The sequence below is a fragment of the Muscardinus avellanarius genome (genome assembly GCF_963383645.1).
Source record: "Muscardinus avellanarius genome assembly, chromosome: 9".
Classification (NCBI taxonomy): Eukaryota; Metazoa; Chordata; class Mammalia; order Rodentia; family Gliridae; genus Muscardinus; species Muscardinus avellanarius.
The window spans coordinates 65,728,454-65,800,542 of record NC_137795.1 but is presented as its reverse complement, the minus strand read 5'-3'; the positions used below and the strand labels follow the sequence as shown (position 1 = coordinate 65,800,542).

General features: G+C 36.9%; 1 protein-coding gene across 2 annotated transcripts; it reads right to left on the bottom strand.

Moving 5' to 3' along the window:
- Positions 1–23,368: 23,368 nt before the first annotated feature.
- On the bottom strand, positions 23,369–67,627 carry CASD1 (CAS1 domain containing 1; the record flags this gene model as incomplete). 2 transcript variants are annotated; one of them, XM_080701427.1, is made up of 18 exons in its annotated part: positions 23,369–23,635; positions 24,681–24,773; positions 28,921–28,998; positions 29,983–30,123; positions 32,391–32,492; positions 34,444–34,523; positions 36,117–36,273; positions 37,291–37,410; positions 42,916–43,005; positions 44,020–44,442; positions 46,367–46,581; positions 48,836–48,959; positions 49,377–49,421; positions 50,746–50,808; positions 52,312–52,356; positions 59,500–59,620; positions 60,580–60,676; positions 67,102–67,627. In XM_080701427.1, 18 exons carry the CDS (start codon positions 67,625–67,627, stop codon positions 23,369–23,371), a joined length of 2,787 nt encoding a protein of 928 aa, XP_080557553.1. The 2 variants fall into 2 exon arrangements, with proteins under 2 accessions (XP_080557553.1, XP_080557554.1); XM_080701428.1 differs by lacking the exons at positions 46,367–46,581; positions 49,377–49,421; positions 50,746–50,808; ... (2 more) ...; positions 60,580–60,676; positions 67,102–67,627 and having other exon boundaries at positions 48,836–48,856.
- Positions 67,628–72,089: the final 4,462 nt, after the last annotated feature.

The window sequence follows — 72,089 nt, the reverse complement described above, 5'->3', positions numbered from 1 at the left end:
CAGAAAGTTAAGGTTCTTTATGTCTTCTCTCATTTGCGGAAGCTAGAGAAAAAAATAGGAAGCAAGGAAGCAAAAGGGACTTCAGTAAAATGAGGAGAGAAAAGACTAAAATAATGGAAGGGGTTTGGGAAGAGAGGTGAGGAGGAGAAAAATGAGGACTGATGAGAGGAACAGTTCAAATAAGGTTATGTTTATACTTGATTTCACTAAATGTGTAGGGAGGGAGGAAAGTGGTTCTATAGAGGGAAATACGCCAAGGGGTGTACGGATGTGTTTGTATCACTTGAATCTCACTGTGGTGTATAATTACATTGAAGCAATAGAAGTATAGGAATTTCACATGCATATATCTACTGCTAATTTAAAAATAAAAGGACACTAGGTAAAAGTGTTAGAGCTAAATGTGAAGCTAAGAGAACACTTGGAAGACATTTAGATAGGAAGTAACATCAAGGCCAATGCCTCCAAGGACAGATATAGCAAATAAGGGTGATGTATGGCCCTTGGGATGCACAGTCTGAGGTTTGAGCTATCATCTATCATGCCTGACTCTACCCAATTAAATGGATCAATAAAGACCTTCAAGAAAGCAGTCCTGGGATATAATTTGCATTTGAAATGTTCCATCTAACACCCTTACCATTTGCTTATTTATTGAATACCTAATATGTTAATATGTTCAGGACATGTTCTGAGGATACAGTAGTGACCCAGACGAGGCACAGTCTCTGCCTTCTTGGTGTTTATGTTCTAGTAGGAAAGACAGATGCTAATCAATTGCAGTCATACAAATGAATGTCTAACTGCAATTGTGATACTTGCTATGAGGAAAAGTAACAGGTACTATGAAAGTTTATTCTAGGGGGACCCAACCCAGCAGCTAGGTTAGAGAAGCTCCCTAAAGAACTTCGTGTTAATATCAAAAGGCTGAGTAAAAATTCATAAGATGAGGAGGAGAAAAAAAAAAAACATTTGAAGCAGATAGAAAAACATACCTGAATCCATTAGAGGGAATATATCTTAAGCATGCTGTGGTGGCACATGCCTGTAATCCCAGTACTCGGGAGGCTGAGATGGGAGGGCCACAGGTTCAAGGACAGCCTCAGCAACTTAGACCCTGTTTCAAAATGAAAAGGCTGGGGGTATATTTCAGACATTGAATATCCCTGGATTCAATCTACAGGGCAAAAAGGAATGAAGGAAGGAGGGAGGGAGAGAGAACAAAAAAAAGTAATAAAACTAATGAATATCAGGGTCTAGCAAGAGTCCAATGTTTCCAGAGTAAGGAGGTTAGTAGGACCCAGGTAAGGCATGTTGATAAAGTTTAAGGGAAGGCGAGGCCCAAAAGATAGCTAGGACTAAGCCATACATGAATTAAAGGCAGAAAAATGAAGTCTGAAGGATAGTAAGGATGAAAGATGGTGATGTGGCCATATTTGGCATTTGTGTACAAGTTATCCGACAATAGTATAAAGACTGGAGTAGGTGGGCAGAGAATGGATTGACAAATCATGAAACTAGTATAAATTCAATTAGAGAAATAGTAGCTTTGCCTAGGTTAGTGGCAGGAGGTTCAAAAGCTATTTAAGAAGTAAAATAGGCAGCAGTTGTTGGAATGTTGATACTTTATTTTTTGTGTGTGTGTATGCTAGGGATTGAACCAAGGGGCATGCAACCTCTGAGCTGTACCCCAAGCCCTACTTTTAAAAGTCTTTTGATTTTTTCTTTGAAACAGAGTCTCACTGAGTTGTGAAGGGCTTCAGTAATTAGCTGAGGCTGTCCGCGAACTACTATCCTCCTGTCTCAGCTTCCCGAAATTGGGATTACAAGCATGCACCACTTTTTTTTTTTCTCAGCTCCCCCCCCCTTTTTTTTTTTGGTGGTACTGGGGTTCCTGGAAGCCCTTCTACCTCCGGGCTACACTCCCAGACCTATTTTTACATTTTTATATGGAAACAGGGTCTCCTAAGCCAGTGCACGTGGCTGGCTTTGAACCTGCGCGATCCTCCTGTCTCTGCCTCCCAAGCGCGGGGATTACAAGCGTGCGCCACCACGCCCGGTCCTGCCATACTTTCAGTTCACGTTCTTCCATTTGCCTCAGCAAGAGATCTGGCGCCAGAGCTTAGGTTTGGCTAATGGGAACTGGGTTGAGTTAAGACCTCTCAGGCAGTCGAGCCTGTGAAATGTAATTCCATTTTACTGAGACTGCTGACAGAGAGGGAAAGGGATTGCTTTCTGATGTACTAGAATCTTGGGTGAATATTAGGCCAAGGCAAGGGAGGATGAGGGTCAGAAGCTGGTTCTGCAGGTACTATAGGCTGTGGGGTTGGGTGATAGTTTTAGTCTTTTTTTTTTTTTTTTTGGTGGTACTGGGGTTCCTGGAAGCCCTTCTACCTCCGGGATACACTCCCACGGGCTACACTCCCAGGCCTATTTTTTTTTACCTTTTTATGTGGAAACAGGGTCTCTTAAGCCAGCAAGGCTAGCTCCGAACCAGCGCGATCCTCCTGTCTCCGCCTCCCAAGAGCTGGGATTACAAGCGTGCGCCACCACGCCCGGCCATAGTTTTAATCTTAAGAACAGGTGGCGCACGCTTATAATCCCAGCATTCAGGAGGCTGAGACCTGAGGATCGCAGTTCGCGGACAGCCTCAGCTACTTAGGCCCTCTGCAACTCAGTGAGACCCGGTTTCAAAATAAAGAATAAAAAATAGGGCAGGGGGTGTAGCTCGGAGGTCGAATGCCCTGATTCCATCCCCAGACCTGCAAAACAAAACAAAACAAACAAACAAACAAACAAACAAAAACGGAGCATGAAGGAGCTCTGTGGAGTTGGAGCATATTGAGCGAGGAGGAAGTGGATTAAGTGTGATTCTAGAAATGCAAACAGAATGCTATTAGTCTTGTATACTCAGATCAAAGGGTTTGGATTTTATTCTAAGAGCATTGTAAATAAAGCATTTGGAGTAGAAAAGTAACATGATCCCATTTATATTTGAAAATTACTCTGGGTCCACAAATATGGTAAAGGCTCCTGAAAATTCTCTCTATAAATGAGACAACTAGCAAAAATATTTAGAATTAGCATCGTGGCGAATGCCTGCAATCTCAGTACTTGGGAAGCTGAGACAAGAGGATCACTGATTCAAGGCTGGCCCGGTCAACTTAGCGAGACCCTGTTTCAAAATAAAAAGGGCTGGGTGTAGCTCAGAAGTAGAATGCAGTTGGATTTGATCCCCAGTACCACCCCAAATAAATAAATTGTCAAAATTAAGTGTTTCAAAACTCTGGAAGTTAATTAGAGACCTGCAGCAATAAAAGAATTGAAAGGGCCAGGACAGCAAGCCGTGTGAGGCGTTTTAACCTGCCCTATTTCCATCCTCCCCTCTCTGGCTCCAGAATAGCTTTGCAAACTAAACAGCCTGTAAGCCATGGTGAAAATTAGCAGGCGGAGAGCTACCAAAAGGGACAGAAGGAACCTGGGGTTCCCCTAAACCCTCTGTTGAAGAGATTGGCTCTTGTTTTGCCTATCTGGTGGTTCCCTGGATGGCCTACTTGCAGGCTGTCTTTATTTGACCTGACTCAGAATTTTTTTAATATGAAAATCTTCTTTCCTAGGACATTTGGTAAAAACTATTGGAGCCAACATATGAACTCCCCAGCTGCCAGAGGTGTGGTGGGTAACAGCAGCTGGGACAAACAGTACACTAACCAAGGAGCTTACAGGAAAACCTTGGGGCATGAGATGTCCATAAGAACTTGAAGTTCCAACACAGTCTTGGAATCTATAAGGCCACACACATGTGAACGGTCATATGCATGCTCAGGAGGACCTGAGAAGGCCCTCACCGCAGATGACCTTGAGGTTCTGTTTAATCCACTGGCAAATGCTAGGCAGAGAGAGCAACTGCCTGGCCGAGTCTTTAAAGGATTCCACAACGTGCGCACAGAGCCCCAGGGCAAAAGCATTTAAGGAAATCTAACCAATTATTAACTGGCTACTAAAATAACTAAACAAAGATTTTAGTGGCCACGCAAGATAAAGAATACAGACACTAATGGATTAGTTTGGAAAAGTCAAAAACAAACAAAAAGCCCTGTAGACAGCAGGGTGAGGAGGAGAAACTGAGTTCCAGGGTAGCATATTGTGTGTGTGTGTTTGTGTGTGTGTGTGTGTGTGATATGATTGCTAATATATGGTTATTATATACATATTAATAATTTTATAATTGTACATATAATTTTATTTATTTGGTGTTGGGGATTGAACCCAGGGACATTCTACTTCTGAAATACATCTCAGCCCATTTTATTTTTTATCTTGAAACGGGGTCTCACTACGTCGCTGAGGCTTTCCCTACATTGTTAAGGCTGGCCCCAAAGCTGCAATCCTCTGTTTTAGTCTCCCAAGTACTGGGATTACAGATATGAGCCTCATATTATTTAAAAATACCCAGTTTATCTGGGCATGGTGGTGCATGCTTGTAATCCCTACGCTTGGGAGGCAGAGACAGGAGGATCTTGCAGGTTTGAAGCCAGCTGTGCTGGCTTGAAACCTGTTTCAAAAAAAAAAAAAAATAGGTCTGGGAGTGTAGTCCAGAGGTAGAAGGGTTTCCAGGAACCTCAGTACCACACACACACACACACACACACACACACACACACACACACACACAGTTTACACATACACAAAAGAAATAAAGTATGTCTCATACATAGAAAATAAAGGTCTCGGAAGCACAGAAAGTGGTCTATTAGGCAAAGACTTTAATTCAGTTGTTGAAAATATATCGAAAGAACTAAAGGAAGCCATATCTGAAGAAGTAAGAACAATATCCCACTAAATAAAAAACATAAAACTGGGCATGGTGGTGCACACTTGTAATACCTGCATTTGGGAAGATCATGGTTCGTGGACAGCCTCAACTACTTAGTGAGGCCCTCTGCAACTCAGTGAGACCCTGTTTCAAAATAAAGAATAAAAAATAGGGCTAGGGGTGTCACTTGGAGTTAGAATGCCCCTGGGTTCCATCCCCAGTGCTGCAAAGCATAAATAAATAAATAAAACGTAAATTATAAATAAATAATATAGAGATAGAAATAAGACACAGAAAAGCGTTCTTAAGTAAGCAGGAAAAAAACAGATGAAAACACCCCCAAGAGGTCCAACACCACCCCCAGGTCCAGTGATTCACTGGAAGGACTCAGTATTCAGAAATGGATGTACTCATGGTGATAGTTGATTATAGAAGATGGACAAAAGGCACCAGCAATTGTCAAAGGCCATATAAGTGGTCAAGCACATGAAAAGATGTTCATATCCACTCATAATTAGGGAAGTGCAAATTAAGTTGAGCTCAGATGCTATTTCCCACTTTTCAACTCGCAGAAATGAAAAAAAAAACACATCATTGAAGCTATTGGGAAGTAAATATTTTCAGATATTGGTAGTGGAAAAGCAAACTGATGTACAACTTTGGAGAACTTGGTAATATCCGAGAAAACTACATATGCATTTATGTCTTTGTCCAGAAATCTCACTTGTAACAACACCCTTTAAAGATATCTCCAGAAAAAATGAAAGTAGCTTTGCATAGCGTAGTTCTCTGCAGCAACTGTATTTTAAAAATGAGAAATAATCTAAAGGCTGAGGCCTAGGAAAGTGGTTGAATAAGCCATGGTATGTCCATACAACAAAGTAAAAAGGAATGAACACTTTCTATTAATTGCTTTATGATTTCCAAGATACATTGTCAAGTGAAAACTGTAAGGTACACAAGGTTTCTATAGTATTCTGTGCCTCAAAACCACACACACACACACACACACACACACACACACACACACACACACACACAATGGAGACAAGAGAAAATATTTATGACTATTTATCTGCACAAAAAGAAATACATGCAAGGTAAACCAGACTTGTTGGTTGCCTATGGAAGGTTTGGTGGAAAAGATGTAGAAAGGATGGAAGGTGAGGAGTGACACCTCTTTGAGTCTATTTTTATACTTATATTTAAAATCATATCAATGTTTCACAAACTCAAAATAGATGAATAAAATAAGCAAATAAATGTCCCAGGGATGTGAACATCCACAATAAAAAAAAATAAACCCCACAAAGAAATCCAACGTATTTAAAATGAATAACTTAACCACACTCGATTACTGGAGTTAGAACTAAGCTACACAGATGGAGGACAGTATTCTGACTCTCATGGCAAAAATAAAAAGAACGGTAAGACATACACTATAGTGGGTTTGTTTAAAATAGTGGTATGACCTCTGCAAGCTTTTCTTATAGGCTTGTATAACCAAGTCAAGATTTTGTACAGTGTGAGTTCCATTTCTTACCTTTTGTGAAGGGATCACAGATAAGAAAAGGGGCAATGCTGAGATGGATGCTGTCGTGTTGGCCTGGGATCGGAGGTAACCATTGTGAACCCCACCCTTTTTTTTTGGTGGTACTGGGGTTCCTGGAAGCCTGTCTATTTTATAGGTTTTATTTAGAAACAGGGGTCTCTTAAGCCAGCATGGCTGGCTTCAAACCGAACCTGCGCGATCCTCCTGTTTCAGCCTCCCAAGCGTGGGGATTACAAGCGTGCGCCACCACGCCCGGCAACCCCACAGTTTTTAATAAGCCCATGGAAGGTGCGGGTGTGTGCGCACGCACACACATGTGCATTTGTACCTTAATATATTTTCTAGGACTCATCTATAGTTCACAATACATTATTATATTTATTTCATTAATCAAATCATTCTATATTTGGGCACCATAAATCCCTTTTCTCTGGTTCTTGAATTCTTTTGATAAATCTCCATTATTTTTTGAAGCATATTCTTCTCTGACACATGTCATTATTTTGGATTCATCTAGTACTTGCTTATTCCAGCTCTGAAATTACCCACCTCTTTGAAGAGTCCTGGCTCCTAGAAACCAAGACTCAAGTGCTAGATGCTGTGGGATATTATTGTTTCTAAGCCCTCTCAGGGGACAGAGGTAGAGCATCAATAGATGTATAGATGGATAGATAAGTCCTCAATCTTAGTAGTAAGATTATACACTGGGGAAAATAGGTTAGTCACATAGTCTCAAAATATCTCCCATTAGCCAGGTGTGGTGGCGCACGCTTGTAATCCCCGTGCTTGGGAGGCGGAGACAGGAGGATCACACAGGTTCAAAGCCAGCCTTGCTGGCTTAGGAGACCCTGTTTCCAAATAAAAAATATAAAATAGGTCTGGGAGTGTAGCCTTGAGGCAGAAGGGTTTCCAGGAAAACCCCAGTACCACCAGGAAAAAAAAAAAAAAAAAAAAAAAATATATATATATATATATATATATATATATATATAATCTCTCCATTAATTTCATAGAGCAGCTATCCCAAAGTATCACAAACTGGATAGCTTAAAGGAACAGAAATAGATTGTCTCACTATTCTGCAAGCTAGAAGTCTGAAATGGAGGCGTCTGCGGGGTCTTGTTCCCTCTGAAACCTGAGAGAATCCTTCCCTGCCTCTTCCTAGCTGGTGGTCTGGCAGCTGCACCACTTTGATCTCTCTCTCAAAACAAAACATTCCCCCCTTGTACATCTATGTCTCTTTGTTTTTCTTCTCTTCTTATCATACCACTAGTCAAACTGGATTAAGAGTTGACCCTGCTCCAGTATGACCTCATTTTAACTAATTATATCTACAATAATCTCATTTCCAAGTAAGTTTACATTTTGGAGTACTGGACATTCGAACGTCATCTTTTTTTCACAGTTACTCAGTCTATTGCCAAATGCATTGAAAAAGATAATAATATTGTATACCATAATGTATGCAAAGCTGGGTTGGCAAAAATGACAAAATTAATAACATAGTGGATCTGATCAGTATTTCTTTGATTACCACTTAGGATGAGGGTTTTTTTTTTTTCCATAACATTCTGCTCTTCTTCAACACAATACATTTACTGTCTTACCTGTACTAAAATACACAGTTCAGTAGTTACAGCACACGTCAGTAGTGTTTTAAGCACATTCACATTGTTGTGCAACAGTAGAACTTTTTCAGCTTGAAAAACAGAAACTTCAGGGCTATTGAATGTCAATTACCCCCCACCTGGTAACCACCTTTCTCCTTTACCAAGTTAGAATTTTCATATGAGCGGGATCATCCAGTATTAGCCTTTTATGACTGTCTTATTTTATTTAGCATAATATCTTTGAGCATGTGGCAGGATTTGAGATTACATAATACTCCATTGTATACATTTCTCATATTTTCTTCATCCATTCATCTGTCTGTGGACATTTGGTCTGCTTTCCCCGCTGGGCTCTTGTGAATAGTGCTGCAGTGAACACAGGTGTGCAAATATCCGTGGGAGAACCTGCCTTGGTATCTTTGGGGTGGACACAATTTGACCCATAGCAATTACAAAGGGGGAACATAGTAAATTTATCAAAAAAATTGAAAACACTATTTTAATGATGTTTTCAAAGTTAATATGACCAATGATGGTACAAATTACCATGAGGTGCCTCCTGATTATAATGCATTGAAATTAATACAACACCACCATTTCTGTGGTGGTTGTGCCAAAAATGGCTATCCTAAATCTAAACAAGAATAAATCTGATAGTACCAAACTTCAGGACATTCTATGAAAGAACCATTCGTACTTCAAAACTATCAAAGTCCTGGAGATTAAGACTGAGGAACTCCAGATTAAAGGAGACTAAAGAGACATTAAACAAATGCAGTGTGTGATCTTGAATTAAATTCAGGAATGGTACCTTTGGGGGCAATTTGTAAAATCTGAATAAGGTCTGTAGGTTAAATTCTTGGTTCTGATGACTAAACAGAAATCATATAATAGAATGTCTTTATTTGTAAGGCTTAACACAAAGAGGATTTAGAGGTAAAGGGACGCATATCTGCGACTTTCAGCTATTTCAGAAAATATATTATGAAGACAAAGAGATGAATGGGTTTATAAACAGAGATAACAAGGCAAGATATTAACCTTTGATAAATCTGAGAATATGGGAATGCTTGCATTATATTTAAAACTTTTTGTATCTGAAATTATCCCCAAATGAAAATTCTTTAAAGTGTCACTATGACCGAAATGCAAAGAAAAAGGAGGAAAAGGGAGGAAAGGAGAAGTTAATGGAATGCAGAAAGAAGAGCAACTGTTCTTGCTTAGTATGGTTAAGAAGAAATGAATACTAGGGTTTGTGTCTGAGAGACATTTCAGAGAATTGATAGAATTTGCTAATGGACTGGATAGAAGAAATGTAGGGAAAGAAGGAATCAAGATGACTCCAGAATTATGGCCTTAGGTCTTCAGCATATTTTTTAAATTTATTTTCTGAGTTTGTGAAGGTTGAGGATAGAATAACTATCAAGGATAAAGTTGAGAGTTGCATTTTGAGGACTTTCTCTAGTTACAAAGGACAACTGTTATTAGAGCGGCGAGCAGGGCAGACGTGCCATGTCAGGAGTTTTCGATGCCATCTGTCAAATTTTTGTGTATATAATTTTGTGGCTATCCTCTGAAACACATCTTAATGGGCCACAGCAGAGAGTAAAACATTAATTAACTGGCCATGTGTACTAATGCCTGGTAATGTCCGCGTCCGTGCAGAGTGTTCAAAGGTTCTGCTATGGGTGAAGATAATGAAGTCCAGGGGTCTTGTTTCAGGTGAATGTGTAACATAGGGTTATCTTAGACAAACCTGAAGAGGAGCAAACACATTTCAAAGGTAAACAGAGCTATGACCTAATGTATCTCTGTCCATCTCTCGTTTCTGAAAACTATCGAAAAGCCTAAATTAATAATTAAAATTGCTTCCTTTTTGTATCCAGGTATCTGAATTGAGACCATAAACACCCAAGGCAAGCAAGGTAGGATCACTGAAATAGAAGAATTCCTTATTGATTGTCCATGCAATTCCTAGTGAGATATAACAGTGTACACTGGAGTCACATCTTGATAGGTGACAACCATAGTTGTCTTTCCTACAAGAAATCAAATCCATCATATCCACCAACTGTATCAGAATGACTCACAAGCCTATGAAGTCTATTTTGTGAGAAATTCCAAGGACCTAAAAATAAAAAAAGAGATGGGGGAATGTGTCTTTCAAACAGATTGTGCTATCTCAATAGCATACTGCTTGATGTGTCGATTATCTACTGCTACAGTTCTGATGTGTAACAAACCACGCCAAAACTCAGTGGCTTCAAAAAATATTTTTTATTAGTCCTTTGGGGAGAAGCTATTGTGTTGGGGGAGACAGCACTGAGGCAGTGCTGATGGGAGTGTAAGTTCCTAGGGCCCCTAGGGAGGGCAATCTAGCTGTAATATATATATATATATATATATATATATATATACATACACACACACACATACATACATACATACATACATACATATATATTGGTGGTACTGGGGTTCCTGGAAGCCCTTCTACCTCCGGGCTACACTCCCAGACCTATTTTTACATTTTTATTTGGAAACAGGGTCTCTTAAGCCAGCGCGCGAGGCTGGCTTCGAACCTGCGCGATCCTCCTGTCTCTGCCTCCCAAGCGCAGAGATTACAAGCGTGCACCACCACGCCTGGCCTTAGCTGTAATATTAAAATTTTAAATGTATGAACCAGTGATATGAGCCATGGTAACTTCTATTACATATATACTCATATAAGTGGAAAATTATAAATAAATAAATAAGGCTATATTCAGTGCTGTATTACTTTTAACAGTAATTTGCTAGAACTAACACCATCAAAAACGGAATGCTAGATTGATGATATAACACCCATACTATATAACACCATGCAATGGGAACAAACAATGGGGAAGTTATGCATCAATAGGGAAAGATTCCCAGGAATATTGCTAAGTGAGAAAGTGTGGAAATCTGGCACAGTTTATGCTAAAGAGAGGAGTAACAGGAATATATAGTTATTTCCTCGTAGTGTATAAAAGAACTGTCAGAATACATAAGAAGCTGGTAGGTGTGACAATGTGGCGTTGGGAGAAATAGTCCCAAGATGGGTAGAGGAGAAACTGTGAAGGGGAAATAAAGATTTTCACTGTTTTCCTTTTCTAATTTTGACTTCTGAACCATCTAAATATATTCCTTATTAAAAAATAATGATATGAGAAAGAAATAATGAAGGACCTTGTCCTTGAAAAAGAAGCTTGAGGGCAGGGGCTGGCACCAGTGTCCATTCCTATTTCTGCTATCTCCACATAGCTCTCCTGGTATTTTAAAGATGAACAGAATGCTAAGAGAGAGAGGCTTGTCAATCCCCTGGTGTCTTCTTTCTGGTCTCCCCTTATAACTCTATGGGTATTTTCAAGGCTAGCACCTTGCCAAAGATGAGGTGCACACATGCTTCATACGGGAAATGATGGGTTCCCTGCAAGTCTAATTTTTATTCCCATGACATATCTGTTCCTTATATATGCTCTCTGTTGGATGAGATTAGAACGAATGTGGAGAAAAGAATTAAAGATAACCACTGTATGGTAAAAGCAGAGTCTGGAAGGCTCAAAGTTATATAAAAGAAATAAAAACAAAAATATTAAAATAAGAACAATAGATCATAGCATTAAACAGCAATAAAATCATGAACTAAAATGAAAGTAGATAGACTAAAAATTACAATTATCAGAATAAATATGATTGTATAAAAGCGCTTTGGTAAACATCTGGCACACAGCTATTGTGTTTGGTTGGTTGACTGAGAGTGTACACTTAAGCATTAACTGATAGGGGATGTAGGGTTAGGAGAAAGATTTTCTCTGCATATTGGGATCCCAACTAGAAGAGTAAGGATACTGCCACGCCATGATGACGCGAGGGGATAGTTAAGACCTGGCCAAGATTTCCAGGAAAAAACTTTGAATTTGATCTTAATCATACACACATGGGACATTAAGGGCCCAAGTTTCTGCTCCATATAACACAGACTTAATCACTTTATTCTGTAAAATGTTTCAGGAAGGTTGAACCAAAAGCCCACTACAGCACATTTAAAAAAAAAAAAAAGAAAGAAAAAAGAAAGCTTCCATAGAGTGACTGGCTTTGGGCAGTGTTGCTTCCTGATGTACCTTCCAAGTTAAACTGTTTATGTAATGGAGACCAAAGTAACCAAATGAAGTGATGTGCTACACAGAATCATAAACTATAAGCCAGCCATAAGTTTGGGGAAAACCTTGTTTGAAAAAGTTTTGAGAGTCCTTTATGTAAGGATATTAAAAGTAGGTCTATTCGGTTTTTGAATATTTTTTTCAATTTTCCCCTTAATTTTGTTTATGGTATTTCTTTTGACTAAAAGAAAAATTACTTTTTTAGAAAATAGTATTTTAATTGTATGCATTTGCTTTCTTTTTGTTTATATGCTTACGCTATTCTGTATCAGAGATTAGATAAAAATTAAATTATGTTTATTTCTCTCATTTTCTTGCTTATTAAAAATTCTATGTTCACTGTATTATAAATTTTCATACATATATACTCAAATATATGACCATACACCCAGTTTTTTTAATGTAGCACATGAATACAATTGTAAATTTGGGGGTTAGTATTATTAACTACAGATATTCCCCTCATTATTCTTTATGGTTGCCATAGAAATGAACTTCTCAGACCTCTCTTGCAAAAATCCACTGGGAGGAAGCTAGTAGACCTATTGTCTCCAACTGGTGGACCTCAGGATGGGCCTCAGTGTTTGAGAGAAGTTCTGGCTCTGTTGGGCTTCTGATCCCAGGATTGAGTGTGGCACAGGTGCAAGACCCCACCCATCACTGCTCAATGCTTCACACTTCAGATACGTGATTTTAGTTCTTAGTTCAAGACTTTCTTGAAGCTGTACTGCGGTGCAAAGTTCTTCTTACCTAACTCTCCTCCTGGTGTCAGACATACCTCAACATCTGAGTACAATGCTAGATCTGCTTTGGGGTCTCATGACTTTCTCTGATGACCCCTGGTGCCTTTCTCCATTTTTCTTTCACAAATATTTCCCCTGGCAGATCTATTGCACATCTAATTCTGTGAGCTTCTGGGGATCTAACCTGACATTGTTGGGCCCTGGAGTGGCCATGGCAAAATGAGGGTGGGGCCCGCTCACTCAGGCTTGACTGGCAACAGGGAGCTCATACTAAGGAAAATGTAGCCTACGGGATTAGTTGCTGTTTCTACTGGAGGTGATCTGGTAAAGGTGTTTCTACTGGCAAGGTAATCCTTGCCAGTGTGATAAAGCATTTTGAAGTTTTCAGAAAAAACGATGCCTCATTGTAGCAGGATTTTGTTTACCCTCAAAGAATTCCTTACCTCTATATGAATTTCCCTGCACTTAAATATTATCTCCACAGGAAGGTCTTTTCTGACCTTTGCTTGGAAGGGGCCTCTTTGTCTCTTTTTAGGCTATTTGGGAAAGAGTTGTAAGGAAAGAAATAGCATGACCTCTCATCTTGAGTGGTCCACTCAACACCTCCTCCGACTTCCACAATCCTCCTCAGTACTCTTATTTTCTCATAGATCATAAATGGAATTTGTTGATTTGAGTCCCCTGCAGTTTATACTGCTATTTCTCCCAAGGTGTCTATGCAGGGTAGAGTTTAAGCCAGGGGAACACCTTACTCCCTCCCTGCACTATCATAGCAGGTGGTTACAGTGTCATATTTTTCTTAAGGGTCAGGTAAGCTGAACCACAAAACACAGGAATTTTCCTAAATTCTTTAGCATCTTCTGGCATACAGTAAAAAGGAGACAGCTGAGACAAAATTCCAGTGGGGAGAAGAGCATCTCGCTCACAAAGATGGGGCCATAAGAGGCAAGTGTCCACAGAGGACACTTGAGCAAGTATGCACCACCATCTTGAGGCTTTGGCTGGGTCCTCAGGGTAACAACCTCAAAACAGGAAATAGAGGGCCGGGCATGGTGGCATATGCCTGTAATCCCAGCATTCAGGAAGTGGAGGCCGGAGGATCATGGTTGGTGGACAGTCTCAGCTATTTAGCGAGGCCATTCGCTACTTAGTGAGACCCTGTTTAAAAAAAAAAAAAAAAAAAAAACCCGACTTGCCAGGTGTGGTGGTGCACGCTTGTAATCCCTGCATTTGAGAGGCTAAGACAGAGGGAAGACCCAAGTTTGCAGACAGCCTCGGCTAGTGAGGCCCTTTGCAACCTACTGAGACCCTGTTTCAAAATAAAGAATAAAAAATAGGTCTGAGGGTATAGCTTGGAGGTAGAATGTCCCTGGGTTCCATTCACAGTAACTGCAAAACATGAAAAAGTACAAAATACAAAAGACAAAAAAAATAGGGCTGGGGGTGTAACTTGGAGGTACAATGCCCCTGGGTTCCATCCCTGGTACCGCAAAAAGGGGGAGGGGGGATAGAATGGCTGTTCAGGAAGAAATTGGTAGAAATAGGCATAGATATTACTAGAATTTTGGGTAATCTTAAAAAGGAAAATAATATTGGCTGAGGAGGAGGAAATACATGAAATGAACAGCCTTATTTTTATGAAGAGAATTGCAGAGAACCATGAACATTTGCTGTAGGGACATTTTATGAGCCACACAGGAACAATAATGGAGAGATATGTCACTTAGTGTCTAAGCACAGGCACTAAGGTGAAATTAGTACTATTTGTATACTGACTCCATGGCTCATCTTAGCTGTTGTAGTCTCAAGAAACACTTAAGACCCCTAAACTGCTTCATTTCAAAAAATGGATATAAGGCAGCTTATAGGGTAAGGCAAAATATAGCCAGATAACATCATCTGAAGCAAATGAGAAGGAAAAAGCAGCTAAGAATGAGGCTAATACAAATAATGAATACCACAGTGTCCTGTTCTCTGGGACAGAGCACAAATTTATCTCTACTTTCTATCAGTGAAAGTAAAAAGCCAAGTCACAGTGTCCATAAGATAGTAGCAAATGAACTGTTTAAAAGAAGCACAAATAACTCCAATATGGCCAGAATGCAATGATTGAAAGTCCACAGAAAGAGCTCATTGTGTGATGTAATCAACATTTTTACAGTTGACACAATGATGAATTTCATAGAACTGTTCTGTAGAGTGTCTTGTAATGCTGACCAATGGCTTCAAATTCAAGAGAAATTCTAGAGGTCAGTTGGGGAGTTATTGTCCAGGATTCTGTGCTAGGTGTTTGGCTGACTTCATTCTGGGATATATTTTAAAGAGTATGTAAAAGTGATAAAGGCAAATCTTTAATATTCCATTCTAAAGTGCCACAGCTAAACCATAGATGATATGTATTAGCTAGTCGGGGTGATCAATACGGGATATCCTATACTTGGAGGCCAACTCTCGTATAGTTCTGGGGAAAAAGTGGTATTAAGGGGACGTGGAGCTGGGGAAGGAATGACATCTTTTGGGAAAATTTAAGAGCTTACTATCCTATAGTTTGGCAAAAATTCTCTTTAGGGGGAAGAAAAAGAAGCTGTGCTCTTACAGACAGATGGACTATTTAGCTTCTAAATTTCTGCTCAATACCCTGTCTTAATTTTAGTCTGGAAAATGTTCAGGAAGGCGTAACTAAACATAGTGGCCATTAAGAAAACTTGACCCCTTTCCCCAGTTCCCGAAAATTATCCTTAGAAAGCCTAGAGTTGGCCCTCTGGTTTCCTGATGTTCTTCCAAGTTATTTAAGTAATATACATAGGAGTATCTGAATGAAGTGACCTTTTGTATAGAATTAGGAACTGAAATTTGAAAAACACCTTGGTATTTCTAAACTATAAAAGCTCTCTATATACTCAGGATATTAAATTTTGTCAAATATTCATATTCTAAAATTTTCCAGGTTCTGTTTTTTTAATTTATGTCTTTTGGCATACTTAAGTTTTAAATTTTCATGTAATGGAATGTAGCAATTCTGGTTTTACCTTTTAATTTATTCTTAATGGGTCATTTCTGAAGTAGAGAGGAGATACTCAAACTTTCTACTTCTTTTACATGTCCTCAAACCCATTAGTCACTTGGCATTTCTTTTGGTATATAGAATAAGAATGGGAATTTACTCCTCTCATCCTCGCAATTAAGTAATTGCCCTGGCACCATTTAAAGAGTATTTCTATCTTACCTCAGTAATGTAAAATAAAATCATTATTTTAATCTTTGATAATAAAATCAATTTCTATGCTTCCTAGTCTATTAACCAACATATACTTGCATCCATTCCACGCTGATATACCTGTAACTTGATAGTGTGCTTAAATATCCAATTGCGTAAGTCCTGCCCTTCCCTTTATGTTCTTTCTTTATTCCATGCTGTCACCTCGTTAAGTGTGGTGGTCTCTAAGGGCTTCTACGATTCTCTTGCATTTGCCATGTGGTTTGGAAGTTCTGGACTTCTCAATCTTCTACTAAATGTTTGTCTATCACCTCTTCCCTCCAAATGACAGTGCCCCGAGGTAGGGAGGATGTGAAGGAGGCCAGGAAAGAAGTGGCGAGTTATTTGTTCTAGTTTAGTTTCTGTTTGCTTTCCACACCAGAAATAACTATTTTCTCCTGAATTACCCCCCCTTAAGAAAACACATCTCTTGCTACTCCAAATATCATTTGCTAATCTAGTCTCACAAAGGAGTGTATATCCCTTCAACACAGTGGCTTGTCAGATGAAACAAAACAAATACTGACCTAGTTATAAAAAAAATATACATGCTTATTGGGGATAGAGAGAAAATAAGGTGAAGAAAGCTAAAAATTAAGAGACCCTGTTTCCAAATAAAAATATAAAAAATAGGTCTGGGAGTATAGCCCGGAGGTAGAAGGGTTTCCAGAAACCCCAGTACCACCTAAAAGACAAAAAAAGAACTGCAATCCTGTCGGGCGTGGTGGTACACGCTTGTAATCCCCGTGCTTGGGAGGTGGAGACAGGAGGATCACGCTGGTTCGGAGCCAGCTATGCTGGCTTAAGAGACCCTGTTTCAAAAAAAAAAAAAAAAAGGTCTAGGAGTGTAGCCCAGAGGTAGAAGGGCTTCCAGGAACCCCAGTACCACCAAAAGAATGCAGTAAGACAAATTTAAAAAAAAAAAAGAGCCGAAAGCCCCAACAATAGACTAAATCAAGCAGAAGAAAAGAATATCAAAACTTAAAGATAGGTCTTTGGGAATATCCTAATCCGAGACGGAAGGTGGGGAGGAGGGAGATAAAGAGAAAATTCAAACAAAAAATGGAAGAAGACAGCCTGTGAAAGTTGAGATACCAGTATACAAATGTTCAAATTTTGGGAGTTCCAGAAGGTGATGAAAAAAGACACAAGAAAACCTTCCAGTAAACTAATATATTTATGTAATAGTTTTTGTATATCTTTGCCGAGACATAATCATACAAGTGGTTAAGATGGGTCTTTATTAGTTCCAAAAAAAATTTTTTTAAAAGGACAATGCTATCTATCCTTCTGTTAAAGAGCAAACTTCTAAGCCGGGAGTGGTGGCACATGCTTGTAATCCCAGCATTTGGGAGGCTGAGACAGGAGGATCGTGGTTCACGGACAGCCTCAGCTACTTAGTGAGGCACTCCACAACTCAGTGAGACCCTGTTTCAAAATAAAGAGTAAAAAAATTGGGCAGGGGGTGTATCTTGAAGGTCAAATGCCTCTGGGTTCCATCTCCAGACTCACACACACAAAAAGAGCAGACTTCTGTGGTGCATTCAATTCATAAGCAAAATATTGATTTCTGTATAATACAAGCCATGGAATACATCTAGTATGTAATACCTATGATTATTTTAAAGTTTTATAGTTATAAATTCTTATGAGATAATGGAGATAAGCTCCATATAATTGCAAAAACATTACTAACTTAAATTTCACTTTATAAGTCTATGAATCATCACAGTAGCACTTTATTATCATATTCTGAATTAACTATTAATATAGCCAAATAAAGCTTTATATTTATTTTTATTTTATCTTATCTTTTATTTTATATTATCTTTTTATTTTATATTATCTTTTTATTTTTACAATCTATTAAGACATCTTTATAATGAACCTGGTGTTGGTATATTTTTGAGCCACCTGGTTACATTAGAATTCTCACTGAAAACAAACACAACTACCTGGTATTATCTGAATTCTCATCAATGATAATAGAAAATGCCACAAAGTATAATTTTCACTAAATGTTTTTTTTTTCTATAAAGTCTCAGGCATAATACAATATGTTAAGGTACACAAGTGTTTCCAGTTAGCCTTCTAGTTTTAAAAGCTTATTTCCTTTTGGCATGTAATTTCTGCTACAGCCAATGGATATGCTTTTAAAAGTCACAATGTATAAAATATTTTGATGTGATTTTTTTCCATTTATTATATATCTGAATTTTGGCCTTGGTTTCATCCCCTCCCCTCTCTCACACACACACACACACACACACACACACACACACACACACACACACACACACTTGGTATGCATCGAATTTACCCGGTGGCCAAATTGTGTGTGTGTGTGTGTGTGTGTGTGTGTGTGTGTGTGTGTGTGTGTGTCTGGTACTAGGAATGTTAACCTAGAGGCATTCTACCTCTGAGCTACACCATCAGACCTTTCTTAGTTTTGAAACAGGGTCTCACTAAATTGCTAAGGGTGCTGAGGCTTACCTCAAACCTGTGATTCTTTTATCCCAGCCTCCCAAGTACTAGATTATAGGTGTGTGCCACTAAGCCTGACAGTAGTATTCTCATGACAATCATGTTTATCCTGTTGAACATGGGGTATCTTTTACTTACTCACACATCTTTTTTCTTTTTTTAATACTGGAGATTGAACTCAGATGTTCTGCCTCTCAGCTACTTCCTTAGCCCTATTTATTTATTTAGCATTTATCTATTTATTTTGTGGAACTGGGGGTTGAACCCAGGGGCAATCTATCTCCAAGATATGCCCCAACCCTATTTTTTATTCTTAATTTTGAAACAGGGTCTTATTAAGTTGCAGAGGCTTAAGTAGCTGAGGCAAGCTCTGAACTGCAATCCTCTTGTCTCAGCCTCCCCAGTATTAGGATTACAAGTGTGTGCCACCACGCCTGGATTATTTTATTTTTTTCTTTGGAAACAGAGTCTCATTAAGTTGCTGAGAGTCTGGCTACATTGCTCAGGCTAGTTTTGAACCTGCAATCCTGTCTCAGCCTCCCAATTACTGGGATTAGACGTGTGTGCCACTAGACCTGGCCAAATACAATCTTTCTTATTTTAAATACATGGCTCTCTTGGTTTACCTTTTCATTTCCCTACTTTCAATAAGATACTTTGGTCCAAAGCAATAATTCACTACTATAAGAAAAATAATGGTGTAAGCGCAATGACAAATGGCAACTGGCATTTGGCCTGGTATAAAGTGAGAAAACAGGGAGTAGTAGAAACACAGTAGAGTTCTGTCTGCTTGGTGCTTAACTCTGGCTGGGACCCCTTGCTGCAGACTTGGCCACGTAAGTGGGTTAATTTTTTTTAGGACACTTTGAAAATCAACATCCTAAAAGCCAAATAGAAGCCATCTATCACCTTTTGTCCACATCCCTTAAGGAAAAGTATTTCCTCAACTGCCGTGTCATTTGCATACAACAGAAAAATTCCTCAACAGAAACACACAAACTAGGGGAGGGAGATGGGCAATTAAAAAATAGACGAGTGAGAAGAACGTCTGACTATGGACATGAATCTAGCAGTTGACAGTGCTGTGGAACAGAAGAACCACACTTGAGGTGATGAAAAGTAGCTGAATTATGGATATATTTTGAAGAGGATGCTGACAAGACTTACTAAGCTATAAGACATGGAGTACATAAAAAAGGGAATAAAAGCTGGATGTCCATGGCACATGCTTATAATCCCAGTACTTGGAAAGCTGGAACAGGAGGATCACAGGTTCGTGGCCAGCCTCAGCTACATAGTGAGACCCTTTTTCAAAACAAAGAATAAAAAATAGGGCTGGAGGTATAGTTCAGAGGTAGAATATCCCTAGGTTTAATCCCCAGTACTGAACAAAACAAAACAACCATACAAAAACTTACAGTCTCAATTATTGAAAAATAGCCTTATTGATTTTTCTTTTAAAGACACTTCATACAAGACACGAGAAAGAATTTTGCTAAAAGACAAAACATTCATTTTTAAAGGTGCTTTTCTTGAGTTTTTAGTAATCTTTAGAACTACCCTAAATTTGACTAAAATTAAGTTACAAATTTTGGAATAATTCCCAATACCAACTCTTCTGGTTATTATCCAAGTTACCCCCCCCTCCCTTCAACAAGGGAAGCTTGAACCATATGAAACTCACTTTTGTAGGTGAAAATGATAGCATATTATCAATTTAGTCTTGCTGAACATAAAAATCTTTACTTGAATGCCTCAATCTAGATTTTCTAGATTGATTGAGAATGCACTCCTCCCTGCTTAAAGGAGGAGTGCATTCTCCTAGAAACAGTGAGCACTCTTGACATAGTGGCTTTTAGTTAGGGTCTATTATATAAAGACCCTGCCCTACACGCTTTCTATCATGGTTTACAACCTAGTTAAAAACAAAATGAAAAATACAAATATGCTTAAGGTCATTAAAATTAACTTTATCAAGCTGAAAATTTTCCTGTGCAAACACTTAATAAAGTATTTGTGGAAGAAAACAACTATTTGTTATCTTAAGAAGATAAGATATAAATGTTATTTTTTGTGGTACTGGGGATGGAACCCAGGGGTATTCTACCTCCAAGCTATACCCCCAGCCCTATGTTTTTATTCTTTATTTTGAAATAGGGTCTCACTAAGTTGAAGAAGGCCTCACTAAGTAGCTGAACCTCCTGTCTCAGCTTCCCAAGTACTGAAATTACAAGCACACACCACCACACCTAGCTTAAATGTTATTTTAATATCAGAACCTAAAGCAAATAACATGACCTATATCATAGGTACAATGAATGATTTTAAGTGTAGGCTGACTGTTAATGTTTCTGTGAGCTAGCCACAAAGATAGGAAGGTTTGGCATAGCAAGGAGGGAAGGATCGGGGAGAAATGAGTCAGGCAAACTCCTTTTGGAGCCAGGTAGATGATTTCTACATGTAATATCTATCATAGAAAATCTGAGTTTAGAGAACTTCTGTGGTTTTATCTCCAATTTTAGAATATCTAAGTATTTTGTTAAACATCTTTTTCTGAAGTACCATATGACGAAGTAATGGGTCAATATATAAGTTAATGTAGAAATAAACTAGTAAGACAGTTACCATATATAAACACTACTATTATGGCACTTCCACAGTAACCTCTCATTCATAAAGGCACATGAACAAATAATGTATTTTAAGTATAAATACATTATACTTTAATTATATTGCTCTAGTTATTATATATAGTTATGTCTAAAAAGTTTTGCATATTAAATAAGAATGTGATGAAGGAACAGGGCTTACCAACTAAACTTTAGGCTTGAGTTCAAATAGGAGAGAAAACTTACAAACTCACTTGGCAATCACTATCGAAAGACATGTTTCCAAAATACAGAGAGATACTGGTCATCTTTCTTTTTCAATTGTTTCATCAGGAAGAATCTTTTTCAGGTGATAAAACTTAAATTAAAATGCACTCTACTCACTGGAAAGCTACATGTGCAAGAATAATGTGATCACAGTACTTGGAAGTTTTTGATTTATAACTATACTATTCTCTACTTATAAGGCGGCAGTCTAGGAGGCAGAGCAATGAATCATTACAATTGTCTATCTGGGAAATGTCAAAAGATTAAGTACGGGCAGAAGAAGAAAAGAAAGGAAAGAACACACTTTCTGTCCAAGAAATAGTCAATTAATGAAAATTTATCAGTAGCACATAAATACAGCGCTACAGAAAAAATAATTAAAATATTAAAACCTTAAAGCAAAACTACAAATAAACTATTCAATGCTTAAATTTACTTGGTGGAAGGCAGACTATCCTCAGAAGCACTGATAACCAAATTATTCCTTATAACTCAGTGATCTACCTGGTAATATGAATAGTTTTAAAAAGCAATTTAAAGTTTTGGAAATGAATTATAAATTTGAATCAATCATTAATGAATCTAGCTTTTTTTTTTAAAGAACACACATGCTTTAATTGACCCTTTGCCAGTACAAAAATAAGCATCCACAGATTGTTTATTTACTGTTTAAATTATTCCATATTTTTACATAATGTGAACAGAAAATATATTTTACCTCACACACAGTAAAAGCAAATAAGTGCAATCTTTCAAACATTAGAAACCATAGTCAAATCTGTACAACAGATAAATAAATGTATACCTCTAACAGATTATTAAAAAAAAAATAAGAAACATTTATCGCCCAGTCACCAGTTTACTAAAATTCTATTATGGTCATTATTCTCAAACATGACAACTTGAGTCTTTATTATACTGCACATGTCTAGGTTGATAAATATTGTTTAAAATAGAAGGGGATAATAAGAAATACCAAAATGGCTATAAAGAGCTTTCCAAACATTGGAAATAATATACAAAAATTAATCCATGGGGGAGAAACATATTAAATGCATCCACAGGGTAACTGGTATTACACTGGTATAGTGTCAAAAGAAAAAAAAAAGAAACAGGTGAGTATTTGGATTTGAAGGAAAATTTGGCCTTTTTATAAAAAGAAGCAACAACGACGATGAGGACAATGATAAAACCCTGTCATGGAGCCTCAGAACACTGTGTGAGAGACAAAGTGTACAAGATTTAGGCTTGTATACCACAACCACAGTTAGGAGAAAAGTCATGTCAGGAAAACAGATAACATCAAGACATGAATACATTTAGCTTAAAGGCATACTGCTTATCATTCCACATCGTTGCACTTATGATAAGAAAACAATACCACAAGTCATTCTTGAGTAAAAAGTTTTCAACAAAGTAGGAAGTTCCACAATGAGTAGAGCTGCAGACAGTCTTATTACCACAAATGTAGGAAATATCAAAATACTCAGTGGTGCCACTAAGCTAATTAAATTACCTGTACTTTTTACTGGAAAGGTAATCATTTCCCTGCCTTCATATGTTCACTTAATATCATTTATAAATGGAAATGTAGATCCAGTAGAAAAGACTTTTCACATGCAATCCTATATGCTGCATTCTGGTTCACCATATTTTCTTGGTATTTCACAATAGATATGTACATTGCCAATATATACAATCACACATGTTCAAACGACGCCACAAAACTGTCCTTTGCCCCACATTTATATTTACACAGACATTTATGTCGCCAGACACATACTTTTCTCCTCTAGGCAGACATAAAGGAAGCCTGAAGAGTTTAAGTGTTACAGGATCTTAGGAACCTAATGTCTTGCTCTATCCTGAATGGATGATAAGATGAGTAGTCCACAAAAGAATGCAGCTATACATGCCAACCTTTTCAAGAGAGATGTGTTATCTTTAGGAATAACAATCTGGGCGAGATCATTCGTAATCTGAGAGATTTCATGTGCCACACAAACGAAGATGAAAGTGCTGACAATGATGTTGAGCATGGGGTTTCCAGGGATGAGGACCAAAATGCCCCTGGTATCTGCTGCCAGCCATATGTGATACTGACAAATAAAAAGCTAGGAGAAAAAATAGAGAAGTTAGAAGTTAGACATGTACAGATGGTCCACCAATAAATCACAGCTTTTTCTAATTTAAGTATTTCATAGCACAGTAACATTAGAGTTTACTAAAATCACTCAATCCTGTCTCCCTATTGGTCCTGAAAAGTCCACTGCAGAATCTACTCTCTAGAACCTCTATAATCTCTATTACAAATGAGACTAAACAAAATAGAACCTTAACCTGGAAACTCAGAGAGAAATTTATTTTGCCTATATTATTTTAAAAGACAACTTAATAAGTCTTATGCTCCATTATGTATCTGCTATGATTACAATATGAATTCTACTGTCTTAAATTTCAAATAATAAAGCTCAGACTATACAGTATATACTTTAAACTGATTTTGTAGATAATTTCATATTGCATATCTCCCACAAAATGTACTGAGTTTAAATATGTTCCTTCAATTTCCAATCATAATAAAGGTGAATTTTATTATGGTAAGCATCAATCCTCTTAATTCCAGGAATATAATATTTAATTATGGAGATGAACAACAAATCAAAATCCCCCCAGCTTGGTTTATTTATATCTGGTCTAATATTTTTCCTTTCTCATCTCAGTATCATGATTGTGCTCAAAAGCTTAAGACACTGTGAAGACTGATCTGAACATCATTTACATCTCATTTTTAAAACATTCTAAAATACTTTACTGTTTTTGGAACCCTACCTCTATCTCCTCCAAGTTACACCCCCAGTCCGATTTTATTTCTTATTTGGAAACAGGATCTCACTAGGTTGCTGAGAGCTTGGCTAAGATGCCAAGGCTTGCTTTGAACCTGTGATTCTCCTGTCTCAGCCTCCCAAGTACTGGGATTACAAGTGTATGCCACCACGCCCAGCTGAAAGTTCCGAGTCTTTCCCCTATAATTCTATAAATAAGATCACTTTGGTTTAAAAAAGGTATAGGTTTGTACTCTTACACACACACACACACACACACACACACACCACACACCAGTCTGTGAAAGATAAAGCAGAATAATAATGTACCAACCTCTAATGAAATTTTTCCAAACCAAGCAAAAAATGAACTGTAAACTGAACGGGCATATCCAGGGATATTCCTTATTAGGATGAAGGCTAAAATCTAAGGGAAAGCCATACAGGTAAATATCATTAATATATATATATATATGTGTGTGTGTGTGTTAAAAAGTATTTTGCATGATAACTTTATTCTTTGTGTTCTTGAATCTGACACTTACACAGTGGTTTTTAAAAGAAACAGATAAATTACTGGCAAGTTTTTTTTTTTTTTATTAAAGTCTAATCAAACTGGATTTCAACATATGGTCTGTATACTGCTTAACAATGCAGACTTCGGTAATATAGGCCGAACAGCTTTATTTACGTATGATAGAGAAAACACAAACCTGCTTGAGGCTCTTTGTATAGAAACAGACAGTATCATATTTATTTATGTAGCAAAACTTCCTAAGTTCCCACGATTTAATATTGTTCCTTCTCTAACATATCTGCCTGGTTGGCTGTCACCCCTCCTTACTCTCTTCAAAATCCTCCTTCCACTGACAGCCGTGTTAGTATGGAAACAGCATGGCCATGAAAAGCTTTATGTTTGTTCTGCATAAATATACATGTAGTATTTTCTAGATTAGGAGCTCTGGGCCTTCACGCCACTCCCCTATCCTTCTGTACCAGGTGGAGCAATCCTGCATTTTCTAAACTTCCAATTTATAGTTTCATACAAAATAACCAGTTTATTAAAGGAAGAACTTTCCTTAGAATACATCTTCCTTAATTTTGAAAGGCTGATGTGAATATTAAATGAGAAAATATGTTTGAGGTACTTATTAGAGCATACTTTGTGATTTCTTTAAAGAAACATATTAAATAATTAATAGCTTAATAAGTATATGTAAATGGTAAAAATCACAAAGATGAGACCTAAATAAAGTCCTTGCACATAAAACTATTTAAAGTATTATTATAAATTATAAATTACTAAATTAATTTATACTTTAAATATACTTTAAATATATTATAATTTAAACATATAATATATATTTTAATTATATATTACAATCTAAATATATATATATACACACATACATATACATACATACACACACAGAAATCTAAATTAGACTGAGCAACAGAAAATCTGAGAAGGGTATTAAGTGAGTTTCTTTCCTTCTTTTTGTCTGTATTCTACCATTTCCCAATGTGTATTTCATTTCTTTAGTATATTCAAGTCTTGTGTTCCCTATTGTAACTGATGCTATTAGGGAAACAGAAATATCAAAAAAAATAATAACCATGGAGAACAGAGTTGAGGTCTGGGGAATAAGTCTTATTAGCTTATAGATACTTATGTTTAAAATTTGAATAGTGTTTATCTCCTGCTGGGCACTATGCTAATCACTTTGCATGCATTATTTCTGGTTAATCACTGTTCTACAGCTAAGCCTTTCTGGAGATTCTCTTTTTTCTTCTCTTCTTCCTTCTATTATTATTATTATTATTATTATTATTATTATTTTGGTGGTACTGGAGATTGAACACATGAGCATTCTACCTCTGAGCTATACCCCCGCCCCTATTTCATTTTTTATTTTGAAAAAGGGTCTCGTATGAATATAATGCACCAATAAAAAATTTTTAAAAAAAGAGAAAGGGTCTCGCTAAGTTGCTGAGGATGATCTCCAACCTGTGATCCTCCTGTCTCAGTCTCCCAAGTATTGGAATTAGAGGTGTATATCACCAAACCTGGCAGTAATATACTTATGACCAATTTGGAGTCTCACCTTTTAGTAGGAGTAGGTTTCCATATGAAAGGCAATTTTCAGTCTTACAAAGGTATTCTGATTGGGCTATTTCCCTCTCAGATAGGTCAGCATCAGCATTTACCACAGATGAGCTCACTTTATACTGACTGTAGGGAGGACGTTTTATTATTGAGTTCTGGTTTCTAAAAAGCAGGGTTTGTGACACCAATTTGTGACACCACACAAAAAACTAAAATATTTCAAGAGCTCGCCGGGCATGGTGGCGCATGCTTATAATCCCCGTGCTTGGAAGGTGGAGATAGGAGGATCGCGCAGGTTTGAAGCCAGCCTTGCTGGCTTAGGAGACCCTGTTTCCAAACAAAAAATATAAAAATAGGTCTGGGAGTGTAGCCCCGAGATAGAAGGATTTCCAGGAACCCCAGTACCAAAAAAAAAAAAAAAAAAAAAAAGAAAAGAAAAAGAAAAGAAAAAACAAACAATTTCAATATGGTCAGGAAAAGGCTGTAACCTATAGTATTTGAAGCTACTTGGATGCTCTTCACTTCTACAATATTCTTGGAAAGTAGCAGCAGCCAATATAATTAGGGCTTGCTTCAACTTATGCTCTCAGTTCATTTTATTCTGCAATGAAGATGCTAATGTCCTCACACACAAAAACGTAACTGGAAATCCGAGTGTGCAGAGGCAGGTGCCTGGGAGGCACATGACAAGCCCCGGGAGTGCTGTGTGAGTGCTATTCTACATGCAGTCACCCTCTCCCTTTGCTCTCAAATTCTTCTGTGTTGGTACACTAAAATTGCTAATGCTTGCCTTCCATCCTGAGAGTCACAAAAATGATATCTGATAGGACCTATAAAGAGTTAATGGAGCCAAGTGTGGTGGTACATGCTTGTAATCCCAGTACTTGGGAGACTGAAATAGAAGTATTGCAGGTTTGTGGCCAGCCTCGGCAACTCAGTGAGGCCCTGTTTCAAAATAAAAATGAAATAGGGCTAGGAGTGTGGCTCAGATATAGAATGCCCTGGGTTCAGTCCCTAATACCACACACACACACATACACACATGCACAAAGTTAATGGTAAGCACACTGTTGTCTAAAACAGCCACAATACAGGAGCAGTATATAAAGCTTAAAATTTCATTATCAATTGCAATTGCAAAACCTATCACCTGCTTGGTGCTACCAAGTGTACTGAGGTTATAAATAAAGAGTCCCTATATTGAAGAAAAGTAAAGACCTAAGACAATGTAATCCAGAAAAACTACCTGTTCCTCTTCCAGGCTACTCATCTTTCAGACTTTAACTTAGATGCATCTTCCTCCAAGAACCCTGATCTAATGTCAAGATAGGTTAGAAAGAATTCCCATGTGATTTCAAAGCAACCTGTTTTTAACTATCTCCATATTAATCACAAAGCTCTAGGATTATCTGCAACCAAAGGCAATGCACCTCTGCAGAATGGAAATCTGACTTGAGTTGGCCCCAGTCTCTCCGCCTCTCAGTCATCAGAACATATTTCTACGGATCTTGGCTCCGCTGCTTCCAGCCCCACTGGCCTTTAAATTCATGTGCTATGCTACAGGGCCTAAGTTCTTGCTATCCACTGTGTCTTTCTATCTCTATTTTCTGTTTAATTTTCCCAGGGAAATGATCTGTGAGCCCTGACTACCTTGCCTTCAACTTCAACTAAGACATGTACCCTTATTAGATTCATTTATAGCATTAAGTGCTTCTATTCATAATTATGTGGTTATTAAGTGGTTAAGATCCATAAGGGGAAAATATAGACTCCATGAGGGTAATAACAACTCCTTACTACTATGTCCTAGTATAATATCTAACACACAATAAGAAACAATAACTTATTGAATATAAAAATTTATTAAATAATAAATGATGATACTGATCCACATCTCTATTAGACTGTATGTTTCTTGAGGGCAGAAGCTTTATATTTTGTTATTTTTGCAGTACTTGGGATTAAACCCAGGAGTGTTCTACCTCTGAGCTATATCCACAGCCCTATATAAGTTTTTATTTTGAAATCTTGCTAAGTTGCTGAGACTAGCTCACACTGGGATCCTTCTGTCTCAGCCTCCCAAGTACTAGGATTGAGGCTTGTGCTGCCAACACAGCTGCTCTATCTTGTTATCCTTGAGTCTCTTACATCTAGTATGGGACTTAACAAATAGTACAGATTTAGTAAAACTATAATTACATGAAAACATGAGTAAACTCATTATAAAAAAGGAAGTAAGAGAAGAGAATTAACATTTCCTAAGTGACTACTAAGCTAGATTGTTTCTAAACACTGAACATAACACTTAGAGATTTTAATATATCTCTTATGACAGAGGAAGGCAGGGCATAGAAAGATTATGCAACTTCCATACATGCTCTGCAGTTTGAACTAAATCTCTTGGTCTAAAGACTATGTTCTAATAAAATATTAAGAGGTAAAAATTCCTCTAAATCAAGATAATTACCTGTACCACAGAAACAGATGGGTGGAGTTCATTGCACTCTGCTTTGTTTTTACAACTGCTAGCCCAGATGGAATAGGTCTAAAACAAATAATGTTCTCATTAGTTTGCAAAAACAGATAAGCCTTGAACAGGCATAAATCTGAAAAAAAAAATTATTTTTCTTTTTGTATGTGTGGTAGTGGGGATTGAACCCAGAGGCATTCTACCTCTACACTATACCCACAACCCTACTTTACCTTTTATTTTGAAACAGGGCCTTGATAAGTTGTGGAGTCTCATATATTGCTGAGGCTAGCCTTGAACCTATGACCCCTCTGTCTCAGTCTTTTTTTTTTTTTTGGTGGTACTGGGAGTGGAACCCAGAGGCTTTCTACCTCCAGGCTATACTCCCAGACACATTTTATATTTTATTTGGAAACAGGGTCTCACTGAGTCGCTGAGAGCCTCACTAAGTAGCTGAGGCTGGCTTCGAACCTGCAAGATCCTCCTGTCTCAGCCTCCCAAGTGTGGGGATTACAAGCGTGCTCCACCACGCCCGGCATTCTTACAGTTTTTTAAAATAGTCTTTATTACAACATTATAATTCATTATGCTATATAAAATGCATCAGTAAAAACTCTGCAGGGGTCTTAACCACTTGTTTTAGCATCATTAATCGTCAACACATAACAAACAGAGATTTGTATTTCTCTGGAAACAGGGAACATGAGGCTCTTGACATCAAACAACTAATATATTTTCCTCCAAATTGATTACAATCTTTGAAATTCCTACTTTACTGAACTCTCAATTATTCTTTATATTTAATTTGTATATACATTCCTTTTAGAATTTATGTTCAATTAGAAAGAGTAAAGTGATGCCTCCCACGTGTGGAGCTCTAAGTTGACCTCCAGTTTCAAAAAAAGCCAAAAAACAAAAGCAAAAACAAAACAAAGAGAGAGAGCAAGAATTTTAAAAGTAATGACTTAGTAACTATAACTGATAACATTCCTAGATCCTAAAGCTAATTTTATATACCATTTAAGATTTTGAGAAATTAGATTACATTTCAAAACTTACCAAGAAAGATACTACTGAGATAAACAAAAGAATGTTTGAAATTTTGTTTGAAAAAAGAGGTTCACCCTTTCCTTCAGAAAGTACTTGACGCTTCTGTAAAGCTAGATAAATAAAAGCAAATAGCATTCCATGGAAGACTACCTGAAAAAAAAGAGAAAATTTGTTTCAAATAATTATTTTTCAGATACTAATAAATATATGCGGTTAATAAAGACTATATTAATCAATCCCTGATACCACACACAAAAAGTAAACAGGTTAAAAGTTTAGAAAGGTTTGGATTTCTATGAAGCAGCATGACTTTTTGAGTGTATATGTTCTACTGGGGATTAAACCCAGAGGCATTCTACCTCCAAGCTATGCCCTCAACCCCTTTTTTGTTAGGAAACAGGGTCTAAGTTGCTGAGAGACTCATTAAGTTGGTCTTGAACCTGTGATCCTCCTGTCTCAGCCTCCCAAGTCCTGGGATTATAGATGTGTGCCACCACATCTAGCTGAAGCTTCACTTTAGAAGTAAAACTTATAAAGCCAATGATAGTTATAAACCTTTGACAATAGATAAGCAAACACTTTTTTTTTTGTTGTTGTGGTACTGGGGTTCCTGGAAGCCCTTCTACCTCCGGGTTACACTCCCAGACCTATTTTATACTTTTTTTATTTTTGGAAACAGGGTTTCTTAAGCCACCTCCCAAGCGCAGGGATTACAAGCATGTGCCACCACGCCTGGCAAGCAAACGCTTTTTACTATAAGATAAAAGCTTGTTCTCTTTTTTTTTGTGGTGAGGGTTTTACCCAGGGCCTTTTCTACCTCCAGGATTCACTCCCAGATCTACTGTATACTTTATTTGGAAACAGGGTCTAAGTTTCTGAGAGCCTCACTAAGTAGCTGAGGCTGGCTTCGAACCTGTGTGATCCTCCTGTGTCAGCCTCCCAAGCGCAGGGATTACAAGTGTGCGCCACCACGCCCGGCTAAAGCTTGTCCTCTGTGAACAATCCCAGCAGTTAGAAAAGTAACAAAGATTTTATTTTCAGTGCTGGGAATTGAACCCAGGGCTTCTGAGCATGCTGTTTCCATAAATACTGAACTCTAGCTTGATAATTTATAAATAATAAGAAACTCCTAAAGAAAAATGATAAATTTTAAATATACAAAATGAAAAAACACTATTAATCATTGCAGTAAAATAAGACCAACATATCATACTTTTAAAATGAAGTATATACACATGAGAGTGAAAAAATGTGCAGCAGAAAGCACATGAGTTTTTAAACCAAAACATAAATAAACACATATAGAGAGACTTAATGTGAATTGTCACTGCAATCGACTAGATATTTGTGTCCCCCCAAATTTAAACATTGAAACCTAATCTAAGATAGGATAGTTGTGGAGGTAGGACCTTTGGGAAGAGACAAAGTCAAGATGGTGGCGACTTTATGAATGGCATTAGTGATCCTATAAAAGAGACTCTGGGAAGCTCCTAGACCCTTTTCCCTAAGTGAGGACAAAGTAGAAAATGGCTATTTATGAATGGAGAAGTAGGCCCTCATCAGACAAGTCGGAAGCAACCTGGAAGTTCTTGGACTTCCCAGCCTTGAGAACTGGACAGATACATTCTGTCATATGAGCCACCCAGGCATAGCATTCTGCTACAATAACCTAAACAGACTTAGGCATATCACAGAACACTTCCTAATGAACTTTAGCAAAGATTTTTATTCCTATACAGTTTGGAAATGTGATAAAGTACAATGGAAAGGTGCCAGGTACTAGAAACCAGGAATGTCGTACAATAGGCAATAAGAAAACATTGTTGAAAGAAAACAAGAGATGAGTTAGAGACCAAAAGAAAAGGTAAAAGTAAAATTTTATTTAGAAATATTTAAAAGAGTAAAATATTTAGAGTCTATTATTTTCCAAATGCTGTTAGATATTTTATAGTTTCTCAGCCAACTGAATCTTGACTAATATTCAAGATTAAGTTAATAGAATAATCAAACTCATTGCTGTTTCTTCTTTGTATACTTCTACCGCAAATAGCTTAGTATTCCATAGTAATAATTTTGGACTTTAAACTAGATTAAGGCTTGGAAGCCCAGTGGTATATTTTCTTTCTTTAATATATATACTTCAGGACATCTAGGATACATATTGCGGCTCAGCAAATATTGTTTTGAATGGCTGAAGCATATATATGTGACTAACCTATAAATTAAAATTATATAAACAAAGGCCACATTGTTGACATTTTCCTGTTGCACTGTCCATGCACATACATGAAGTGTGGGTGAATTGTTTGACTCACTAAATCAAAACATTTTAAAACTAGTCAAAAATAGATTTTAAAAAATCTCTATCACTCTACAGAAAATTAGAAATGCCAAAATAGCACAAAGTAAATACATACATAACGATCTAACCGCCATCGGAACCACCACTCGTACACATTGCCCTTCAGTTCAAAGCACTTGGACAAGGGCCAAAGGGAGAAGATCTTCTCAAACGCACCCTGAGGAGACCCAGAGAGACCAGACTAAGATGATGCCAGTCAATACCTGCTTTGCAAATAAGGCCATTATAAACCATAGCTTATCAAATTAAGATTATTTAGGAGCCAATCATCAATTTAAAATTCATTTCATTTGAAAATATAACTTGATTTGAAATTCATATTAAAATAAATTTACCAATGGCCAGTAAAGATGGCAATAGATTTTTAAATGATTTGCACTTCTCATGAAAGCTACTGAGACTGCAAAAAATTTTAAAATCTAGTAAATGGAAAGTTATTCTATTTACGATCTTAATCTATTACACAAAAAAGTTAATATTTACTAACCAAATGGAAATATATAAAATACTATAGTTTATATGGATTAAGGTTAAAATAGTTTTTCTCCTCTAAATAAATGTCCTTAAATAACTATAACTATTGGAGTTAACAAAGTCCTCTGATTTGGTTGCTTTACTCAAATGGCTGTACCCAAATGCCTCTAATAGCCTTTGAAACAGTTTACAATTTTACTCTGGTCATGTTAGTGAATGGTACCCTCTTATTAATCTGACAGCCTGGAAAATCTGGGAGTGAAGGGGCAGAAGTCTTGGGTACATTCCTGCACATTAATGAAGTCTTTCAAAAAAGAGAACAAAATCCTCAATTTTCAAACTAAGGAATGATGACAAACTCTATTAGGGAAATCTCCATTATTAGACCTAAGACCACTATATATGAGTTTTAAAATTTTAAGAACAGTTATTAAAACCCAAAGAAAAAATTAAAAATATTATATATTTTAGGTAATGCTAAATTATTAGGCCACAAGAAATTTACTACTTCAACAAAACAAAATATAGTCTACATTTAACTACAGAATTTAAAAATGTACTGTAGCATATTAAACATGGGTTGTATCAAAACCAATGCCTCAGAAAATTAAGGATGATTTTCTTGCCAAGAGTTGTAGTCTATGTACTTTGAGTCATATATGTGTATAATATATAGATATATAATACAGCACATGTATGCCATTTATATATAACCTTTACATATAAAGGTTATTTATACATAGATCTTTATTGCTAACTAATAACTTATTTACTATCAATAAGCAATCATTTATTGAGCATTTATTTTGTTAAGAAAGTGAGCTATACTTCTAGGTACAAAAGTAGAGATACTTAAGAATACTCAAAAAACAAAACAAAAAAAACAAACCTTTTCCCAAAACAGCTTTGTATAATTATACATACACACAAAATATCTACACAGCCAGGTATAAAACAGAAAATTGGAAATGTGAGTAATCTGAAGAATATGTCAAAATTATAGGCATTCAAATTAAAATATTTTGTTATGAATATCATGCTGCCCAAATGAAGTCTGCTTAATAGATTAACCTGCAGCTAGCAGACTGTTAGCCTGGCACAGTAACAGGACATCTTAACCATAAGAATAGGGAAAATAAAGATCAGAACTAGAAAAATGGCCCCAAGTTTTATTACATTAAATATATGACACACACACAGAACCTTTTTCACCTAATCTGGTTTTGCAAAATGCCAAATTTTTACACTATGCAGTTATAGAAAATCAAGTAACAGTTTGATGCAATGAATAATGCACAAACTAAGTTACAAATTCTGTCAAGAGAATTTTGATCTCCACTTAGAGTAGTGTCTTATAAGAGGCATTCAATAAACGTTTGATTGATCAAAGTCAAGTAAAATGGATCTTGAACAATTGCCAGAGGAAGAGCTTTAAATTGCTCTTACAACAAAAACAGTGGTAACAAAAGTAGATAGGTCTCAAAAGAACTACATTGAGTAGTCAACTACAGAGTGACACTTTTATTATAGTCATTAAAAATGAAGCTTAAAAAAAGCTCTGACTCTTCTCACATACTTTAATAGACTTGAACTTTAAAATATTACAAAATATAAACTGAAAAGACTGTACAAACCTGAGAATATGCCAAAAAACATATGCATAACAGCAAAATGGCTAGTTTCAACAGTAAGCCAAAATGCCAGAAACAATTTCCTAAGAGAGAAAATATTTCATTTACAAAGACATATAAATTTATATTAGAAAACATGCTAAATACTCTCTATAGTTTTTATACTCTGAATAGTTCTCAAAATAATCAAAGCTACATACATATATATATATATATAAAATATACCTAGGCAGTATACATTTCAGGTAGACCAAAAGGAAAACACAGTGGAGGATTCTTGCTAAGAAAAAGGCTACACCTATAACTGATACCCTATATACCTGCTGTTCACATACTATAAATAATTTAAGAATACTTCTTGGGTTCAATCATACCTATTCATTATTGTGAGTTACAACAAAATATGAAATAACACATTCAAAATTAATGCTAAAACTCCTGTTGAATGTAACTTAGATGATACTGCTTCAACATTAAAATTCCAAGGAGAGGGCTTAATCTTGTTAATGGACTGGGATTTAACTGTAAACATATTTTAACATATGTCTTTTAAACTATGTTTTTCCAGCTTAACATATTGGTTATTTGTTTGATTAATATGCTAGGTTTGTGTAGAGGAATTATACTGTCCAAAGAACACTAATGGACTTTAATGGAGGCTGGACCTCAGCTTGTTACTAAGAAATTGTTATTATAATGGAGGCTAATGGAAATTTTTTTTTGATATATAGTATTTGGTTGAAAATATATTTTCAAAAATCAAAATTTCTTATTCTTCAAAAGAGTGATGATTTCATTTTAATGTTTTGATTGTATGGGGGGAAACATTAAGATCAGTAACTATAGCCTTACTTTGGACATTCTAAGTAACAAGCTATGGGAATTTGAAAATAACAACCTTTTCGGTACTTAGGTTGCTTTATGTAAAATAGGTTGATAATAACTGCTTCAGTAGCTGTCTAGAAGATAAATTATGTTATTGTTTTTAAACTGCCTAATATAAGCCTTTTTATAAATGAATGTTTACTCAAAATCTACATATCTTTAAGGAATCAAATAGCTTCCAATATTGAAGTAGACTGCAGCGTATGTGGCTTTTCTCTCTCTCCCAACTCTTATGCACAGGCTGTACACAAGGCAAGCTGAAAACTGCTGTACTAGTTAATATGTGTAATTTTTTCAAAAACCTAAAGTTTAAAAAAGGAAACATACACATAAGTATGAACTAGTATTCTTCAATATTATATTGTTTTCTGCAGTGAGCTACTTAGCTGTAACATTCCAAAACACAGTTGTGTGTGTGTGTGTGTGTGTGTGTGTGTGTGTGTGTGTGTGTGTGTGGTGTGTGTTGCTGAGGATTAAGTCCAGGAGTGCCCCAGCCTGATTTTTTTATTCTTTATTTTGAAATAGGATCTTGCTAAGTTTCTGAGGGCCTCACTAAGTAGCTGAGGCTGACCATAAACCTGCAATCCTCCTTCCTCAGCTTCCCAGGTACTGGGATTACAAGTGTGAGCTACCATACCCAGCCAAAAAAGTTTAAAAATAAAATTTCAAAACATTAAGATTATACTTAAATGTAAACTGTGTACATCTCCTAATAAAATAGCCTTTAGTAACTGAAAATAAATTTAGTACATTGAAAGAAGTTATTAATATTAGTAAGAAAGCATATTTACCATTTGCTTTTTTTTGGATTATTTGTGGCCACAGTGCTAAAGTAACATATATAACCATGAACCATACAGTGACCAAGGGGACAAAGTAATAAAACTGATAAGGCCGATCCATTACTATACATAACACCACTACCAGGAAATTGAGACGAAATAACACCTATGAAAAAGGAGAAGAAAATGGTTTCATTTTAGGTATATATGAAAAGCAAAGACAGTTTTTTTTTTTCCTCCTCTGACAGAGGAGGCATTAACTTAATTAAGCCTCAAATAATGACTAAACAAGTATATTATATTAAATCCTGAAGTTACATATGTCCTATAATCTCTGTAAAGAGTTGAATACATAATATTTATGCACCATTATATTAATTGAATCCCAGCAAAATACTAGCCTGAGCTGTCCTCTAGCTACAAGTGCCATCTTGTTAAATTTAAGGAAAAAACAAGCCTCTTTCTTAGGGCAACAGTTTATAAGTAGAGATTAGACTAACTGAAGAAAAGAGTATCCATTTTACCTTTTGTTTGATGTTTATTTACCTCTTTTGAGATTAACTTGAGAGTTCAACATAATTTACATTATGATACGAGACTATAATGCACCAATAAACCCCAGTTATAAAATATGTCTTTGGGACTTTTCTAACAGTCATTTCAGATATCTGAAACCATCCAAAGAACACATAATTTGAGTAGATTTATATTAGTCCTATACCTCACTATGAGATCTGGGCAGATTATTAAATCTTTAGGAGCCTCAGTTTCCTCATCTATAAACATGAAGATAACTCAGGGTTGCAAAAGAGGGTAAATAAAATGCTCAGAAAGTGCTTAGCATAAGTTAATAAATATTAATCTTCTCAGAGAGCACAAACAGCATATTATAATAATTCCAGATACCTGTACATTTCTATAAAACTAAAGTGAATCAACAGTGTTATCCTTTGTGTTATCAGTACTTTTACTATATAGTCATCCAAATTATATTTTCCTGCCATCCTCAATAAATTATTTATCTCAAACTACTAAACATAGAACACAGAAATACAACTTTAAAGTGCTATTTCATAAATTCAAATTATTCATGGTTTTCTAATGGCCAATTTATATTTCTCAACAGTTAGGCACAAAAGCATGCTGACTTGAAAGAAAAAGGAAACACTGAATGCATTCCTACCTGACACACTCTATGAATTCCAAAATCTCCTTTGATCCAAAAGTATGAGAAATGTCCATACCCTGTCTGAAACAGATATGCAGCAACCAGAACTCGAATGTGCATGTACACAGGCAAAAACTGTTGACAAAATAAATAGGTAAAATATGAGGGCATAAACTACATCTTGAGTTATCATTAACAAGTACACTTAACAATGATAATGAATCGTCATTTTCATTTGGTATTAGCACAATAAAAAGGTTACCCTCAAAAGTTAAGGCTAATTACAGCAAGGATTAAAAAATGTAGTTTGGAATCAGATAGACCTAGGTTCAAATTCCAGTTCTGCCACTTTCAAGTTATTAGTCCTAAGAGTTTTCTAACCTGCTAAATGTTTGAGACTATAATCTTTTTCCTTAAAGGTTCTTCAATTAAATAAATGGGATGCACTTTGTACATTAATTTGCACTAACTTAGAATTGAACATATGATAGCTATAATTCTTAATCACCGTACATTCTGATTATTCTGGATTTCACATTTTCCCGAGAAGATGAAAAACAAACCCCCACATTTTGCTAGGGGGTGGGCGTTAAAATATACATACACCAGACCTGTAAATAAAATAGTCGAACCATTTTCTATTATTTAGTTTACTTAGCAAAAATAAATTTTTCTAAAACATATGCAAGCACATTTAGAAATATTATTTTTCTACCACTTTTCAGTTTTGAAGCATTCTTGTTTACACTCTTGCATTGCTGTCTCCTTCATGATCAAGCTCCTAAGAGTCATTTATTATGGTTTTTCAGATATCACATCTCCACTGCTAAGCCGAAATACAACACATTTCAAATCACTGGATGAGACTCACCAGAAACTTTACCTCCCAAGTACTAATTCTCATAATCTTAGAACACTGCCATTCCACCTGTCCACCACTCACTGACCTTTTAGGTGGCTATTCGCCATCTCCAAAACATAAGTAGGACACTGCTCTTTACTATGATACTCAAATGGCTTATTCAATGACATCTAGTCCTTACAACTGCCAAATTTCTTTGGCTTCCATTTTATAGGCCCATCTGATCGCCTCTGCAGTTACCCTGCACTAACACTGCTCATGGTCCTTTTAGGTTAATGTGTTTTCCCCAAGTAATTCCTTGCAGGATAAAATAATTAAGTGGACACCTTAAATAGATTTTATAAGACCTTGAGTACATGCATCTTTTGCACACATCCTAGAACATAATCACTTTGTTTTTTGAAGGGTACTTATTCTGAGAGAAAAAAAATACCTAAATTAATAATACATCACAAATTCTTCTATATTGCCTCCACCCTAATCAAATTGATATATTTTCTATCTCCTAAGCTGATCCTTATTCGACCCTAGAATGTTTTCCCCTAACTGTATTTGGCTTCTTCAAATCCTATTCTTCAGAACTCAGTTTAAAACTCTCATCTTTACTAACGTGAATATCACTTCTCCTTCCCCTGAGTTCCTAAAGCACCAATCTGTATCAAAGATAGTTTTTATTTATTGCCTTTTCTCAGTTATTTTTTTAAAAGTCATATCTCATTATTAGATCAGATTTTTTTTTTTTTTTTTTTTTTTTTTGGCGGTACTGGGGATGGAACCCAGGGGCATTCTACCTTTGAGCTACACCCCCCAGCCCTATTTTTTATTCTTTGTTTTGGAACCGGGTCTCACTGAGTTGCAAAGGGCCTCACTAAGTAGTTGAGGCTGTCTGCGAACCATGATCCTTCGGTCTCAGCCTCCCGAATGCTGGGATTACAAGCGTGCGCCACCACACCCAACTTAGACCAGAAAATTTCAATGAAGGAATAGCATATTAGAATCACAGAGAAGGTGGAAAAGGTACTGAAATAACCTCAGAAATGGAAGCCCATATCTTTACTTCATTCTTGAATGTACTCTAAACTATCCATTTCATGGATTTGGCTAAGTGCCTTTTTGGGGGAGGCACTGGGAGCTGAACCCAGTGTGCTCTACCACTTAGCTACATCCTCAGCCACTTTTATTCTTTTATTTTGAGACAGGGTCTTGCTGAATTGCTCAGGTTGGTTTTAAATTTGCAATCCTCCTGTCTCAGCCTCCCAAGTAGTGATTATAAGCATAGGCCACCTTGCCCAGGTGCTAATAATTTTTAATAGCAGAACATATCTAGACTCCCAAGACAAACCATTCTATTGTCAGATGGTCATTAACTGCTATAAAATTTATTCTCATGAAAAGTTGAAATCTAACTACATGCAAAAGCTACAAACTTTAGCCCTCTACAATAGCACTGGTTCAATAGAAATAAAAGGTGAACCATGGAGGTAATCTTCTAATGTGACTACCAGAACATTTAGAATGTTAAAAGAAGGAAATAAAACTAATTTTAATTACTATTTTATTTAACTCAATATATCTAAAATATTATTTTGACATGTAAGAAGATATTTTATATTCTTTATATGAAGTTTTTGAACTTGGTATGAATTATTTACAATTAATCATATATAATCTGGGATGTATTTCACACATATACCACATCTCAATTTTGACTAGCTACATTTCAATTCCTCAGTATGGTAGAGTTACCATAGTAGGGAGACTAGCTTTGGAACCATATGCCTGAGTTAAATCACTCTTACATCTGATGGTTCTACAAGTTTTTGAAAACAGATGTCAAATCTATATTAACCATTTCCAAATTCTTTAACCATTCTCCATAAAACATGTTTTCAAGTGCCTTCAAGACTGGTGTCAGGATTGTAAAGTTGGGCTTGCTTATAATATTTGAACAGAAAATATGACCCATCTAAACTGAATTAAAGGCCGGGCATGGTGGCGCACGCTTGTAACCCCCGCGCTTAGGAGGCAGAGACAGGAGGATGGTGCTGGTTTGAAGCCAGCCTCACTGGCTTAAGAGCCCTGTTTTCAAATAAAAATATAAAATAGGTCTGGGAGTGTAGCCCGGAGGTAGAAGGGTTTCCAGGAACCCCAGAACGACCAAAAAACAAGCACCAACAAAAAACTGAATTAAATATTAACAACAATTTTCTGAGTTCCCAACACAATTTTAACCTATTACAAATTTCATGAAATAGTTTTCCAAAATTTTGAACCAGTAGAAAAATTTTAACAACACAATGAACACCTATACCTTCATGAAAAATTTAAAAATATGTTGCAGAACATACAATAACACTCTTAAATTTTTCACCATGTTATCTCCTAGGAAGAAAGGGTAGTTTCTTACATAACCATATTACCATACCAAAGAAATTTATATAAATAGTATATGTCATACAATACATATTTAAATTTCTCAGCCGGGTGTGGTGGCGCACGCTTGTAATCCCGCACTTGGGAGGCTGAGACAGGAGGATGGCAAAGGTTTGAAGCCAGCCTCATCTACTTAGTGAGGCTCTCATCAACTTAGTGAGACCCTGTTTCCAAATAAAGTATAAAATAGGTCTGGAAGTGTAGCCCGGAGGTAGAAAGCCGCTGGGTTCCACCCCTAGTACCACCATAAAAAAATAAAAAATTTAAATTTCTCTTGTTATTCTTTGTAATGTCCCTTACAGTTAAAATTATTTTTTGTCGCTGAAAATTTTTAAATAGTTCTAGCATAAAAACATATCAGAATTAAAAGTTTGAGACTGCTTACAACATTAAACATAGGAAATTAAAGTTACCTTTTAATTATGGCAGCCAAAAAGTTTAATGAGGTTAATCTCTTAACTATCCAAAAATCAAGTTCCAAAGTATAACCTATAATAATATCAGTGCTTATGTAGATATACGAAATTGTTAACTACATAATCCTACATAACACTACAGGGATATATTAATTAATCATTACAAATGACCTGTTAAAGAAAAGTGCATCCGAGAACAGGGATTTTTTTTTTTTTTACTGTTGTAAATTAGGATATATGGGGAGGTAGTCGAAGAAGATATATTAAAATGTTAGGTTGGTAAATGATTATAATAGAATGCCAAATTGCCCTCATCCTTTTATGATCTAAATCCTTTCTGGAATCACTGAATTGAGGAACTTAATCAGCCATTAATTCTCTCTACCTAATTTTTTTAATAGTAGTATCACCCTTTAATATGTCAGCAATTAATTATGTCTCTAAATGGCATTTTCTAACAAAACACTTTCTCCTCTAAATTAACTCAGTCTTTATTCATATGTCAGAGGTATTTCTAGGATTCAATATTCATCTCTAGTTACTTTTTAGATCTCAGGATTTATCCTATAAATTCTGATCTGGGCTTATAAACTAAGCCTGACCATCGCTCTCTCTCTCTGTGTTGGATCTCTTTTACTGTATTGACTCTATAATAACTACTCAAATTCACCAGCCCCTCTTTAGCTACAGTAACCACAGGAATTTCATTGTTGCCACATACATACATATCATGGCCATATAATTTTTGTAAAAGTTACACTTGGTCCCTTTGCTTCCTGTCTTTCAAACAAAACATCCATAAAATCATCAATAATTTTGGGAAATAACAGAGCAGTGATGAATAATATTGTTTTTAAAGTTTTAGATCCATAAAATCATCAATAATTTTAGGAAATAAGAGAGACAGTGATTGTCTTCAAAATTTTAGGCATCTGAAAAATCTCCAGTAATAATATTTACTTTCTTAATTGCTTCTACAAAATTTTCAAAATACTCTTCTGAGCACTCCCATCTTATCTGTTTATCATTAGTACAAATATTGTTTATAAATGTGTGCTTTATAGAAACAAACAAGGCAATAAAATAATTTGGTAGTTTCCAAATAATGAATGGGTTTCTTAAATTTTTAAACATATTTTATAGAAGTCAGCTTGAATTTTCACTATAATAAGCTACACAAAAGTGGTTAAATTCACCCACAAAAGCTTGTTTTACCTCTAATGTAGCTGGAACATTACAACTCAGAATGAATATGTTTTTTTTTTCCTAACCCTGCCATATCCAAGTTAGCCACAGATCATGAAAATCCCATCTTTTAAGCCCCTAAGGAGAAGAACAAAAGGATATTTTGTCTAGATACAGAAAGCATAATGTGACCAAAAGAAGGCTCCACCACAGCATGGAGGAGGAAATACTTAGGAAGGATGCCATATCTATATATCCACCATGGCAAGCCACCTATATCTGGATTCTCTAAACCCTGGGGCAAAAGAATTCCAAGTTTTTAAACTTTCATTGGTGAAAATTTCTAAAATATAGTAAAAGGCAAAATATAAAAAATAATAATCTAATTTGATCTATTTTGATAGTATCTGCCTATTCTAGTTTGCCATCTACAAAGTTTGATAACTTTAGCTGTTTAACAAGATGACATTAAGTAAATGCCCTTAGTTATCAGCTATTTCTATTATATTAATATTAGTGCCAAGCAAATACAAATCAATTGTTCCCTTATCTTTTTAAAAGAAAACTCATTTTGGTTTTAAAATTATAGATTCTCAGAGAGTTAAGAGAATAAGAAGGTTAAAAAAAAACTAGGCAGAAAATAAGAAGAGTCTCTAACCTGTATAGAATAAATTTAAAAAGCCAGTGTCCCTAAAGAAATAGTAACATGACATTTCCTATATTTTCTGAACTTTAAATACTTACTGTACTTGCTCCAGAGATGTGATAAATCAAAATCACAAGTTGCATCCAGCCTTTCCATTCATCTGTTTGTTCTCTATTCAATACTTTAGTCTGTATAAAGTGACCAAAATCCATTAAAAATCATCAGGAAGTAATTATTTGGACAGTATGTATTAAGTTTGTTAAAATTTTTCTTACTGTATATAAAACTAATGCTTTCGTCAAAAGAATCTTGTCTGTGTGTGTGAGGAGAGAGTTATCATTTAAAAAGATAAAATAGGACTGTTTTGAATTTGAAAACAACTATAAACTACAGGGATTTTGAATATTTAAGTTGATCCTTATGGTTTTATATTAAAATGACAATTAAACTGATAGATGTCTTTACAAATCTAAAAATGGCATTCTGTAATTTTTTTAACAAAATTTAGAATTTCAGAGTTAAAAAAAGATCTTATAGTTCTCTTACATTTTATTGACAGGAAAAGCTCTATTGTTATAGTTTATTTTCCCAAGTATACTCTCATTGGTGATAAAGAGCTAATTAAACATCCTCTTATGAGTTATTTTTACAATACAACTAATTCAAATTACTCATGCCTTGAAAAGAAGTTACATAAATATTCTGAGCAATGACAGCAATTCTAAATTAGGAAATTCAGAATATTGTCAGTGGCCACATCATTATCTAAGTTCTAATTTGAGTGTATATATATTTGATAAATAAGTATAAAATAGTCTTATTATAGGCATTTGTTGATATAATGTTTTTACTTTATAAAAGATAATAATTAACAGCTAGTGTTTGAAGACCATTATAAAATCAGGAGTTTTTCCACTTTTTCCATCACTAAGCAAAGTAACACTAATTTATGACTTTTTTTTAATAGGTCACACTTTCCTACTTTTCAACAATCTTCACTCAGCCCTTTGAATTTCCTCTTTACTATTAAAAAAAAAAACAACAGTTAAGAATCCACTAAGTGAAGCAGAGTGACAAAAAATTCCTTCTTCCTTGACTACACATCTGCTTATTCTTGTAGAATAAATGATAGTATTTCTTTAACCTAGATTTTGTAATGAGATAAGATGGATAACATGAACTGAAAAGAAAATGATTCTTACCTCTTTAGTATTTTCATTGTAAAATACTCCCAAAACCAAGATGTAGATAATTGGAATAAAGAAAGATGAGTGTGTATAAAATTTGTTTTCCTTCATAAACAGATTTGCACGGTCACACATATAGAAATAAGCCATAATCAGGCCCAGTTTGCAGAAAGACTGTAAAAGTATTTCTAATGGAGACATGGGGGTAGTGATAATATTTTTCTTTTCCTCTCCACTTTCCAAATCAGTACATGGTTTATTCTTCCGATGAGCATTACGATGAATTATATAAAAAATTAAATATCCAATAATAGACAAGGTGAAAAAACAAGCAGCTAGCTTCTGTGTGAGAGTCAGAGGAGGCCGAGGCTGACAACAGGAACCATCTACAGGCTTCAAAATCTTATTGCAATACACATTCATAAGAATCATTGCACTCTGCGAACAAATCAAGTCGTTTGGTTATTATCTTGTCAGTGATGTATTTTCTCCTGTGAATATTGCTGAGTTTTCAACAATAAAACTGAAATGCTTCTGTGCTTTTTGCAACCATTTCCCAAACACTCATGCAAATAGTGGTTTTCCTTAAACCTGCAATCGCCAGTTCTGGGTGTTTCACACTTCTAGGCTACTATTCATAAGAAGTTCACCTATAATGTGACCCAGGAAACATTTACAGGGAACAATATCTAATCTTACTACTCAGGATGCATTCGGTTATGGTACTCTTCTCCAATTAAAACAAACAAAAATGAATGCTATGGCTACTAATGGGTCATGACTGTTAATTAAAAAAATAAAGATGTCAGGCACGCTTGTAATCCCTGCGCTTGGGAGGTGGAGACAGGAGGATCGCGCTGGTTGGGAGGCAGCCTTGCTGACTTAAGATACCCTGTTTCCACATAAAAGGTAAAAAAAAAAAAAAAAAAAATAGGTCTGGGAGTGTAGCCCGTGGGAGTGTAGCCCGGAGGTAGAAGGGCTTCCAGGAACCCCAGTACCACCAAAATAAATAAATAAATAAAGATGTCAAAGACCAAAGAATTTTAATTAACAGACTTTCAAAACAGAAAATGCCAAATTATTTAAGATATAATCCTAATCTTTGGAGGTGAAAAAAGAATGTAAAATAACTGCCATCATAAAACTATAAATTCTGAGCTAACAATATGGCTTTTATTTAGTTGATAGCTTTTGAACCCTTTAGGATTATAAAGTTTTAAGATTTCTAATGTTAAAGAAAAGGTGAAATCTTCCACATAGTTTGATTATAACAAAATTATTCTAGGCAAACTGTCAAGATTCTGTATAGTTGAAGGTTGACACTCTACTTTTATCAAAACTTAATAATTCGGGCATCTGTGGAATTCCGTATGATTATATTACTTAAGCCTAAGCATTCAGAGTACTCAAGTGTTTAGAAAAAAATCTCATCCTTTTAGTCCTGAAACTTCAGAAAGTTCTATGCATGGCACACTTGCATATCCTAGCCAACAGATTCCATTACAAGTTTCTTAAACATCTTCCAGGGAATCCACTGAACCCATTAAAGTATATGAAGAATAGCAGGTACATGCAAACATGCATTTTCCTGCAGGAGAGGAACAGAAGCACTGCTTTTGTTTATATATACTTTTATTGGTGTATTAGTCTCAGATCATAATGTAATTCATAGGGATAGTGACATAGATGCACACAGCACTTGGTGGCTTCCCCTTGGTCACTTTCCCATCCCTCTCTTCCCCATAAAAGGTACTGAGACTGCCATTGGTATCCTAACATGAATCACGATTTTTTAATCCAGTATCCAAAGGGCTCATGTGAGCCTCAAAAATGTTAAGTAGCACTGCTTTATAAGAAACAAAAAACTGTAAGTAATCTCGTTTACTGTGTGTGAAAATTTATAATTCTGTAGATTTCTTCCATACTTATCTTACATTCCTTTCCATCAGTCAACCTGAACTACCTGTACCTTGAATAATGATTAAGTGTAGGAACTATGAGGAAATAAAAATTATATATTAACAAATGTACTTTTCACTAAAGTTTAATCTTGTAGGCTTAAGGTTTACAATAAAAATATGGAGTAGTTTCAAACATGAGTATACCAACTGCACTCAATAAATGCAGTTTCATTTCCTCCCTTCCTTAACTTCTTTTTTTTTTTGTGTGTATACTGAAACTCACTTCTTATATGTTCAGCTAGATGACAGAAATAAAAATTATTTCCAAATGTTTCTTTACACAGCATAACTATGAATAATTAACACTGTAATAAAATAAATTACTTGTAACCTGTTATATGACTTATGACTATAACCAACTGATATACTCTCCAGTCACTGAGAAATACAAGGACTCTTACCGTTTCCCTGCTTGATTCAGGAAGATGTAAGCCATCCAAAGATTCCATGATGGTTTCTTGAGCGATTAGTTTGGAAACACTGAACATCTTCACATTGGATTTGGAATTTCTGGTGCTACTATTTAGAATGCTGACTGCAGCTTCATTGTATGCATCTATCTTCTCATTAGTGATCATTTTTCTGTTTTCACTTAAGAGATCTTCATAAACAGGATCTACATATAAAACACACTTTAAAAACCAAACTTTAAAAATTCCTAATGGTAGAAATTGTGAATGAAAGCTAGTTGATCCATACTTCATATTTTGTTCTTAAAGTCCAGATGATACCAGGTGCTTAATAATTCATGGTTAAGCCAGGAGTGGTAGCACACGCTTGTAATCCCAATACTTGGGAGGCTGAAACAGGAGGATCGCATTTTGTAGCCAGCCTCAGCAACTTAGTGTGGTTCTCTGCAACTTAGCAAGACCCTATTTCAAAGTGAAAAAATAAAACTGGGCTGGAAGTGTAGCTTGGAGTTAGAATCTATGTTCTATCTCCAGTACCACACACACACACACCATATTTATATAAAGCTGGCCAAGGGGGGGCGGGGCGGGGGGAGTAACTGAGGAACCCAGGGGTATTCTGCCTCTGAACTATACCCCCAGCACTATTATTTATTTATTTTATTTACTTATTTTTGCATACTAGGGATGGAACCCAGGGCCATTCTACCTCTGAGCTACACACTCAGCCCTATTTTTTATTTTTTTATTTTTTGTGGTACTGGGGATGAAACCCAGGGGCATTCTACCTCAGAGCTAAACTCCCAGCCCTATTTTCTTATTCTTTATTATAAAAAAGGGTCTTATTGAGTTGCAAACCGCCTCACTAAGTAGCTGAGGCTGTCCTTGAACCGTGATCCTCCTGTCTCAGCCTTCCAAATGCTGGGATTACAAGTGTGTGCCACCACACCTGTCTGGCGTGCGCGTGCTCGCTCTCTCGCTCTCTCTCTCTCTCTCTCTCTCTCTCTCTCTCTCCCTCCCTCCCTCCCTCCCTCCCTCCCTCCCTCCCTATCCATCCATCCATCCATCCATCCATCCATCCATCCATCCATCTAGTTATTTATTTATTTTGTGGTACTGGGGGTGGAACCCAGAGGCTTTCTACCTCCGGGCTATACTCCCAGACATATTTTTTAAAAATATTTTATTTGGAAACAGGATCTCCCTAAATTGCTGAGAGCCTCACTAAGTAGCTGAGGCTGGCTTCGAACCTACACAACCCTCTTGTCTCAGCCTCCCAAGCTCAGGAATTACAAGCGTGTGCCACCACACCTGGCTTTATTTTTTATTTTGAAAGAGGGTCTCATTAAGTTGCAGAGGGCCTCACTAAGAAACTAAGGCTGGCTGCAAACCCGTGATCCTCCTATCTCAGCCTCCCAAGTACTGGGATTACGAGTGTGTGCCACCATGCCTGGCTAGATTTCCTATCTTATATTCAATTTTTTAGTCAATCACTGTTTCTCTCAAATTTTAACAACTTTTATTCCTCCTTTATGTAGATACCTTTGGGAAAACATTAATCCTTAAGAGTTTAAAACTCTGATACTGGCAACCAGAAGTTAGAACTGGGTAGGAAGACTGCCACTAACTAACAGCAGCCAGCCTTCTTTCCTCGTGTCACTACTTAATTCTATAGACTGTGTCTACACGATTGGGAGGCAATCCGGAGGACTGAGGTCCATCTATTCTCTTATTATAAATAATTTATTTTAACCTCATTTTAGTAATAAAAAGGCAACAATGAGTCTACGAATAAAACAGGGAGTGTGGAACTGATGATCAAAACCGTTGTTAATTCCTTTCACCCTGACATTCAACTTAGAAATGATCCTAAGAGTTTCTGACAAACAACTTCAACTGCTAAAATATCCAAGGCATCTCATATTATGTTGGGCATTAAATAATGGACATTCAATAAGTTCCTGAAATGAGCTGACCTAATGTCTACTTTCTCTTAAAGAATTTCATTATCAAGTATAAACTAGATGGTATAAATTTAAATATACTGTCAGTTGGAAAGAGTATTTACTTCTAGAGATTCTAATGTTATGAAACAGACTTATTAACATTTCTTCTCTGTATTTTGCAATGACAATAAAGAGAGCTTATAAAAAATAAAAAACCTGAGGTAAACACCTCATTTGTCTTTAGGATTTATAATTTAGTTACATTCTACAGCCATTCTTCTGGCTAAGCTTCGTTGGAGAGTATTGTTGCTCTTTTTTTTAAACCTATTTATTAATCTGTTCCTTAAATTTAAAAAGGAATGCAAATAACTCAAATTTATTCTAGTCTTGCAAACCTTGTTTCAAAATTTATCCTCATAAAGGAGTAATTTTGCTTCTTGAAGCAGGAGATAATAAAGCTGCCCATGCCTTAAAATATATACAAAATGACATATTTTCATTACTCATCCCTTACCTTGTAAGACCCAATAAACATCACTAGTCTTTGCCAATTTTTCTAAAAGTGGTGCTATGGAGGTAATGTTCATTTTATATTGAGAAAGCGCTTCATTGCTACCATTGTGAATCTTGATGGACCACTAAGAAGTAAAAATTAAGTATTAATTCAGTATTCATCACAGAAAAATTAAATTGCGTAATTTACCTATTGTAACAAGGGTTATTATTTTAAGATAATCCAATTTTATTTAATAAAATTTGGTCAAATTATCTCATGAATATATAAAGACAGTTATAAAAAGATGTTATAAAATTAGACTTTCAGTGTATAACATTCAAGAAGAATACAATTAAAGACAAAATAATACTAAGATTTAAAACAAACTTTATAAAGTTCATTCAAATCTTTTTATTACATTTCATCAGACTGATTAGTTATAACAGAAACAGGAATTAAAATATTAATACAATTAAGAATTCTATTTACACAAATTAACTTTTTCTTAGCATGTCTTTAAGTATGAAACGAAAATTATATAAGACAGATAAGAACTTACCGTGGCAGCTCCTGCTACAACCACATGGGGCTTTGCAACAGAATCCTAAGGAAGAAAAACCTTTATAATAATGCTATGCCCAGTTCAAGGGTTGAATATAAGTAACATTATTTAAATTTTTACTTAAAATTTAAGTTCTTTCTTCTAAATGCATTTAAGTTTCTAGAATTCTTTACTAAATTCTTGTTATAACAAGATAGTCATCCAGTGCCTCAAATTTTACATGGCCACATAGTTATAAAGTATGGAATGATATTGGCATAGTTCATTCTTTGGTGCTTTTGCAAGAAGCCAAAAACTAGTGAAATCTAACATGACCTAATATTATTCTGAACTCTGAGCAAACTGATTAGAGTAAAGCTCTAGTGTATTAAGTCAGTCAATTAAGAGATATTCATGGAAGTCTACAGGGCACACACTGTCAAGTGTTAAATACAACACAGGTCAGTGCCCTTGAGGAGACAATCTTTTGGGAAAATTAAATCTAAGATGTATTTAACAAAATAAATGGATAATTATTAAAGACTACCCTACATGCAGAAATAAATAAGTAGAAACTCTAGGAATGCTCATCAACTGTAAAGTATATTATCTATAATACACATATATTATTAGGGTAAGAGTATATAAGTAGTATATATACAGGGTAACAATTATATAGTACATAGTAGTTTACCAATTCCTCTTAAATTATTCCATTTTAATAGAAATTCTTACCACTGTGTGAATAAGGCAGGAAGATATTAAAACATGTACAAAACAAACGATACAGACTTAGGACAATTAATATTGCTCAGGCCTAGTAGGAATAGATGGAACTTCAGTTTTCTTTCTTTCTTTTTCTGCTTTTAATTTAAAAAAATTTTTTTTGCTGTTTCACCAGCCATTGAATCCAGGGGCATTCTACCTCTGAGCTAAACACCCAGTCCTATTTTTTACTCTTTATTTTCAGAGTCTCAGTAAGTTGCAAAGAGCCTCACTAAGTAGCTGCGGTTGTCGTCGAACCCGTGATGCTCCTGTCTCAGTCTCCCAAGTACTGGGATTACAAGCGTACACTACCAGGTCCAGCAGAACTTCAGTTTCCTAATTTTTGAAGAACTTCAGTTCTCTAAACTTTTGAGTTCAATGTCCTTTCTACCATTTCAAAGATCTGATACTACAATAATGTGTATAAAACATCCAATTAAAAAAGCAAAATATTTAATAAGAAAAACATGACCCATATAAAAAATTAAAATGAGTTTTTACGTGATTATAAAGGTGATACACAAAAGTGGGACAAGTGAGAGAAGGTAAGAAAAATAATGATTGCTCAAGGGCTTTTAAAATTTTGTTGCTTAAAAAAAAGACCCATATTTCAAATACAGACCTCAGTCCATACTTTGATACACTGCTTCATAGAACCATTAACTTCTGGATGCCACAGAAAATCCTAAAAAAAGGAAATGTTGGAAGTAAAGACAAAGTCTAAAATAAGGCACTTGTATCTCACCATTCAAAGTAAGTAAGTCTCTTAGAGAGTACTTAAAACCAAACACCAACTTGTCAAGATATCATCATGAGTCAATCTTAATTTGGCAAGTCTCACAGAGTCCTCCTTCTATTCACTTGTGTCTCCACTACTCTATACTTAAGTCAGAGTAACCTCTTAGAAATTTAAATCTGATCTTGCTACGCGCCTGTTTAAGTATCAGGGACATTCTATTGTCTTCAAAATAAAATCCAAAAACCCTTAAAATTGCTAAGAAGGTAAAGAATGTAGCTTCTGTTTTTTCTCTTTCCTCCTGTTTCTTTCACCTGTTACCGTTTCTTCCAAAATGTACTACAAAGGCCCTGGTGATAATGGCTTGGACTGCAGCCTGTGGTGCTAGGGGGGTGCTGAAAACTTTAAGATTGGGACCTATTGGAAAGGCAGGTCACTGAGCCCTTTGATTAATGTAATCATGTTCCAATGCTAGTGTCTATCTCTATTCTTCCTGGCCACATGAAGTACACAGCTTTGCCCTGACAGTCCTTCCACCACAATGTCCTAACCATGAGCCAATACGAACCCTTCCTTCATCTGATTCTTCAGGTATTTTGTCACAGATAGGACAAGATCAGGCACATTCAAGATGGTAAGACAACAGTTACAAAAAGCCAACTAATTCACTAAGTACCCCTTGGTCCTTCGGCTCCTGGATGTTCCCTGTGTTCTCTAGTCTCTTAAAGTTTTACATATACTGCTCCTTTTGCCCATAATGCTCAAAGATTCTTCTGCTGAGCTTGGCCAATCCTACCATCTTTGAGGTCTTCGTAAAAACATCTCTTCTTTTAAGGAGGAAAACTACATTCAGTTCTTTGCTCTGTACACTTCTACTTTCCCACATCCTCACCCCACCTGTATTTACATGAAGGCAACTAAATGACGTGCAAGCTCCATTCAGTCAAGGGTATTTTGTCTTGAACTCCACTAGATCAAGTGGAATCACAAGAGTGAGAATTCAGGAGATTTACATATTTTTTATCAACATAATCTTGAACACACACTCATTTAAAATTATCACACAAGATTATTTTCTCCTAGATCAAAATTTGACAAAGAAATTTAGTATATTATATAAAACAACTCATAGAAATCCTTTACTACCTGTATCTACTCCCAAGAATACACTAAAATTTAATATGTGTAAAGAATTAGCTAATCTATAAATAAACTTAGCATTAAATATAGTCTCAACATTTTTTTTTTTTTTTTTTGGTGGTACTGGGGTTCCTAGAAGCCCTTCTACCTCCGGGCTACACTCCCAGACCTATTTTCTTATATTTTTTATTTCGAAACAGGGTCTCTTAAGCCAGCAAGACTGGCTTTGAACCTGTGCGATCCTCCTGTCTCTGCCTCCCAAGCATGGGGATTACAAGCGTGTGCCACCACGCCCATCTAGTTTGAACTTACCACTTTAACTGATGCAATCTTGTCTTCAAAAGGAATGTTTTCATGCTGCCATAAAAAAAGGAAACAGAAAAATTTACTGTATAGGTTAAACTTATGTAAATTATTCTCCCTTTAGCTACATTATGGAATTATTTATTATTATTATTATTATTATTAATTATTATTATTATTTGCGGGTCTGGGGATGGAACCCAGGGGCATTCAACCTCCAAGCTACACCCCCTGCCCTATTTTTTATTCTTTATTTTGAAACAGAGTCTCACTAAGTTGCAGAGGGCCTCACTCAGTAGCTGAGGCTGTCTGCAAACCGCGATCCTCCAGTCTCAGCCTCCCAAATGCTGGAATTACAAGCATGCGCCACCACACCTGGCTGTTTTGTGGAATTATTTTTATGCACCAAATCTCAGTTATTTATACATCCCACCTGAAAAAAAAAAAAAGACTTCCAAAGAATATCAAAAAAAATTAAAAAGGAAAAAGAAAAGAAAAAAATATGGGGCTGGAGGTATAGCTCAATGGCACAGCATGTGCTTAGCATGTTTGAGGTCTGGGGTTCAGTCCTTGGCACCAAAAACAAAAACAAACAGTACATGATACTACTTGCTTATATATAATTTTTAATATCCATAACCTGAACTAACAAAGTGGATATTTGAACATGCTCATATATTTTATATCTGTCAAGCTTGCCTGGATTCCATTTTAGTCCTGGTATGTTTCGTTGGCAGAAATATACTGCTTCCCTCCATTTCCTGGGAATCTTTCAATTAGATAAGGCCATATGACTAGCCCTTGCCAATTAGATATGGCGATGAGTTGTGGGTCGCTTCCAGGCTGATTTTCCCAGGCTGGTTGTCTAGTTTCTAGCTTGCCTGATGCAGATACTAAGGAGGCTGAATGTTCCAAAGTACCCCAGAAGATGGGAAAAATTCCAATAGTAGGACTTCTTGAATGACTGTGTACGGCACAACCGCTGGGAGACCCATCTAGAGCATGCGGCACTAAGTAAGAAATTACCTTCTCTTTTGTTCAGATTGTAGTGGGGTTTGTTGCTATAGCAACTCCATTCTCACCAGAATATTAGTATAGTCCCTGACTGGACAGGATAGACATATATGACTCTGGGTTATGGTCAGTTTCTCTTTGAATAAAGGAGATAAATTAGTCCATGTGTAAAAAAAAAAAAAAAATTAAAATTTGGGGACTACAACTTCTTGTAACCAAGCACTTCACATAAAGGATGGAAATCTTTTCAAAGTTAAAAATCCTGGATGGGTTGGGAATAGAGGTGGTCAATAAGAAGCTAATTCTGTTCCTAAAATGAAGGTTGAAATATTTTCACTAACCAGGTAATATTTACATTTCTATTAAGTAAAGTTAACTTTTATCAACAAAACAACTTTTTAGATTCTTCTTGGTTCTCCTAAAGAAATTTCTAAAAGCAACTTTGGGACAATTAACTTAGTAAAATGTTAAGGTGTGTCATATGAAAAGTGTTTCTTTGATTTATGTCTGAGAAATTCTGTGTCAAACAATATCACAATGTTCGCTTCCTCCTAACCTATCTCCTATTTTTAAAAAATCTGTCCTTAGAAAATGTGTCATAAACTTTTTCTTTCTCTTGCATAACCTAAACTCAATCTTTCTTCTTTCCCTCTGTTATTTTAATATCTGATATATGCAAAAAATGCATACACATGAAAGTCACAAACCACAGTTTAAACCGCACACTCGTGAATCCATGGCACAAGTAACAACACTACTGAGACGTACCTTATGTATGTGGCTCTCTCCCTGTTACCCCTGGCTTCACTCAAAAAGCCCACGATCTCGAATGTTGTTTCAACTTTGTTTAATCATGCATATATGATCCCTAAACAAGACTCTCGTTAGTGTTGTTGGCTTTCTTTCCAACATTTTTGTGTGTGGTGCTGGGAATTGAACCCAGGGGCATTCTAGCTCCGAGCCACACCCACACCTGTATTTTTTATTTTTATTTTGAAACCATGTCTTGCTAGGTTGATTAAAGTCTCACTATTTGCTGAGACTTGAGCCTCTCATTCTTCTATCTCAGCCTCCCACATACTGGGATTATAGGCATGAGCCACTATGCCTGGCATTTTTCCAACTTTTAATTCTGAAAAATGTTGCATTTACAGCAAAGCTGACAACAGATGAACACCTCAACCCCTTTGCCAATTGTTAACATTTTTTATTCCAACTTTATTTTTTCCCTTCTCTCTCTACACACAAAATTTCTCTCTTTTCTTGAATTACCTGTTTTGCAGGTATCATAATGTTTCATCCTTAAATACTTAAGCATGTATCTCCTAAATTCATTCTCTTAAATAACCACACCTATGAAATTTGACAATTATTAAAATTATATATGTAATCTACATTAAATTTCCCCAATTTTCAAATAATATTCTCTTCAAAGCTCTAATATTTTAGTCTAGAATTCAGTTAAAACCAAATGTTACATTCAGTTGTCAAAGTTCCTTAATCTCATTTAATCTAGAATATTCTCTGGCCTTTAAAAACTTTATACATATCAATTTATTCATCAATATGCATCTAATTATTTTTATAATAATAAATTTGTTATTCTTGCAGAACCTAGGACAGTGGATATACCACAATCTAGATTATAAGTGGCACTGATAATGGACTTCTTATTCATACCTCTTAGTATGAAAGTAAGACTTTCCCTAATAATAGTTCCATAGGTCCATAGGCTATACAAATGTTTCCCCTAATATGATAGTGCTAATTATTTCTGGATGTGTTTGTGGCAATTTACATGCTCACAAACAATTTAAAAGATATCTACTGATGCTATACACCTTCTCTAATAAATCGTTAAATTTTATGCTTTTGCCATTGTCAGATTTAATCTACCATTAGAATATATATAAAATGGTATATTACCTATAAGCTTCATATTTCCCTGATTATTAATGATGTCAAAGACCTTTCAAGCTGGGTATAGTGATGTGTGCTTGTTATCCCAACATTTGGGAGGCTGAGACAGGAGGATCACGGTTTGAGGACAGCCTCAGCTACTACTTAGTGAGGCCCCTTGCAACTCAGTGAAACCCTGTTTCATTTTTTAAAAAAAAAATTAATTTTTAATTTTAACTTTATTTATTTATTTATTTATTTATTTTGGTGGTACTGGGGGTGGAACCCAGTACCGCTGGGCTATTCTCCCAGACCTATTTTATACTTTATTTGGAAACAGGGTCTCATTAAGTTGCTGAGAGCCTCGCTAAATAGCTGAGGCTGGCATGAGCCTGTGCCATCCTCCTGTCTCAGCCTCCCAAGTGCAGGGATTACAAGCATGTGCCACCACGCTCAGCTTTCCCAAACCTATTTTTATACTTTATTTGGAAACAGGGTCTCACTAAATTGCTCAGAGCCTCACTAAATAGCTGAAGCTGGCTGTGAGCCTGTGCAATCCTCCTGTCTCAGCCTCCCAAGCGCTGGGATTACACAAGCCCAATGCAAATGGAGCCAGCGAATCATGGACTGGAACCTCCAACTTTTATCATTTTATGTTGATTCTTTCAAGTCTTTATTATAGTGATGGCAAGCTGATACACTTCCTCTCAGACCTTTTAAGATATTCTTCTGTCCTCTAGGTTCCAATATTGCCATTGAGAACTGTGTTGGCCTGAGTCTAGTTTTCTGTACATTTCTTTACAGCTGCTGACGCCTGCTTTGAGGCAACTCAACCCTCTATTGCTTTACTTCACACTTTTTTTTTTTTTTTTTTTTTTGGGTGGTACTGGGGCTGGAACCCTTCTACCTCTGGGCTACACTCCCAGACCTATTTTATATTTTTATTTGGAAACAGGGTCTCTTAAGCCAGCAAGGCTGGCTTCGAACCTGCGCGATCCTCCTGTCTCCACCTCCCAAGAGCGGGGATTACAAGTGTGTGCCACCATGCCAAGCACTTCACACTTTGTTTTGCATTTGAGGAATATTTCCCTTTTCCTCAAAGTCTAGAAATACATCAACAATATTTTTTTTTAAATCTAGGATCTAGTTGGTTTGAAATGGTTGGGGCCCCCAGAGTAACTAGTCTGTGTGGTAGCTTGAAGCAACCCAAAAGGGATTTCTTTACTGCAAGACTTCTCAAGTTTTTAATATCGTACCCTAAATTCAAATCATCTAAGAGGAAGATATGATATCTAACTCTGCCCAAATTCATCTGGCCAGAGCTTCTCACAAAACTAGTCTTAAACAAGATATAATTTGAAAAATATCCAGCTGTAAAATCTCTTTAAAAAGTTTACTTCAATTTAGCCCTTTCCCAATTCATCAGGGCTAAATGAGTAATATGTGCATGTATGCCTCTACCATCTTGTACTCCATTGAGATGTATGACTACAATGCACAATACAAAATTAAAGTTAAGAAAAGTTTATCTCAATAAAAAAAACCCCAAATTCAAACAAAAAATTATCTTCAATACTTCTATTCCACCCAAACATACCCATACCCATAGTAAGGCTTTAACAAAAGTAATGAGCTTTTACAATATGTCAGACTGTGCTGAGCACAAAAAGTATATTTTTTAAAATAATGATAGAAAATCGCCGGGCATGGTGGCGCACGCTTGTAATCCCCGCGCTTAGGAGGCAGAGACAGGAGGATCGTGCAGGTTCAAAGCCAGCCTCGCTGGCTTAAGAGACCCTGTTTCCAAAAATAAAAAAGTCTGGGAGTGTAGCCCGGTGGTAGAAGGGCTTCCAGTACTACCAAAAAAAAAAAAAAAAAAAAAAAAAGATAGAAAATCAAGGTGTACAAAAAGAAAAGAATACATAAAATGTAATCTGGTAAATGTTCCACTAGGAATTTCAATGAAATATTTTCTTGATAACTGTCCTTTAAGGCTGGGACACTCTCTTGCTTCTTTTTAAAATGCATATAAATTAAAATATATCTTGTTTGATAATCTCAGGATAACTGGATATCTCTAGAAAATAAAAACTGGAAATCTTAAGTAAATCTTAAGTATTATAATTAGAGCTCAGGGCCGGGCGTGGTGGCGCACGCTTGTAATCCCTGCGCTTGGGAGGCGAAGGCAGGAGGATCGCGCTGGTTCAGAGCCAGCCTTGCTGGCTTAAGAGACCCTGTTTCTACATAAAAAAGTTAAAAAATAGGTCTGGGAGTGTAGCCGGTGGGAGTGTATCCCGGAGGTAGAAGGGCTTCCAGGAATCCCAGTACCACCAAAAACAAAACAAAACAAACAAACAAAAAAAAATTAGAGCTCAGAATCAATGCCTTATATTTATATTTCTATAGTAGATACTATATTGTTTCTACTTTGGGTTATAGGCTAGGCCATTAGAGCTTTTTCAACTATTATCAAATCCATTATTCTAATTTGCAGTCATATGATTATAAGCCCAGAAATATGAAGTCTATAAAGTCAGAAATATCTCTCTTCTTATTAAAAGTTTAGCAGTTTTTAAATTGTGAAAATTTCATGCCATTAAATTGGTGACTCTTCTGTATAAAACTAATAATATAAAAAACATTTACAGATACAAAATACAATGACTAGCTGACTTTATTGTTTTGCATTACTCATATACGGAACAGTTCCTAGAGACTTAGGACTCGCTATCTTCCTTACTATGTAAATAGATACTTAGCTGTGAAGCCCCTTATTTTTCATCTTCTTACCAAAAGGCAAATCTATGTGTATAGTCAAAATTTCATCATAAATTCATGAGCCATTCCTCCCACAACTCTACAGTTTTCTGTAATCCATTTTTAGCCCCTTGCCATTCTCCACTTCTAATATTATATTTTTTTAAAGATAGTCATAAGAAGCTGGATCACTTAGAAATGTATACACAGAAGAATATGACTAGATAATTCACCAAAAAATGAACATATAAAAATATGTTAATTCTTGTTAGTCTCAAAATAACTAACAATAAAATGAGAACATTCCATCAAAATAGCAGAAATTTATTATATTATTATTTTAACTTATAGCACTGTCACCCAGTACCTGAAAGGTTGCAGACAATTAGATACATCAGATACCAACATCTACTGCTAATTAGAGTATAAATTGAAACAATTTGGTAATAAAATACAGTTTTAAAAATGCTTATATTTTTTAGCCTAATATGCACATTGTAGAAATTTTATCCTAATGAAATTATTTAAAAAGCAAGGTTTTCACACAAAGTTGAAATATCCTTATTAAAAAAAAACTAAAAAGGAAAGATTATGTAAAATTACATTATATCCACCCAATAATATATTGCTATTAAGAAAGTGCTTAATTATACAAATATGGTGAATAAGTGGTGGAGGAAAGCAAGATATAAAATTAAACACACTAGCCGGGCGTGGTGGCGCACGCTTGTAATCCCCGCGCTTGGGAGGCAGAGACAGGAGGATCGCGCAGGTTCGAAGCCAGCCGCGCGCGCTGGCTTAGGAGATCCTGTTTCCAAATATAAAAATGTAAAAAGAGGTCTGGGAGTGTAGCCCGGAGGTAGAAGGGCTTCCAGGAACCCCAGTACCACCAAAAAAAAAAAAAAAAAAAAAAAAAAAAAAAAAAAAAAACACACACTAGGCCGGGCGTGGTGGCGCGCACTACACACTAGGCCGGGCGTGGTGGCGCGCACTTGTAATCCCTGCGCTTGGTAGGCGGAGACAGGAGGATCACACGGGTTCGAAGTCAGCCTCGCTGGCTTAAGAGACCCTGTTTCCAAATAAAAAAGTATAAAAATAGGTCTGGGAGTGTAGCCCAGAGGTAGAAGGGTTTCCAGGAACCCCAGTACCACCCCCCCAAATATATATATACACACACTAAAAGATTATAAGTATATTTTATTTACCGTTTTGTTTTGTTTTTGTGGCACTGGAAATGGAACTCAAGGGCATTCTAATTCTAAGCTACACTTCCAGTCCTATTTTATTTTAATTTGGAAACAGAATCTCACTAGGTTGATGAGAGTCTCAGTGGTTGCTGAGGCTGTCCTCAAACCTAGATCCTCCTGTCTCAGCCTCCTAAGTACTATTAAGAGCATACCATGCCCAGCTATATTAAAAAAAAAAGAGTAATAAGAAATATGACAAGATATTAACAGGAGGATAAGAACTATCCAATTTGTTAACTTCTAAAGCAACACCAAATAGAAAGAAATAAATCAGTTTTACCTTATTACCTTCTTCTTTGAACTGGGGATTAATTATTTTTACAAAAGAATAAAACAATTGGCGAATTCTGGAATCTCCAATAAATGCAATATGTTTATCTACAAGGCAGTTCTTTGCTTCACTGAAATCAAGAAAGAAACATTAGTTAAAGTAAGTAAAATCAACATACTGGTATTTCAAAGCACATGGTTTGTGAAAAAAAGTGGTCCAGTTGTGTCGCTTTAGAAGTAGGCAGCCAGCCAGGCATGGTGGCGCACATTTGTAATCCCTGCGCTTGGGAGGCTGAGACAGGAGGATCACACAGGTTCGAAGCCAGCCTCAGCTACTTAGTGAGGCTCTCAGCAACTTAGTGAGACCCTGTTTCCAAATAAAATATAAAAAAGGACTGGGAGTGTAGCCCGGAGGTAGAAAGCCTATGGGTTCCACTCCTAGTACCACAAAAAAAAAAAAAAAAAAAAAAAAGAAGTAGGCAGCCAGGTTGTTATCAACTAATTCTCAATAATAACTGCCCGTTCATTATGTATTAGGAAGTACTCTAACTGTATTACATGCCTTACATCCATTATCTTACAACAATTCTATAAGTAGGTACCCGTGTTGCAGAGCTATGGTCCTCTGCTCAAGGGTTCAGCTTTGGGTTTGGTTACCTCTTACCTGAGATAAAGCAGCTTGGCTAAAGACCTTTCTCTAAAGAATCTTCTTTTGGATAGTCAGCCCTAGCCCTACCTTCAATCAGGAAGTCTCTACTCCACACAGTGCAGAAAAGTACTGTACTCTGTTACCCACTTAATATCCAATATATAATAAGACCTATACTAAGATATAGTGGCACATATCTCTAATTCGTGACTCAGTTTGTTAAGGCAGGAAGATCCCAAGTTCCATGTCAGTCAGCCTGGACAACGTAGCAAGATCTTGTCTTAAAATAAAATTTATAAAGGGCAGGGCAGGTAGCTCAGTAGTATGTTGCTTGCCTAACATTAATGAGACTTGGTGTTCCATCTCCAGAACCCCCTGACTCCCACCCCACCCACAAAGACTCAAGCTAGAAAAGAAAACAACAATATGAAGAAATCTTACCTAATTTTATATTTATGCATCATACAACTGTGAGGTTGCCAAACCTTTTCTCCAAGAAATCTGCCACTTGAGAGAAGGTATTCACATGAGTCATTGCCTATAATAATAAACACCAGGGTGTTACAAACAATATTTTTTATACATTGGCTATCTTGATCATATTTAAGCTCTTTGAGATCAGACAGTACAGTTTTCTATGCTTTCTTATACATATACAGGAACATAAAAGGTAACATATTCCAGGTACATATAAGCCATTTATGAGAAGCATGGTAAATATTAAGCACTAATATTCAAGAGGATAGGAGCCACTTATGATCTGCACTTAACCCTGTAAGAGACTACCAACTCCTACATGCTACACCCACTGCTTTTGCAGTGCCTTTGATTTCAGGTTTTCTTTCCAGGGACATCAATCTAAACCTCAAACGTGCCTTTGTTATCTGTTTATCACTCCCACTTCTACTTAAGGAAAAGTTTAAGGGATAAAAGACTTTGGAACTGACTTCCTATTCAATTTTGAGAATGCTAATGCATTAGCATAACTGGAAACCTGTTTTTAAAAATTCCATAGCTTGAAAACGCCTCTGTCCCATGTAATCTGGAACAGAGAGTCACTGTACATCCTTTGGCCATTTTACTGCAGACTAGCCAAGTATACATGACCAAATAGTGAAGGGGGAGGTCAAAAGCATTAAAAAGTTCAAGTGTGTCAAATCGGTGAGGGGAAAATGAGATATTTAAGTTAACTGAGGGGTTATAATGAACTTTAATTTTAATTTAATCTCTAGTTCCTTATTAGTAGTCAATGGAAAACTAAATTTATTTTATAATTACTTCAGGTCAGGCAAAGAAGTCTGGGAGAAGGAATACTGCAAAACAAAAATGGGATTGAACCATTCATAGTAGGAATGGGGAAGACTCAGATATTTAGAACACATCTCTTAATCGACTACTTATTTATGTGGCCAAAATAGGCAAAACATTATACAAATGCAAGATAGATGTGAATAAATACTGACAGTGTTACTGCTTCAGTATCAAAAATTCCAAATAAAACAGGGAGAAAAGTAAAAATACTATATTGTCCTGTTGGTAGAAAAGTATAGATGAAAAAGGGTACTTGGTGATTAATTTTCTAGTTATATATGTAATGTAAGCAGGTTTTTTTAATTTCAAGATTTTTAATAAGCTGTCCCTAGGTATAAGTAATTAGTTCTTAATTTTTTCCAATTATTAAAAACTAATTCCAGTTCTAAATAGCAAAATTAACCTATATAAATAACCAAGGATAAGTAAAGAAAGAACTGTAGGAACATACAATTAAGTTATTTTCCTGAAAACAGCACTTCTGCATCATTCTTTTATAATGGCCATATAGTAAAATCCAATTAAAAACCTAGGAAATGTTTAAAATAAGGATGGAAATTCCATATTTCTACTTTTTAGACACATTTATTAAAGTAGTAAGTTAATAACACCTAATTTAAAAAAAAGTATGAGTTACAAAAACTAGGTATTAAATCTGTGGAGTTTTCTTTCTCCTTTTTTTTTTTCCTTTTGGTTATTTGATTTTTTTTTTTTTTTTTTTTTTTTAGCAAAAGCCTAAACAGAAATGCTCTTTGATCAGTTCTCAGTATCTGGGATTATGTCCTGTTACATATCTACAGGATTACCAACATGATTTTGTGGAGATGGAAGTGCCATGCCAGCATCTTAAAATAACCACCAGAAAACATGTTTAAAATGAAACATTCTTCTTTTCTTTATCTACTCTTTGACCCACACTTGGCTTCTCACGAGCTCAGAAAGTGGAAAACAATTCCATTAATCTTATGGACCCATGGCAAATCCTATAGCAAAACAGAGCCGAAGTGGTTAATAACCAAAAGGGACCCCAGACAGGATTTTAGAGACCACTCGTATTGCCACTTTAAAGTTGATGATATGTATATCATTATAATCCAAAGTTTTTTTTAACCAAATTTTAACCAAATCGTTTATCTGAAATTAACAGTCTTAGTGTCATTATCAGTTAGGATCCAATTGAAAAAATGTATACCAGTTAGTTACTTTAATAGAGATAATCTATGATAAGAAAAAGATTGTTGAAGAAAAAAACTGATAACTATTCAAGTGAAAAGGTGAGAATAGCTTTCTTAAAACATTTTATTTTGAGATAGGGTCTTGGTAAATTGTCAGGGCTGGCCTCCAACTTGTGATCCTACTGCCTTAGCCTCTCAGCAGTTGGGACTACAGGTGTGCGGGCTACACACTGCTGCTCATCACGTTTCTTATGTGGTGCTTGGGTATCGAACTCAAGGCCTCATGCATGATAGGCAAGTGCTGTACCACTGAGCTATAATCCTAGCCCAAGAGAATAGCCTTTGAAAATAAAAGCAATAGCAGCAATAAATACTATTGTAATCTGATTAAAAATAAACTAATCTGATCTAGAAAAGAAAATTCCATAAAATTCTGTACTCTAAAACAAGTTCTCTTTTTTTGGGGGGAAGAAAATATTTCTCAGACCAAATTGCTAAATGTAAATTTAGTTATTCAAATAAAATTATGTACCAGTTTTATTATGGTTTTATTATGTACATATATGTAAATATATGCTAGCACACATTATCCTTTTCAAATGTACCAAAAACAAACGAGAGGCCCCAGGCAAGGTTTCCAATTGTCTAGTATAATTCTGATAGTTACTTTAATACAACCAGTCTGAGATGAAAGTTGTCAAGTGCTGAGATAAATCAAGCTAGGAGCATGATAAAAAAAAAAAAAGCAACTGAAAAGACAAAATTATCTATATCAACTATCTCCAATACTAAGATTATCTAGATGAGTGGCTATCTTCCTCTCTTTTGTAATTTGAAGCATAAGCATTTTTATTTGTCAATCTCCAATTTTTATGCATGATTTTTCTGTAATATAAAGATATTGAAGAGCAAACAAACAAAAAATTGAAAACCAAAATGTTACAACTGGAGAAAATATCTATTTCCTAAATAACTCAAAACTTATATTTTCCTTTGAACAGACTACCTCTGGACACTGTACCTTTGGAATGAATAATCCTACTAAAGCTGTGCGTTGCCTACTAAAAACCATGGCAACACTAATCAGAAAGTTTACAATATGGTCTGTAAAATATTTTGTTTGCCTAAAATGCAGCAAGTTATATTTTACTCTGTACTGAAAAACACCATTTAAATTTTTCTTTAGATAAACTAGGAGTGATTCATTATCAGTAATGTCATACGCATTTGCATCTATCAATTAAAGAAATAAGATGCTAAGACTTCTTAGCTGTTTCTTTCTTGTTTTAACTCCTGAAACTTCCATTTATTTTTTTCTAAAACATGCAATAGTATTTAACACTGGCAGTTAATATAGTGACAAAAAGGAATTTCATCTCAATAAAAGACATTTAACTATCAATTAAAAAAATTGAAATTTATCTAGGCTAGAATTATCCTAAGGCTACATATACTAGCCTCTTGTAACAGAAATTATATTTCTTAATCTGTAATCAACTATTCATTGATACTTTATGATTCAAGAACATAAGACTGAGAAAATTTAGAAAAAATATACATAGGAGTAATTTTACAATGTTATTCTAATGTCTTATATGGAAATAATATTAATAATTAAAAACCCTTCTACTTTCTAAAATTGAGATTAAACATGAAATTCCAAAAAGGCACTTTTGTGGGACCAAATACAAGGAAGAAAATGAAAGGAAACAAAGACTTTGAAAATCTATTTATACAATAGTTATTTATGGAGTTCCTACTGTGTGTTAGGCTCTGATGATTTAAAGATGAAGATACCCTTGGAAGCTCACAGTCTGCGTGGAGGAGGAAGATACCAATTATTATAATACAACATGATAAATAGGTACAAGTTGCTGTGGCTGAACTAAATTTCTAGTTTCTACTTCTGTGGAGGTGATATTTGAACAAGACCTTGAAGGAAAAACAAGAGGGGAGAGGTCACTGCAGGCAGAGAAAATCACCCATCATGAGAGGTCTAAGAGGGAAAAGCACACGCAGATTGTGAGTTTGGAGTTTAGGAAGAATAAGGGGAAAACACCGGGAGCAAAAGTAGGCTTGAGTCAGACTTTGAAGTTTTACACATACAACTTTTAGAAAATTACTTCTTGTCTGAAAATAAGCATAGGGAACTCTTTGCTGGCCCTGGGATGCTTAATTGGTATTTCTGAATTGTTTAACCCAAGCTCCTCTGGAAAAGGCTTTCTCCATATGTTTTCCATAGGAACCCACTGACTAAGGCTGAGAGAAAGGCAGACTATAAGATAATGGCTTGGGGCCGACTCACTGGCTCCTAAATCCTAGCTCAGTTCTGGACTAGTTGTATATCTTTAGGCAATTTGCTTAACCTCTCACAGCCTCATCTTTAAAATGTAAATAGCTCTGTAATTCACCGAATCTAAGACCAGTGATTATAAGACACATCACTACTTTGTCATAGCAAGAAAAAAAAATGTAACCGATTAATCTTTGACATGCAATCAAAGTTTTAAAGCCTCATCCTGATTACAGAGATGTTAAAGGAAAGGAGATGAAATATGGTAATTGTAACTACCTCTAGAATAGCTAGAGACAAAATGAGTTAAAACACTAAAGCCCTTAGTACAACAGTCCCTGGCATAGATAAAAGTGCTCAACGTGTGCATTCGTATTTGCCAACCTTTACTCTCTGTAGTAGTTCTTTTTTTTTTTTAATGCTTTCTGTAGTTTGTAAAGCAAGAGATACGAAATAATGTATATTCAAACTCTACTGCCTCTACCTTGTCTGAGGCACATTCACACCCACACACTCTAGAGCCTCCTGTACAGCCCGATCTTTCATCTCACACATGCGGCCCTTTCCTACTCTCAAGATCTACAATGTGACTCAAGCGTAGGCTTATCTTTGAGTGAAGGGCATCGCACCTAACATAGTCTGACACAGCCAAAGCATGAGGATGGCTAAATGTTCCTGGTAAGATGTTTGTTTTTCCCCAACAGTCTCTGGCTCAAATTCTTGACATTCAGTCTGGGCAAGTACACACACCAGGTGTGCTGCTTCACACTCAGGCACTGAAGTACCTACTGAAACCCAAGACTCCCTTCTGGAGAAGGCTTTCCAACCCCAGATTGCTACACTGACTCATAAGGTCCCATCTGACATCCTATTCCGCTGTTGACAGATCTCGATAAAATGTAAGATATAATCTAAATATGAAAATTAGTGTTCCAAGCTTATCAAGAGACAAAAGGCACAAACAGAAAGGGAAGGAGGACTTGGTGCTTACCTTTAGGACACAAGCATTGGAGTTATAAAAGTTATCTCAAACATCCCACACACAAAATTTGGTTAGAACGCTGTTCTTGGGTACCAAATTAGCATAAAATGATTAACAGTAGTTAAGAGAAATATTTCCTTCAAACTGCCACTAATCAGCAGATACACATTCCTAGCTATATTTTGCATATGAAAGTGTTAGGTTTCTATTACCATGGCTGCGGGTGAACCAAGGCCCCGCCAGGTCATATGGCTGTGAATCTGTAGGAGGCTGGAGGAGAGGCCAAAAGCATAGACTCTTGTCTTTTTAGGTCAACTTAGTATATTTATATTATGAGCTGTCCATCCATCTGGTACTAAAGGATAAGATTATAGTACTCAAAAGTTGGAAGAAACAAAACAGCAAGATGGATACAATACCCTCACTTTGAAAGATCTGCTGGGATTAGAAGGCAGCTCAGATTCTTGTACCCCGTTTACTGAATATTTTGCCAAAGTGGGTGTGAAGTTCTAGGGGCACAGAGTTTATGTGCACCTGTCCATTACGCCTTAGATCTTGACTAATTAATCCGACAGTCACCAAGCGCTGTCCAGATGATGACTTTGATAGAACCAAGAGCCCAAAGTAGGAGATCTTATCCTTATTCATTTCCCTCCGCCTGGCCGCCTTCTCTCCTTGTGGCATTTTTACAGAGGGTGGGGAAGGAGGGTGAGAAATCCACCAAGGACAAGCGCATATCCTTTGGTCACCAAGAGATAATTCATCCTGAAATTAAGGAAGCCCCATTTCCTTCTGGCCTTCGCACCAATTCCAAAGCCCAGGTGCCAAGGCCTGCTTTCGAACTGTTGACAGCTTCGCTTTCACTGCCCACCTCGACGGGTCCTGTCAACTCCTAACTTCTTTTCCAAACCCTGCCCCAGGACTTCCACTCTAGCAAGGGGAAAAGAGGGGGGGGGGGTGAGGAAAAAATAAGTGTGCAACCAAACCCTGAGGACGTGTGTGCGGCGGCGAGGCGGGCGGCACCTCCTCCCTCGGCCGGGCGGCCGGCCGGGGGCGGCCCTAGCGCGGCGGGGGCTGCGCCTGGGCCTCCGCCCGCCCGGCCCGCCGCGGGGGCCTCGGCCCGGCCCGGCTCGGCTCCGCGGGGGCGGCTCGGGCCGGCGGGGGCACGTGGGCGCCGCCGCCCGGCCCGCGGGCCCGCTCACCTCGGTAGCGGCGGGACGCGAGGTGGCCGGCGGCGAGCAGCAGCACGGCCAGCAGCGCCAGCACCTTGGCGCTCCGCACGCTGAAGTAGTGGTTGATCTCCCGCTTGCCCAGGTGGTAGGCCAGAGCCGCCATCTTGGTTCCTCCATGACAACAGTGCGCGGCCGAGCGGGGAAGGGGCGCCGCGCAGGGGCAGCACTGGGGCGGCCGCCGCCGCAGCCAGCCCAGCAGCCGCCGCCAGCCCGCGCCGCCCGCCGGGGAGCCCGACCCCGCGGCCGCGGCGCCGCGGGCCTCCGCCGGCCCCGCCTCGGCCGCGTCCCCGCCGCCCCGCCGCCGCTGCTCCGCCGTGCCGGTGCCCCAGGCGCCCGGGACGCCTGTCTCCTCCCCTTCCTCCGCCTCGGCCTCCCGCCTTAAGAGCGGCTGCGCCTCCGAGGGGGGTCCGGATGCCCGGCGCTCGGGGGTCGCGGCCCCCGGGCGGGCCTGCGGGGTCAGCGGGTCGCCGGCGGGCGGCGGCGCGGGCAGAGACATGGGGCGCGAGGGGCCGGGGTCGCCCGGGGCCAGCGGGGGCCCCGCAGCGCCAGCTCGGAGGAGAAGCCCACCGGGCCCGCCGCGCTAGCCTCGCGGCCCCGAACTTTCTCCTCCCGGGGCCCGCCCAGCGTCATGGGGGGTTATTGTGAGGCCGCCGCGCCCAGGTGCGGCCCAGGTGTGCGCCGGCCCGGCCTCGTGTCTCTTGAACAAACTTTCCTCCCACCGCCCCCTTCCCGCTCTGGTTTGAAGGTTCTGGCTGCCCAGTTGCGTGGGCATAGGTGCACCCAAGGGTTTAGAGTGGAAAGTACAGGGTGAGCCTAACTTAGGGTACGGGTCGGGAAGAAACAAAGAAAGACCGATTTTCATTTGTATTTACCCAAAGGTTAACTAGGATGTGAAGAAGAAAAGTATGCTTAAGACAATCATCCCAGCTCTTAAAGTTGGTTAATGGTTTGCTTTTGTCAATAAAGTGAACACTCCTTTCCTTTTCCTGGAGAGAGAGAGAGAGAGAGAGAGAGAGAGAGAGAGAGAGAGAGAGAGAGATAGTTTATATATGGGATCCTGTGATGCCTTCCAGATGGGAATGGTTATTTACATTGCCTTCCGTTCTCCTTGCCCTGTTCAGAGTGTCATTAGTTAGTGGGGAGTGCTGTCAAGTATTTACAACTTTCCCATTTAGCCGTTCCTGAACTTGTGCTTTTAGGCCCCTCTCACAATTACAGAATGTTAGCTATGAAGGGACTGTAGAGATCTTGTCTAGTCAAATCCGTTCTTTTCATCCAAGGGCTCTGTTTATTATATTTTCAGCCATGAGCCTCATATCTTGAAAGATTTTTGTCACTTAAATGAAATCACATACATCACTGTCATGGATGTAATGCTAATAAGCAATAAAGTTAAATAAGTGTACAAACACTTAGGCACTGTTCCCTGCAAATGCTCGCTTAATTTTGGCTGTCATTCTTCTGATCTGAGGTTGATCACATGCTGGCAGAATTAAATCAGATATTGTAAAAAAAACAGATAAATAACTCTGCTAACAATATATGGTCTGCCAATCACATCCTAGACATTTCTGTGATGTCACCAACAGCAAATTAGAATTTCTGATCGGCCTTCAATAACCACTGTTAGCCCACAGGATTGATGTAATGCCTGCCAAAAGTAAAGAAACTTGACATTTTATTTAATTGCAATTTCCAGAAGGCTTTCAGAAATATTGTAAATAGCTTTTGAACCTCTTCTTGCCTTCTCTAGTTTAAAGCTCACCCCCCCACACACACCTCTTGTCTGAATCTCTTCCTGTCCTGGAGAGCATTGATGTCCCCCCTCTCTATGTATCCCCTTTAAACTCTCCCTCTCTCCTGGCTATTTGCCTTCTACTACTAAACTCTTTTTAGTAATAAATATCCATGGATTTTATGCCCAGGTGTTTAACTCCATCTCTCTTCTCGCACAATTCTCTAAAAGGAGTGGTATTGACTCAGAGCTTTCCCTTGCTCGATTTCCATTCTCTTCTCAGCACATTTCATTGTTCTTCTGCAAGGCTGTGCAGAAGGACTTCTTAAATCTAAGGGGCACTTATATTCTTTATCTTCCCGGACCATTGTGTGTGTGTGTGCGCGCGCGCACGCGCGCACTGAGAATTGAACTCGGGTGTTCTACTTCTAAGCTACACCTTCAGCCCTATTTTATTTTTATTTTGAAACAGAGTCTTGCAAGGTTGGTGAGAATCTCACTACTTGCTGAGGTTGTCCTCAAACCTGTGATCCTCCTGTCTCAGTCTCCCAAGTACTTGGATTACAAGTGTGTACCACCATGCTTAGCTTCCTGGACCATTCTGTATTTTACGTTGTTAACCATTCTACTTATTTTGTATCCACCATCAACTTTTCTTCCTTTCTAGACCTTTTCTTGGTCCCTCTTTAAAATTAACTAGGGGTCTATTGTCAGCCCACTTTGGGGCTGATCCTGAGATCACCAAGGATCACTAGAATCACTCATCTAGTGTCCCCCTTGTACCTGTAGGATATTCTCTCTCTCTCTCTCTCTCTCTCTCTCTCTCTCTCTCTCTCTCTCTCTCTCACACACACACACACGCACACACGCACACACACACACGCACGCACGCACACACACACACACACACACACACACACACACACCCCTAATTGTATCAGTCCATATTTAGCTCTTTATCCTCCTCCAACTGTACATCCTCATCCAATAGACTGTCTACTGGATTTCTCTACTAGGATGTCCCTCAGGGACTTAATACTTAACATTTCTAGTACTCATCACTGCCCTTCCTCTTTCATCTATTTCACCTTCTGTATGCCTCATCTTTTCACCACCCATATAGTGGTCCCTGTGTTTGTATCATTGTTAGGATTTAAATGACTCTCAGACCTGTCGGCCCTCTATCTCCTTGTTGCCTCAGTTGGGAAATAATTTCTTGTCTGCAGTCCCTTAACTCATCTTTCTTAGATCTGGCTCAAAAATCTGATACTACTCTTATTCTTCCATCTCTCTGGCAAGAGGGAACTTTTTAAACTCAAATCTATTGTGCCACTTTCTGCTAAAACTAGTTAATGGCTGGGCATGGTGGCACATGCCTTGTAATCCTAGTATTTGGAAAGCTGAGACAGGAGAATCTCAGGTTCTAGGAAAACTTCAGCAACTTGGTGAGGCTCTGTTTCAAGATAAAAGAATAAAGTAGGGCTGGTAGTGTAGCTCAGACGTAGAATGCCCCTGGGTTCCATCCCCAGTATCACACAAATAAATAGGCAAAAAAATGAACTAGTTAATGACTCTATACTTATTTGCCTAACCATAAGTGGAGACTTGACAATGGCATTTTAATTATTCACTTTCATCAAAAGGCGTAAGGTCTCATCCAATGTATTAACAGTTGATATCTACTTTTGCTTAAACTCAGAAAATGGAAAGTAACTTCAGAAATCCTTGTAAAGAGCTGGGCACGGTGGTGCACACCTGTAATTCCAATAGTTGGGAGGCTAAGACAGGAGGATTTCAGGTTTGATTACAGCCTCAACAACTTGGTGAGGCACTGTTTCAAAATTAAAAAATAAAAAGGGCTGAGGGTGTAACTCAGGGTAGAACGCCCCTGGGTTTCATCTCCAGTATTCTCCTTCCCCACCAAAATCCTGGAAAGTCACTGTGAACTGAAAATTATCCTACTCATACAAATACTAACAAACGAGAAAACATGGAATGGAAATTTCTACTAATTCAACTAACACAAGACCTTTATTAGTTGTACAACTTGTTTAAAAAATGTGCATGTGGGCACAAGTTTATAATTCCAGCATTTGGGAGGCTGAGATAGGAGGATCCGGGTTCTCGGACAGCTTCAGCTACTTGGTGAGGCCCTTTGCAACTCAGTGAGACTCTGTTTCAAAATAAAGAATAAAAAATAAGGCTGGGGGTGTAGATCTGAGGTAGAATGCCCTTGGGTTCCATCCCCAGTACTGCCAAAATAAACAAAATAAATAATTAATTAACATACGCGATCTTGTACATTAGTAATGCAATACTTATTTTGCAGATAAACACATATGCATAAGTTGGAAGGACATGTGCTTACATTTTTAACTGATATGGGTGTGTCATTTTAAAAAATCAGAGTCACTTATTGAATCACCATGTCCTAGTCACTCTGCATTTCCCAAAGCTCTTTTTCCCCTCCTCTGAATATTCAAGCTCCACCTAACCAATTCAACAGGGCTTTTCTCCCCTCCTTGTATCTAAATTCTCACTTTTTCAATCTCCTTCTCTCCCTCTCTCTTTCTTTCTCTCTCCCTTCCAGTTGTTGCTAGAATAATTTGTCTAATACATTATTTGACCTTGTCACTTCCTTGCTTAAAAACTGTGGTACTTCTCTTTTGAAACCAAATTCCCAACCTCTCAATGTTTAAGATTGTGATTTGACCTAAATCTCTCTTCCTTTTCTTAGCTCTTATTTTATACAATTATGTTAATCAATGATCCAAGAACATTGCATATCTGTGGCTTTTCTCTAAATATCCCCTTAATTTGAAATACTGTCTCCCACATCTAATATTCCATTTATTCTACTTATTTAAAGCCTTTCTCTTAAAGATCTCCTATAGTTCGCCTCTTTCATTAATTTGTGCCTATAGCTTCTTGTGAGACTACAAAGCCTTTCCTCTTCTGATTTTTCATGGCACTTTGTTTCTATCTGTGCTTAGGCCCATTCATGAAGATCAGATCTCTTCCTTATTTGGGCATATTGTGCATATTGGGAAATTATCCATTCTGTCTTTTGGATTTATTCCATTGCACGTAGTAGTCTACTCAGCTGTTATGCTTGTTGTCCTTTTTCTCATTCCATTCCCTCCAGGTTTTATGTACTGGGGCACAGGGAGTTAGTCCTTTTTTGTAATATTTGCAGAAAGAACTATAGCAAGACTAAGGAATG